The sequence below is a fragment of the Lactuca sativa genome, chromosome 1 (genome assembly GCF_002870075.4).
Source record: "Lactuca sativa cultivar Salinas chromosome 1, Lsat_Salinas_v11, whole genome shotgun sequence".
Taxonomy (NCBI): domain Eukaryota; kingdom Viridiplantae; phylum Streptophyta; class Magnoliopsida; order Asterales; family Asteraceae; genus Lactuca; species Lactuca sativa.
In genome coordinates, this window is record NC_056623.2 from 145,519,591 (window position 1) to 145,591,679 (window position 72,089).

Below are 72,089 nucleotides of genomic sequence, written 5' to 3' on the forward strand. Positions count from 1 at the left end.
AATCTGAGTTTATTGAGGTATTTTCGGAGTTCCCTTCTTGTTATATGCTTTAATCTTCCTTTAGAGCTCTTCTAAGAGCTATTTGATGTTGTTCAAAGCCTTATGTTTGCATGAATGTCTTAATAAGTCGGAATACCTTTGGATCTGAGTGTTGGGGTGTTGTAGAGCCCAGATCTACTGTCTTTTTGGAGTTACTTTGCATCATAAGCATAGATCTACCCATTTTATGCATCTTTTAGCCTTATTTCCCTTATTCATGAGGTTGTGCACGTAAAGTTGGAAACTTTACGTGGTAAATCAGCTTATTGGACTCAGATCTATCAATTGTATGTGTTGGATTCAAACAAGATCGAGTAAAAATCAGTTGCATGGCGGCGACTCGGCGAGTCGGGAAGAACGACTCGGCGAGTTGGGTCGCGGGTTCCCGAGTCCTTCATTTTGAGCATCGTCGAGTGGATCCAGTGAGTTAGAGAGTGGACTCAGCGAGTTGAGGGTAGACTCAGTGATGGAGGGACTCGGCGAGTTGTTCATACAACTCGGCGAGTCCAAGGCAATCTTCTTAGGATCATGAACAACTCGTCGAGTTTGTTCATACGGCTCGGCGAGTCGGATGAAGATTGTTTGAGTTCTTGGATCAAGAGGGTACTCGTCGAGTCGATGCCACACTCGACGAGTAGCAGCATGTAGAGCTGAGAAGTGAGAGTAGGACTCGGCGAGTTGGGTGGCCCAACTCGGCGAGTCAGCCCCAACAGTAAGTTGACTTTGACCAAGGGTAAAAGAGTCATTTTACCCCAAGTGCAGTGTTTAGTATTTGATTGAGTGTGTTCATGGACTTGTAGCCGAGGAGATTCAGGAGCAGCAGCCGGTAGCTTTCAAACACACACACTCAGCCGCCAGTTTGCGAGGTGAGTTCCCTTTCAGTAGGAACGGGTCTAAGGCCACAATGCCGGCCCGTTTAGCTAGCAGTAGTATCCGGATGTTATCCGATGCAGTAGTTAGCATGTTTGATGCCTTCGTGGCTCAGACAAGATTATGTGTGTTCATGTTAGTGATATGTTATGCTATGATCAGTCAGCTTCGGGCTCCGGTCCGATGTCAGCTTCGGACTTCGGTTCGATGTAGGGGACAAGGTCCCAGTTAGCTTCGGACTTCGGTCCGATGTCAGCTTCGGACTTCGGTTCGATGTAGGGGACAAGGTCCCAGTTAGCTTCGGACTTCGGCCCGATGTCAGCTTCGGACTTCGGTTCGATGTAGGGGACAAGGTCCCAGTTAGCTTCGGACTTCGGTCCGATGTCAACTTCGGACTTCGGTCCGATGTAGGGGATAAGGTCCCGGTCAGTCAGCTTCGGACTTCGGTCCGATGGAGGGGGCAAGGCCCCGTATGTGCTTGATATATTATTGTATGGTATGTGGTAATTTGGGGGAGCTCACTAAGCTTCGTGCTTACAGTTTCAGTTTTGGTTTCAGGTACTTCAGCAAGCAAAGGGAAGAGCTCGGGATGATGGCATCGCACACACCACCGCCTCAGCTTTAGCCTGGGATTGATTTAGATGTTTTGATCTGATGTAGTATGATACAGTTCTCCGCACAGTATTTTATTATGTTTTGGAATACATCACGTATGGTTTTATTATATGATGCTCTGATTACAGTTTTGATTATATTAAAATAAAAATTTTTGGGTCGTATTTTTGGGTCGTTTCAAGTTGGTATCAGAGCCCTGGTTTGAGGGATTCGGATACACTTCCGGGTGTATCTGAACTCAAACTAAGGGGAAATAAAAAGATTTCTAAAAGTAAATTGTTTTCTAAAAGAATTTTCGAAAGCACTTAGAAAGGAAGAATTTTCAACAAGATAGAGGTGTGTGCATGCGGTCAGCCGAGCTCAAGTAAGTACTCCCAAATTATCCATACAAGTTATTTGTTCAGTTTCAGTTTCAGTTGAATAGCATGCTAGTATAGGACTAAGGATCTAGGAGGATGCCTTATGTGCCTGCTTTATGTGTTACAGCTTTATGAGTATTGCATGCTAGTATTGAGTAGACAGCAGTAGGATAGCCTGTTTAGGTTATGCCTGATAGTATGAGCTTAGCACTGTATGCTAGATCAGTTTCTCATTTTGAGAATAGTTTTGCCTGAGTATGTTTCCTTTATCCGAATGCTGCCTGCTTCGTGCTTTGTGGGAATTCTGAGTGATGGAAGTTAGCCATTAGGTGAACACGATACACCACATGTGATCAGGGTTGAATAATCCCAGAGTGCTGGAACTGACCCTATTGCGCAGCTCTTGTTTGAGTCCAACCGTTATAGGGACGGGTCTTTTACTTGAAGAATTATCTGATCTTCGTCACATGTGATGGTGTTCAGGTGATGGTTAATTAGCATTATAAGGAGACCTGCAGCAGCTGAGGACTAGTTGAGTTAAGTCTGAGGTTTCCCTGGGGCAAGCCTAGGATGAAAGTAGCAGAGATCAGTAGTAGTAGAAGCGACTTGGTGGAGTCAGGGCAGTTCTTGAAGAAAGTACGGATAGATGTGGAAGGTAGTATGGGCCCGTACTACTGGAAGCAGAGGATCCGTACTCGAATCAAGAGAGGCTGAGACAAGACCAGGAAGCTAGTTGTAGTATCAATGATCCCTCAAGATATTTCTGTTTTCTGATGTGATTGTGATGTGTTTCAGAATGGTGGTTTTGCGTTCGAGACCAGCAGCCGGCAGCGGAGGTGCCGGGGAGGGATCAGGTTCAGGCTCGGGGGATGAGCGCATGGATGAGCAGACCCGAGAGTTTCTTTCTTCGGAGATTACGCGCATCATTATAGAGCAGACTCCTGTGATCTTCGGTTCGATCAAGGAGGGGATTCTAGAGTTGATGGATGAGAGACTGGGCACCTTCCGTGCCGAGGTGGCGGCCATGATGGGGTCGCGCACCCTTACCTTCAGGGAGTTCAGGGCATGTGGAGCCCCGGACTATCATGGGGCGCGGGACCCCATAGCGAGCACCAGATGGTTGGCAGATGTGGCCAACGCTTTCCGTACTAGCAGATGTCCCGAGGGGGACAAGGTCAGATTGGCGTCCTGTCTTCTGAAGGACAGGGCACGAGATTGGTGGGAGGAGGTCGGGCATGCTATTGGGGATGATGCAGCATTGGACGCTATGACCTGGGCTGATTTCTCTACCAGGTTCAGGGCGGAGTTTGCACCGGTCATTGAGGTGCAACAGCTAGCTAGGGAGTTTCAGGACCTCACCCAGACTACAGAGACAGTGGCGGAGATCACCGCCAAGTTCAGGGAGAGGGCTCTTCTCGTTCCTCAGTATGTAGCTGATGAGGAAATGAAGAAGGCCCGCTATCATGAGATGTTGCGGAGCGATATCCGCCAGTTTGTGAGCCGGTCCAGCTGTAAAACGCTGGAAGATATGATTGCTAGAGCTCGGGAAAGGGAGATTGATCTCGAGATGGAGAAGAAGAGGAAACCGGAGGCGGTTTCGGGTTCGGGAGGTTCGGGCAAAAAGCCCAGGGTTTCGGATCATAGGTCCAGGGGACAACCGAGCTACGGTCGATGTGGTAGGTGTGGGAAGATGCACGAGGGAGCGTGCAAGGCAGGGAGTTCCGGCTGCTTCAAGTGCGGTCGGGTTGGACATTTGAGTAGGGATTGTACGGCTCCTGCTACTGTCGTTGCTGCGTCAGACCTGATTTGCTTTCAGTGCAATCAGAGGGGACATAAAAAGTCCCAGTGTCCGAGTTTAGCTTCAGCAGGGAAGGTGGCTGCACCTGCCCCTGCTACCTTGAGGATTACAGACGGCCGGCAGGGCCGAGCTGATGCGCCAGTGGCGAAGAGTAGGGCGTTTCAGATGACAGCAGAGGAGGCGCGAGCGACTCCTGATGTGGTGACGGGTATGTATCTTCCCTTTTATCTCTTTATTATTATTGATTAAATGTTGCTTATGGTTGTATGTTTTATTCAGGGTCGTTCTCTGTGAACGGCATTTCTGCTTTGGTATTATTCGATTCGGGGGCTACCCGATCATTCGTATCTCTTGCGCTTAGCAAGAGGTTCAATAGAGCTCCAGGGGAGCTGGATTGTCCATTAGAGGTTAAGATAGCGGATGATAGGACCGTGAGGGTCGGCAGAGTGCACAGAGGGTGTTCTCTTCAGTTATTTGATGAGCGGTTTTCAGTGGATTTGGTACCTATTCCCCTGCGAGGGAATAAGGTTATTGTGGGTATGGATTGGCTAAGCCCCAATGGGGCGGTGATTGATTGCGAGCTTCAGTTAGTGAGGGTTCGCACTCCCAGTGGGGGAGAGTTGGTGATTCAGGGCGAGAGGCCACAGCGAGGACCGACCTTTTGTTCCGCCGCAAGGGCGAGGCGCTATGTTCAGCAGGGTTGCGCCGGTTTTGTAGCCTACGTTTTGGATGCCCGGGAGAAGGGCAAGTCGACAGTGGAAGATGTTCCTATCGTTCGAGACTACCCGGATGTGTTTCCTGAGGATTTGCCGGGGATACCTCCTGAGAGACAGGTCGAGTTCCGGATCGACCTCGTCCCTGGTGCGGCTCCGATAGCCAAGGCACCGTATCGACTAGCTCCCCCTGAGATGCAGGAGTTGTCTACACAGCTGCAGGAGCTGTTAGACAAGGGTTTCATTCGACCGAGCAGTTCGCCTTGGGGAGCGCCAATCCTGTTTGTGAGAAAGAAGGATGGGTCGCATCGTATGTGTATTGATTATCGGGAGCTGAATAAGGTAACGGTGAAGAACCGTTACCCACTCCCGAGGATAGATGATTTGTTTGATCAGCTTCAGGGAGCGTCTTGGTTCTCCAAGATCGATCTACGCTCCGGATATCATCAGATGCGGGTTCGAGATGAGGATGTGCAGAAGACTGCTTTCAGGACCAGGTATGGTCATTACGAGTTTGTGGTGATGCCATTTGGGCTCACCAATGCCCCAGCCGCGTTCATGGATCTCATGAACCGCGTGTGTAGGCCGATGCTGGATCGGTCAGTGATAGTGTTCATAGATGACATCTTGGTGTATTCCAAGACGCAGGAGCAGCACGAGGAGCACCTGCGGGAGGTGCTAGAGGTTTTGAGGAGGGAGAGACTTTTCGCAAAGTTCTCCAAATGTGAGTTCTGGTTGCGCGAGGTGCAGTTCCTTGGTCACCTCGTCAACCAGAAGGGTATTCTGGTAGATCCGGCCAAGATAGAGGCCGTGATGCAGTGGGAGGTCCCGAAGTCTCCATCTGAGATTCGGAGCTTCCTAGGGCTGGCAGGGTATTATCGGAGATTTATTCAGGATTTCTCAAAGATAGCAGTGCCGCTCACCCGACTGACCAAGAAATCAGTGGTATTTCGTTGGGGTCCGGAGCAGCAGACAGCATTCGAGACCCTCAGGCAGAGATTGTGCGAGGCTCCGATCCTTACCTTGCCAGAGGGAGTAGAGGATTTTGTAGTCTATTGTGATGCCTCGATCATAGGTTTGGGAGCAGTTCTGATGCAGCGAGGCCATGTGATAGCTTATGCCTCGAGACAGTTGAAGCCTCACGAGGCTAATTATCCTACCCATGATTTGGAGCTGGGGGCAGTTGTGTGTGCCCTCAAGATTTGGAGGCATTACCTTTATGGGGTCCATTGTACTATATACACAGATCATAAGAGTTTGAGGTATCTTATGGATCAGTCGAGTTTGAATATGAGGCAAAGGAGGTGGTTGGACGTGCTGAAGGACTATGACTGTGAGATCCTTTATCATCCAGGGAAGGCCAACGTGGTGGCCGACGCCCTAAGCCGCAAGGTGTCGGCGGCCCCTATCAGAGATCTGTGTATGAGGATGACAGTGATCACTCCACTGTTGGAGCGGATCAAGGAGGCTCAGATGGAGGGCCTCAAGGAGGAGAGGCAGAAGTGTGAAAGGATAGTAGGCCGAGTAGCTTCTTTTGAGTACGACAGTCGGGGTTTGTTGACGCTTCATGGTAGGGTATGGGTACCGTACTGGGGTGGGGTACGGCAGGTATTGATGGACGAGGCTCATAAGTCTCGATTTTCTATCCACCCAGGAGCGACAAAGATGTACCGGGATCTTCGACCCGATTATTGGTGGCCCTGCATGAAGCGGGACGTCGCCTGGTACGTCGAGAGATGCCTGACCTGCAGGAAGGTCAAGGCGGAGCACCAGAGACCTCACGGCAGGATGCAGCCGTTAGACATTCCCGTGTGGAAATGGGAGGACATTACCATGGATTTTGTCACCAAGCTTCCCCGGACCGCACGAGGAGTGGACTCGATATGGGTAGTAGTGGATCGGTTGACGAAGAGTGCCCATTTTATCCCGATCCAGGAGAGTATATCGGCGGAAAGGTTAGCCGATATCTATGTGCGTGAGATCGTGGCACGCCATGGAGTGCCGGTATCAGTGGTGTCTGACCGAGATGTCCGTTTCACATCCAGATTTTGGAAGCGATTCCACGACGAGATGGGTACTCGTCTCCATTTCAGCACCGCTTTCCACCCTCAGACAGACGGGCAGAGCGAGAGGACGATTCAGACTCTAGAGGATATGCTCAGGGCATGCGTTCTAGACTTCGGTGGCAGTTGGGATACGTACCTTCCGTCAGCGGAGTTCTCGTATAACAACAGTTACCATGCGAGCATTGACCGACCTCCCTTTGAGATGCTGTATGGGAGGAAGTGTAGGACCCCGATTTGTTGGGGCGAGGTCGGTCAGCGAGTCATTGGGAGCACAGAGGTGGTGCTCAAGACGACTGAGTTGATCCAGCAGGTCCGTAGTAGACTGCAAACTGCTCAGAGTCGGCAGAAGAGCTACGCCGATAGGAGGCGTTCGGACTTGGAGTTCCAGGTGGGAGATATGGTCCTTCTAAAGGTCTCACCTTGGAAGGGTGTCATCAGGTTCCGGAAGAGGGGCAAGTTGGGCCCCAGATTTATTGGTCCTTTCAGGGTTTTGGCCCGGGTGGGTCGGGTTGCTTATCGATTAGGTCTTCCTGAAGAGCTTAGTCAGATCCACAACACTTTCCATGTGTCTCAGTTGAGGAAGTGTTTGGTGGATGAATCAGCAGTCGTTCCCCTAGAGGATATTCAGGTTGATAGTAGCCTGAATTATATTGAGAGACCGGTCGCGATTTTGGACCGGAAGACCAAGACCTTGAGGAACAAGGAAATTCAGTTAGTAAAGGTGCAGTGGCAGCACCGGAAGGGGTTTGAGTGGACGTGGGAGGCTGAGGAGGAGATGAGAGAGCACTACCCTGAGTTATTTGCAGATCCAGCCGTAGCAGACTTCGAGGACGAAGTCTGAGTCAAGTGGGGGAGAATTGTAACGACCCGTTCCCGGTATGTTAATTTATTGGTAATTGTTGTGAGTTTTGCAAGAGGAACTCGGCGAGTTCATAGCCTGACTCGCCGAGTGGGGTCGCGGCTGAGAGCACGCGTGAGCCGGGGACTCGGCGAGTCCATATCCTGGACTCGGCGAGTCCATCCGTCTGGATGAAACCCTAAATCCCCGGGTTGCCCACTATTTAAATCATCTTTTAGCCCCATTCTCGCCTCCCTCACCCTGAAAACACAGTGAGAAAACCCTAATCTTTCCTTGAAAGCCTATAAGTGATTTGGTGCCATTTTGTGAAGGTGTGAAGAAGGAGAAGAAGAAAGAAGCAAGGAATCGAGTTGTAGTGCAAAGATCCAAGGGCAAATCTGAGTTTATTGAGGTATTTTCGGAGTTCCCTTCTTGTTATATGCTTTAATCTTCCTTTAGAGCTCTTCTAAGAGCTATTTGATGTTGTTCAAAGCCTTATGTTTGCATGAATGTCTTAATAAGTCGGAATACCTTTGGATCTGAGTGTTGGGGTGTTGTAGAGCCCAGATCTACTGTCTTTTTGGAGTTACTTTGCATCATAAGCATAGATCTACCCATTTTATGCATCTTTTAGCCTTATTTCCCTTATTCATGAGGTTGTGCACGTAAAGTTGGAAACTTTACGTGGTAAATCAGCTTATTGGACTCAGATCTATCAATTGTATGTGTTGGATTCAAACAAGATCGAGTAAAAATCAGTTGCATGGCGGCGACTCGGCGAGTCGGGAAGAACGACTCGGCGAGTTGGGTCGCGGGTTCCCGAGTCCTTCATTTTGAGCATCGTCGAGTGGATCCAGTGAGTTAGAGAGTGGACTCAGCGAGTTGAGGGTAGACTCAGTGATGGAGGGACTCGGCGAGTTGTTCATACAACTCGGCGAGTCCAAGGCAATCTTCTTAGGATCATGAACAACTCGTCGAGTTTGTTCATACGGCTCGGCGAGTCGGATGAAGATTGTTTGAGTTCTTGGATCAAGAGGGTACTCGTCGAGTCGATGCCACACTCGACGAGTAGCAGCATGTAGAGCTGAGAAGTGAGAGTAGGACTCGGCGAGTTGGGTGGCCCAACTCGGCGAGTCAGCCCCAACAGTAAGTTGACTTTGACCAAGGGTAAAAGAGTCATTTTACCCCAAGTGCAGTGTTTAGTATTTGATTGAGTGTGTTCATGGACTTGTAGCCGAGGAGATTCAGGAGCAGCAGCCGGTAGCTTTCAGACACACACACTCAGCCGCCAGTTTGCGAGGTGAGTTCCCTTTCAGTAGGAACGGGTCTAAGGCCACAATGCCGGCCCGTTTAGCTAGCAGTAGTATACGGATGTTATCCGATGCAGTAGTTAGCATGTTTGATGCCTTCGTGGCTCAGACAAGATTATGTGTGTTCATGTTAGTGATATGTTATGCTATGATCAGTCAGCTTCGGGCTCCGGTCCGATGTCAGCTTCGGACTTCGGTTCGATGTAGGGGACAAGGTCCCAGTTAGCTTCGGACTTCGGTCCGATGTCAGCTTCGGACTTCGGTTCGATGTAGGGGACAAGGTCCCAGTTAGCTTCGGACTTCGGCCCGATGTCAGCTTCGGACTTCGGTTCGATGTAGGGGACAAGGTCCCAGTTAGCTTCGGACTTCGGTCCGATGTCAGCTTCGGACTTCGGTCCGATGTAGGGGATAAGGTCCCGGTCAGTCAGCTTCGGACTTCGGTCCGATGGAGGGGGCAAGGCCCCGTATGTGCTTGATATATTATTGTATGGTATGTGGTAATTTGGGGGAGCTCACTAAGCTTCGTGCTTACAGTTTCAGTTTTGGTTTCAGGTACTTCAGCAAGCAAAGGGAAGAGCTCGGGATGATGGCATCGCACACACCACCGCCTCAGCTTTAGCCTGGGATTGATTTAGATGTTTTGATCTGATGTAGTATGATACAGTTCTCCGCACAGTATTTTATTATGTTTTGGAATACATCACGTATGGTTTTATTATATGATGCTCTGATTACAGTTTTGATTATATTAAAATAAAAATTTTTGGGTCGTATTTTTGGGTCGTTTCAAGTTGGTATCAGAGCCCTGGTTTGAGGGATTCGGATACACTTCCGGGTGTATCTGAACTCAAACTAAGGGGAAATAAAAAGATTTCTAAAAGTAAATTGTTTTCTAAAAGAATTTTCGAAAGCACTTAGAAAGGAAGAATTTTCAACAAGATAGAGGTGTGTGCATGCGGTCAGCCGAGCTCAAGTAAGTACTCCCAAATTATCCATACAAGTTATTTGTTCAGTTTCAGTTTCAGTTGAATAGCATGCTAGTATAGGACTAAGGATCTAGGAGGATGCCTTATGTGCCTGCTTTATGTGTTACAGCTTTATGAGTATTGCATGCTAGTATTGAGTAGACAGCAGTAGGATAGCCTGTTTAGGTTATGCCTGATAGTATGAGCTTAGCACTGTATGCTAGATCAGTTTCTCATTTTGAGAATAGTTTTGCCTGAGTATGTTTCCTTTATCCGAATGCTGCCTGCTTCGTGCTTTGTGGGAATTCTGAGTGATGGAAGTTAGCCATTAGGTGAACACGATACACCACATGTGATCAGGGTTGAATAATCCCAGAGTGCTGGAACTGACCCTATTGCGCAGTTCTTGTTTGAGTCCAACCGTTATAGGGACGGGTCTTTTACTTGAAGAATTATCTGATCTTCGTCACATGTGATGGTGTTCAGGTGATGGTTAATTAGCATTATAAGGAGACCTGCAGCAGCTGAGGACTAGTTGAGTTAAGTCTGAGGTTTCCCTGGGGCAAGCCTAGGATGAAAGTAGCAGAGATCAGTAGTAGTAGAAGCGACTTGGTGGAGTCAGGGCAGTTCTTGAAGAAAGTACGGATAGATGTGGAAGGTAGTATGGGCCCGTACTACTGGAAGCAGAGGATCCGTACTCGAATCAAGAGAGGCTGAGACAAGACCAGGAAGCTAGTTGTAGTATCAATGATCCCTCAAGATATTTCTGTTTTCTGATGTGATTGTGATGTGTTTCAGAATGGTGGTTTTGCGTTCGAGACCAGCAGCCGGCAGCGGAGGTGCCGGGGAGGGATCAGGTTCAGGCTCGGGGGATGAGCGCATGGATGAGCAGACCCGAGAGTTTCTTTCTTCGGAGATTACGCGCATCATTATAGAGCAGACTCCTGTGATCTTCGGTTCGATCAAGGAGGGGATTCTAGAGTTGATGGATGAGAGACTGGGCACCTTCCGTGCCGAGGTGGCGGCCATGATGGGGTCGCGCACCCTTACCTTCAGGGAGTTCAGGGCATGTGGAGCCCCGGACTATCATGGGGCGCGGGACCCCATAGCGAGCACCAGATGGTTGGCAGATGTGGCCAACGCTTTCCGTACTAGCAGATGTCCCGAGGGGGACAAGGTCAGATTGGCGTCCTGTCTTCTGAAGGACAGGGCACGAGATTGGTGGGAGGAGGTCGGGCATGCTATTGGGGATGATGCAGCATTGGACGCTATGACCTGGGCTGATTTCTCTACCAGGTTCAGGGCGGAGTTTGCACCGGTCATTGAGGTGCAACAGCTAGCTAGGGAGTTTCAGGACCTCACCCAGACTACAGAGACAGTGGCGGAGATCACCGCCAAGTTCAGGGAGAGGGCTCTTCTCGTTCCTCAGTATGTAGCTGATGAGGAAATGAAGAAGGCCCGCTATCATGAGATGTTGCGGAGCGATATCCGCCAGTTTGTGAGCCGGTCCAGCTGTAAAACGCTGGAAGATATGATTGCTAGAGCTCGGGAAAGGGAGATTGATCTCGAGATGGAGAAGAAGAGGAAACCGGAGGCGGTTTCGGGTTCGGGAGGTTCGGGCAAAAAGCCCAGGGTTTCGGATCATAGTTCCAGGGGACAACCGAGCTACGGTCGATGTGGTAGGTGTGGGAAGATGCACGAGGGAGCGTGCAAGGCAGGGAGTTCCGGCTGCTTCAAGTGCGGTCGGGTTGGACATTTGAGTAGGGATTGTACGGCTCCTGCTACTGTCGTTGTTGCGTCAGACCTGATTTGCTTTCAGTGCAATCAGAGGGGACATAAAAAGTCCCAGTGTCCGAGTTTAGCTTCAGCAGGGAAGGTGGCTGCACCTGCCCCTGCTACCTTGAGGATTACAGACGGCCGGCAGGGCCGAGCTGATGCGCCAGTGGCGAAGAGTAGGGCGTTTCAGATGACAGCAGAGGAGGCGCGAGCGACTCCTGATGTGGTGACGGGTATGTATCTTCCCTTTTATCTCTTTATTATTATTGATTAAATGTTGCTTATGGTTGTATGTTTTATTCAGGGTCGTTCTCTGTGAACGGCATTTCTGCTTTGGTATTATTCGATTCGGGGGCTACCCGATCATTCGTATCTCTTGCGCTTAGCAAGAGGTTCAGTAGAGCTCCAGGGGAGCTGGATTGTCCATTAGAGGTTAAGATAGCGGATGATAGGACCGTGAGGGTCGGCAGAGTGCACAGAGGGTGTTCTCTTCAGTTATTTGATGAGCGGTTTTCAGTGGATTTGGTACCTATTCCCCTGCGAGGGAATAAGGTTATTGTGGGTATGGATTGGCTAAGCCCCAATGGGGCGGTGATTGATTGCGAGCTTCAGTTAGTGAGGGTTCGCACTCCCAGTGGGGGAGAGTTGGTGATTCAGGGCGAGAGGCCACAGCGAGGACCGACCTTTTGTTCCGCCGCAAGGGCGAGGCGCTATGTTCAGCAGGGTTGCGCCGGTTTTGTAGCCTACGTTTTGGATGCCCGGGAGAAGGGCAAGTCGACAGTGGAAGATGTTCCTATCGTTCGAGACTACCCGGATGTGTTTCCTGAGGATTTGCCGGGGATACCTCCTGAGAGACAGGTCGAGTTCCGGATCGACCTCGTCCCTGGTGCGGCTCCGATAGCCAAGGCACCGTATCGACTAGCTCCCCCTGAGATGCAGGAGTTGTCTACACAGCTGCAGGAGCTGTTAGACAAGGGTTTCATTCGACCGAGCAGTTCGCCTTGGGGAGCGCCAATCCTGTTTGTGAGAAAGAAGGATGGGTCGCATCGTATGTGTATTGATTATCGGGAGCTGAATAAGGTAACGGTGAAGAACCGTTACCCACTCCCGAGGATAGATGATTTGTTTGATCAGCTTCAGGGAGCGTCTTGGTTCTCCAAGATCGATCTACGCTCCGGATATCATCAGATGCGGGTTCGAGATGAGGATGTGCAGAAGACTGCTTTCAGGACCAGGTATGGTCATTACGAGTTTGTGGTGATGCCATTTAGGCTCACCAATGCCCCAGCCGCGTTCATGGATCTCATGAACCGCGTGTGTAGGCCGATGCTGGATCGGTCAGTGATAGTGTTCATAGATGACATCTTGGTGTATTCCAAGACGCAGGAGCAGCACGAGGAGCACCTGCGGGAGGTGCTAGAGGTTTTGAGGAGGGAGAGACTTTTCGCAAAGTTCTCCAAATGTGAGTTCTGGTTGCGCGAGGTGCAGTTCCTTGGTCACCTCGTCAACCAGAAGGGTATTCTGGTAGATCCGGCCAAGATAGAGGTCGTGATGCAGTGGGAGGTCCCGAAGTCTCCATCTGAGATTCGGAGCTTCCTAGGGCTGGCAGGGTATTATCGGAGATTTATTCAGGATTTCTCAAAGATAGCAGTGCCGCTCACCCGACTGACCAAGAAATCAGTGGTATTTCGTTGGGGTCCGGAGCAGCAGACAGCATTCGAGACCCTCAGGCAGAGATTGTGCGAGGCTCCGATCCTTACCTTGCCAGAGGGAGTAGAGGATTTTGTAGTCTATTGTGATGCTTCGATCATAGGTTTGGGAGCAGTTCTGATGCAGCGAGGCCATGTGATAGCTTATGCCTCGAGACAGTTGAAGCCTCACGAGGCTAATTATCCTACCCATGATTTGGAGCTGGGGGCAGTTGTGTGTGCCCTCAAGATTTGGAGGCATTACCTTTATGGGGTCCATTGTACTATATACACAGATCATAAGAGTTTGAGGTATCTTATGGATCAGTCGAGTTTGAATATGAGGCAAAGGAGGTGGTTGGACGTGCTGAAGGACTATGACTGTGAGATCCTTTATCATCCAGGGAAGGCCAACGTGGTGGCCGACGCCCTAAGCCGCAAGGTGTCGGCGGCCCCTATCAGAGATCTGTGTATGAGGATGACAGTGATCACTCCACTGTTGGAGCGGATCAAGGAGGCTCAGATGGAGGGCCTCAAGGAGGAGAGGCAGAAGTGTGAAAGGATAGTAGGCCGAGTAGCTTCTTTTGAGTACGACAGTCGGGGTTTGTTGACGCTTCATGGTAGGGTATGGGTACCGTACTGGGGTGGGGTACGGCAGGTATTGATGGACGAGGCTCATAAGTCTCGATTTTCTATCCACCCAGGAGCGACAAAGATGTACCGGGATCTTCGACCCGATTATTGGTGGCCCTGCATGAAGCGGGACGTCGCCTGGTACGTCGAGAGATGCCTGACCTGCAGGAAGGTCAAGGCGGAGCACCAGAGACCTCACGGCAGGATGCAGCCGTTAGACATTCCCGTGTGGAAATGGGAGGACATTACCATGGATTTTGTCACCAAGCTTCCCCGGACCGCACGAGGAGTGGACTCGATATGGGTAGTAGTGGATCGGTTGACGAAGAGTGCCCATTTTATCCCGATCCAGGAGAGTATATCGGCGGAAAGGTTAGCCGATATCTATGTGCGTGAGATCGTGGCACGCCATGGAGTGCCGGTATCAGTGGTGTCTGACCGAGATGTCCGTTTCACATCCAGATTTTGGAAGCGATTCCACGACGAGATGGGTACTCGTCTCCATTTCAGCACCGCTTTCCACCCTCAGACAGACGGGCAGAGCGAGAGGACGATTCAGACTCTAGAGGATATGCTCAGGGCATGCGTTCTAGACTTCGGTGGCAGTTGGGATACGTACCTTCCGTCAGCGGAGTTCTCGTATAACAACAGTTACCATGCGAGCATTGACCGACCTCCCTTTGAGATGCTGTATGGGAGGAAGTGTAGGACCCCGATTTGTTGGGGCGAGGTCGGTCAGCGAGTCATTGGGAGCACAGAGGTGGTGCTCAAGACGACTGAGTTGATCCAGCAGGTCCGTAGTAGACTGCAAACTGCTCAGAGTCGGCAGAAGAGCTACGCCGATAGGAGGCGTTCGGACTTGGAGTTCCAGGTGGGAGATATGGTCCTTCTAAAGGTCTCACCTTGGAAGGGTGTCATCAGGTTCCGGAAGAGGGGCAAGTTGGGCCCCAGATTTATTGGTCCTTTCAGGGTTTTGGCCCGGGTGGGTCGGGTTGCTTATCGATTAGGTCTTCCTGAAGAGCTTAGTCAGATCCACAACACTTTCCATGTGTCTCAGTTGAGGAAGTGTTTGGTGGATGAATCAGCAGTCGTTCCCCTAGAGGATATTCAGGTTGATAGTAGCCTGAATTATATTGAGAGACCGGTCGCGATTTTGGACCGGAAGACCAAGACCTTGAGGAACAAGGAAATTCAGTTAGTAAAGGTGCAGTGGCAGCACCGGAAGGGGTTTGAGTGGACGTGGGAGGCTGAGGAGGAGATGAGAGAGCACTACCCTGAGTTATTTGCAGATCCAGCCGTAGTAGACTTCGAGGACGAAGTCTGAGTCAAGTGGGGGAGAATTGTAACGACCCGTTCCCGGTATGTTAATTTATTGGTAATTGTTGTGAGTTTTGCAAGAGGAACTCGGCGAGTTCATAGCCTGACTCGCCGAGTGGGGTCGCGGCTGAGAGCACGCGTGAGCCGGGGACTCGGCGAGTCCATATCCTGGACTCGGCGAGTCCATCCGTCTGGATGAAACCCTAAATCCCCGGGTTGCCCACTATTTAAATCATCTTTTAGCCCCATTCTCGCCTCCCTCACCCTGAAAACACAGTGAGAAAACCCTAATCTTTCCTTGAAAGCCTATAAGTGATTTGGTGCCATTTTGTGAAGGTGTGAAGAAGGAGAAGAAGAAAGAAGCAAGGAATCGAGTTGTAGTGCAAAGATCCAAGGGCAAATCTGAGTTTATTGAGGTATTTTCGGAGTTCCCTTCTTGTTATATGCTTTAATATTCCTTTAGAGCTCTTCTAAGAGCTATTTGATGTTGTTCAAAGCCTTATGTTTGCATGAATGTCTTAATAAGTCGGAATACCTTTGGATCTGAGTGTTGGGGTGTTGTAGAGCCCAGATCTACTGTCTTTTTGGAGTTACTTTGCATCATAAGCATAGATCTACCCATTTTATGCATCTTTTAGCCTTATTTCCCTTATTCATGAGGTTGTGCACGTAAAGTTGGAAACTTTACGTGGTAAATCAGCTTATTGGACTCAGATCTATCAATTGTATGTGTTGGATTCAAACAAGATCGAGTAAAAATCAGTTGCATGGCGGCGACTCGGCGAGTCGGGAAGAACGACTCGGCGAGTTGGGTCGCGGGTTCCCGAGTCCTTCATTTTGAGCATCGTCGAGTGGATCCAGTGAGTTAGAGAGTGGACTCAGCGAGTTGAGGGTAGACTCAGTGATGGAGGGACTCGGCGAGTTGTTCATACAACTCGGCGAGTCCAAGGCAATCTTCTTAGGATCATGAACAACTCGTCGAGTTTGTTCATACGGCTCGGCGAGTCGGATGAAGATTGTTTGAGTTCTTGGATCAAGAGGGTACTCGTCGAGTCGATGCCACACTCGACGAGTAGCAGCATGTAGAGCTGAGAAGTGAGAGTAGGACTCGGCGAGTTGGGTGGCCCAACTCGGCGAGTCAGCCCCAACAGTAAGTTGACTTTGACCAAGGGTAAAAGAGTCATTTTACCCCAAGTGCAGTGTTTAGTATTTGATTGAGTGTGTTCATGGACTTGTAGCCGAGGAGATTCAGGAGCAGCAGCCGGTAGCTTTCAGACACACACACTCAGCCGCCAGTTTGCGAGGTGAGTTCCCTTTCAGTAGGAACGGGTCTAAGGCCACAATGCCGGCCCGTTTAGCTAGCAGTAGTATACGGATGTTATCCGATGCAGTAGTTAGCATGTTTGATGCCTTCGTGGCTCAGACAAGATTATGTGTGTTCATGTTAGTGATATGTTATGCTATGATCAGTCAGCTTCGGGCTCCGGTCCGATGTCAGCTTCGGACTTCGGTTCGATGTAGGGGACAAGGTCCCAGTTAGCTTCGGACTTCGGTCCGATGTCAGCTTCGGACTTCGGTTCGATGTAGGGGACAAGGTCCCAGTTAGCTTCGGACTTCGGCCCGATGTCAGCTTCGGACTTCGGTTCGATGTAGGGGACAAGGTCCCAGTTAGCTTCGGACTTCGGTCCGATGTCAGCTTCGGACTTCGGTCCGATGTAGGGGATAAGGTCCCGGTCAGTCAGCTTCGGACTTCGGTCCGATGGAGGGGGCAAGGCCCCGTATGTGCTTGATATATTATTGTATGGTATGTGGTAATTTGGGGGAGCTCACTAAGCTTCGTGCTTACAGTTTCAGTTTTGGTTTCAGGTACTTCAGCAAGCAAAGGGAAGAGCTCGGGATGATGGCATCGCACACACCACCGCCTCAGCTTTAGCCTGGGATTGATTTAGATGTTTTGATCTGATGTAGTATGATACAGTTCTCCGCACAGTATTTTATTATGTTTTGGAATACATCACGTATGGTTTTATTATATGATGCTCTGATTACAGTTTTGATTATATTAAAATAAAAATTTTTGGGTCGTATTTTTGGGTCGTTTCAGTTTTATACTAATAGTTAAACAGGGAAAAACCATCACATTTATAGAGATGTGTACTTTCAAAATAGTAGGGTCTTGGTAGAAAACTTCTTTTATAGGGATCATAGGGATTTCTAAGGTTGTTTAAACGCTTTCCATTACTTACAAACATTTACATACTTATACGACTTTCTTTCAAAACAACGTCAAAGACTTTCATTACAAGTTTTACAAATCAAAGACACATTAATACTTATGAATTCACCAGCTTTTTGGCTGATACTCGCTTTCAAAATAACTTGTATTCTCAAGTCACAAATAGACAGGTACGACGACCAGGTTTGTGAAGACGGAGCAGTCAACACTTGTCTTATTCTGATTATTCATTTTATTGTTGTATATTATGAAAGAACACACTTGTAATTAAAATTATACTATTAATGCAATGGATGATGTTGTTTCTTGTTTACTACTTTGCATTGTTATGATACATTACATTACGTCCTCCGCCCCATAACGTTTCCGCCGTTCCGGTTTTGGGGTGTGACAAAATAATGGGCTAGCCTTGGTGCCTTAGATCCATGAGTATGGTGACAAGACTCACCTCAACTATTGATAGTAGCTAAAAAGGTCTTGGCTCCGAGTCTTGGCTCCGAGTCTTGGCTCCACTTAGTCCATAAACATAAGCAACTTCTTAGATTCAACACAAAACTTCAAACCCTAAGAGTCAACCTTGGTCAAAGTCAAAGTCAAAGACAGCACTCCGAGTTGACCCAACTCGTCGAGTTCCCCTCAAAGGCAAAATTGCGATATCGTGATCCAACTCGTAGAGTTTCCCTACAACTTGTCAAGTTTCCCCTTTTATCCAACAAAATCGTAAAAACCCCAAACGAACTCGCTGTGTTCCTCTACGAACTCGTCGAGTTCTCCAGTCTGCCAACCCACTTAAGGCATTATGCCATTTTTATTGAATCCAAGGACTCCAAACTTCGGATCCCTTCCATAATGTTGTCTAGAAGGGTAAAGTTTCACACTTTACCCATAAGAACCAACCATAAGGCTTAAAACCCCAAATCCTAGTTCTTTAAAGAGGGTCTCGACCCATTAAGCCCCTAACTTCCACTACAGCGTTCCAAAATATATATCTGATGTCCCAATGTGGGAAAATCACATAAAGTTTCCAACTTTACATCCATGCATCCTAGAAAGAAACTCTAAGATTCATGTTTGTGTAACATCCCAAAATTCAAGGCTAAAAATTTCATTTTGATTAAGTTAGTGTATAAAACTAATCAATGTAAAAACTTTCATAATAATATCTCACGTCAAAACCAAAGTGTCAATAATCAAAACATAGTATCATAAAACCATATTAGAGTGTAATCTCAAGGATCCCGTGTGCGGAAAACATAGTCTGATGCGTTGTGATCAAGCCGAGTCCTTTCCTTTGAAAACAAAGAACCTGAAACCAAAACTGTAAACCGTAAGAACGAAGCTTAGTGAGTTCCCCCATCATACCACATACCACATAATACCATCAGTATCTTTCAACCAGTAACTGCCATTGGTATCTTTCAACCGGTAACAGGGGACTATTTCACCCCTACCACTATCACATAATAATAAATCATAAACATACTGATCACATACTAACATCATAACCATGTTGATCACATACTAACATATCATAAACAAAAAGATAAGCATTGAAAGGGTTCTATATACCCCTTCGGTATCTTTCAACCGGTAACTGCCATCGGTATCATCCAACCGGTATCCGCCATCGGTATCTTCCAACCGGTATCCGCCATTGGTATCTTTCAACCGGTAACCGGGGACTATTTCACCCGTACCACTATCATACAATAATAGGGTATAATCATACAGTCAAGCATATATGGGGTACTGATCTACCCTTCGGTCCTAACGACCGATTAAGGGAAAAAACTATTCCCTGCTACTACCACTAACACACATAGCATATCACATAAGCATATCACATAAGCATATCTCATAAGCATATCACATGAGCATATCACATAAACATACCAAGATAATTATCACAAAGACAATTATCTACCAACTACCCGTGTTGGTGGGTCGGCATTGTGGCCTTAGACCCACCCCTACTGGAAGGTAACTCACCTCACACTGCTGAAGTCCCGTTGACACAACCCCACACTGCTGAAGTCCGGCTGACTCAACCCCAACTGCTGGATGACAGATTCTCCAACTGTAAACACCAAAATAAGACCCAATTAATAATTGGGTTCCACTACATAACCATAAGTAGATACTTTGGGTAATTACTACATTACCCCCTTGCTTGGCTTTATTCAAGCCCATGGCCCAATCCATAGGCCCAAAGTCAAACTAGGAATCAAGGCCCAACATATGGCCAAGTTTTCCAAATTGGGCCCAACCTTTAAAAGGTCTTACCCTAAGGCCCAACCATTAATTCCAATCCAAACAATTGGGATTTCAATGGCCCGATGTCTCATAATCATCTAGGCCCAACTATGGCCCTAGTGAAATTAGGGCTTCACATAGAAACATGATTAGGGTTAAGTGTTTCTCACTTAACCCATTAAGGACTTAATCCATTAAGTCCAATATTGCTTCGATTTATTTTTGCCAATGATCATTATTTAATATCTCCAGTTATTAAATAATTCTCGTGTGTCCTGATTAATTCCCCAAATTAAGGTTTTATTGACATTAGGGTTTTCCAACTCAAATACTAGCCTATTATTAATTTTTTGGGCTTTTAGGTCAATTAGGCTTTATTGGCCCTATTAGGCCCACTAGAATATCATTAAGCCCATTAGGGTTTGCATTGGGTCAATTTGAGTCCATTAGACCCATTAGGGTTTTCACTAAGCCCATTAGGCTTCATTGGACCCATTAGGATTTCAAGCACCCCAAACGAATCGATCAAAACGAGGCAAAGCATACCGCCACCCGACATGGTGGTCGGTGGCGGCAGGAGGCGGCAGCCACCACCCTATGGTGGTGGTTTTCAATTTCTTTTATTATTCCAAGCTATAATTTACATTTTACAATGCTAAATAACAAACAGTAAACAAATAAACACACACACACAGCCACCTTGTGGTGGCCGGCGGTGGCAGATGGTGGCAACCACCACCTTACGGTGGTGGTGGTGGCTTTTTTTGGGTTTTCCGGACAACGAATACTCCACCGTTCACTCCATCGGAACAAATACGCACACACCGAAAATGTATCCCACAACCGCCCCACACACGATGGTTGATGGTGGCAGAAAACAATACGGCGGCAAGCAGAAACACCTAACAAAAGGAGGTCCTCACGAGCCCTTTTTCCGGTGACAGTAAAGTATCACACACTCCATCGTCGCCTGAGATCTCGAAGCACGTCAACGGGAGTGAAATCAGTAGTGGCTAGTAGCAGTGGTGTCGCGATGGCTAGAAGGCGGAGGAGAAAACGACAGTTCGACTGGTCTACGGGAGCAACAGGTCGTCGGTCTTGTAGTTACAGCTTTGTCGTCGGACTTGGCGGAAGAAGAAAAGGAAACACGGAGAGGCAGCCCCGACCAACCGACGCCCGATAGACACCACCGGAGAAGAAATGGAGAAGAAAAGCAAGCTCCAGTGTTATTATGGATTTGGCAGCCCACCCTTCATCGTTCGCATCTCTATCATTGGTCTCGGTGGCCCTCCAAGCCACTCACGGCGTCACCGGCAGCAGTGGTCTCGATGGTCTTTGGTTGATCAGAACAAGAAGAGCCGATGGGAGTGGTGGCTACGCAAAGAAGGTGGCGGCTGGAGGATTAGGGCGCTTAGGGTTACGTTTGCTGGTCGCTAACACCATATATACCGGTTCCCTTAAAACTTTGAACCATAATGACAGAATTAGTCCCTACCCTTCAATTTTCTTTCAAATGAAATCCAAAACTTACATTTTAGCCCTCCCTTCCATAATTCCCTACAAAATAAAACCCATAATTTTCAATAGAGCCCCTAAGCCTCTAAAATCCCTTCAAATGAAGTCCCAGAAGTTACAATTTAGTCCCCCTCCCCTCATTAATACTTACAAATTAAGTCAGTATTTTGCACTTTTAACCCCCAATCTCTTGAAGTGTGACAGTTAGCTCTACGAGACCATCATTTGATATATAATTATTTATTTTAGGGTTTCTGTTCGCTCATTAATTAATTTATTTATCTAATAAATAAACAGAGTGTTACAACTCTCCCCCACTTAAATTAGATTTCGTCCTCGAAATCATTCCTTACCATTTCTTACACGCCAAACCACTCTAGCAACATAGTTACCATCCTGGCACGCCCTAGCCTTCTCAAGGTAGCCGTGACCAACCTTTGCAAAGCCCTAAAATCCACAGGTGAACGAATTTCTCGCAACAAGATCACATTCACTCTGTTTGACTTCTATTGTAATGAGATGGTCTGAATCCCTGACAGACCACTCATACTGAATCATCATTGTTGAATCCCGTCCACTTATCCCTCAACTAACTACTTAACCTCAGATCACTCGCGGATCCCACTATAAAACAGCATCACTGTCACACCCCCGAATCAGACGGCGGAAACGTCTGGGGGCTGTTGTGACTCAATTAAATACCATCACAATGAATATACATGAAACATAACATCATACATCACCAAGCATTGGAATATTACAACTGGTAGCGTTTACATTTAGTACATTGTTCCGTAACATTACATGCCCCAAAAAGTAGATTGTTCGGTGCTAATTAAACAAGCAGCAAAACGTCACTGAGTACACTTATACCTTCGATTTATCTGTTACCCGAGAAAACAAGTATTTTGAAAAACGTCAACATATGAAATGTTGGTGAGTTCATAAGTATGTTTGTGGAAATGATTTGTATAACTTTGAAAACCACCAGAAAATCCGATATTTTCTGAAAAGAGTTTCTGAAAAACCTTGTGAAGATCCATAAGTATGCTTGTTTGTTTTCTATAGATGTAAGCGTACGATTTCCAAAACACAGTGTGTAGTTCCTAGGTGTATTAATTGAAAACCCTAGGAAAACCCGACGTTTTCCTATCACTTTGCTTTAATTAGTTTATGTGTTGTTATTTCGTTATGTTAGATGTATTCGTTGAGCTCCGGAGGCATTGGGTGTACAGTGGGTTGTGAATTGTTGTAACATATGTTAATGAAAACGTCCAGTTGACAACCGTACAAGCAATCCCTTAGGCGTCGCTCGCACTTATTCACATAACCCAATGCTCCCGGACTTGTGTAGTCCCACAACCGAAGGGAAAAGGAGAAGGTGCGATACCCTCGGTATTTCCCTACGTCGTTCAAGACCATTGCGAATGTGAAGGGCCCGAAGCCCAACTCCCAATCGTGAGTTCCCGACTTTACTAGCAGTACCGAAGGACCCTAGGGGACCAGCAGCACGTTTTCCATTGAAAGTTCTTTTACACGAGGTTAAGTCGTATTGGACCCAACTACATGTAAGCAAGTATCCTTTGGGCCTAAAGATCATGTCATCGGGCTAGCTAGGCCAAACAAGCATGATTTGAAACTTTTGGGCCTAAGGAAGGTACGTCGACGTATAGAGTAGTTCCACGAGTGTATAGAGTTCCGAGAGTTCCATGTGTGTATTGAGCGTCGTAGTGTTAGTAGTTTTGGATTTGTTATTGATTCGAGACCGAATCAATTCGTTTGATAACGATTGTTGGTGATATTGTGTATTGTAATTCATCGAGAGTCGTAGTGTCAGTCTTGGTTCACAACGAGTGTATTGAATTAACATTGAAAATTTTCAGTTTACAACCCCTCTTTATTTTGTAAATTTACTTTTTCACCCCTTTAAGTAAATTAATTTCCGGTTTAGTCCTTAAACCATTTTTCTTGGCATTTTAACATCAAAACTTAATGAAATTGAAAAGCATTTTAAACCTTAGAAAAGGACTTGGAACACTAGTAGTCCACTGTTTTACAGAAACACACAGTTTTGGCCCTTCCAAACCGAAAATTTCGCATATTGGGCCCTATTGGGCCGAAAATGCCATTTTTAGCCCATTAAGCTTGAAATTTATGTTTTTAATCCTCCAAAAAGTATATTTTCAGAAAATACATTATGGAAACTGGTTTGACTCATCTCACCCATCAGAATTCGAAATATTTCATTTTGGGCCCATTAACTTTATATTTTTAACATTTTATGTCCAAAAATTGAGTTTTTAGCCCAAAGAAGATGTTATTAAGCCATTTACCTATTTTTCTTGGAACACTTTGTATGTAAAAATATATTTGATGCTAATATCATTTAACATAAAGTATATCTCGATTTTTAGGGGTTTATGGCTAGTTCCAACATTATAAACACACAAAAACACACATATAAGCATAGAAATCATACAAGGCATACAAAACACATATAGATCTACACTTTCACTTGTATTCCCCCCCCCCCCCCCCACAAAACTTATAAAACAGAAAAATAGGGGTATGAAGCTCACCTTAGGGGGTAGTTTCGGTTCTTGAAGAAAAGATGGAAGAAAACTTGGTGATTTTCGGCCCTAGCACCCCTTGATGTAGATCTCGAGTTTATGGAGTTTTCTAGGAGTATGATCACCAAAGAAACTTGTTTAGAATAAGAGATCTCATGTGAGAGGGGAGTTTTGAAGCTTAGACATGGAAAAACTTACCAAAGGATGATGATAACCTTGAAGAATCCTCTTGAAACACAAGAAAAATTTCGAGACTTTGAATGGAGAGGAAGAGAGAAGTCTTGAGTGATTTAGAGAGATTTTTTTTTGTGTGTGTGTGTGTGTAAACTCTCGGCCAAGGGAAGGGAAAGAGAGAAATGAGAAGTGAGTGAAGTGACATGTGCATGGAAACATGTGTTTGTGCACGGAGATCCATGAGAGAATAAGGAGGTGGCATTGAAAGTCAAACCTTCTTCATTTCTTCTTGGATTTGGGCCATGGGCCAAGAATTTAGAAGGAAAAGGAAAAATTTGGGCTTTTATGCCCTCTAGCCCATGTAGAAGTTAGGTTGGATGAGTTTTAACCTAAAAGAAATATAATATGATTTTTACCCTTTGTTGGACTAGTTTAGGTTATTCATGTTTCAAAACTCTTAATTTATTTCATTCTAGGCCCAATATGGCCCATAATGTTGAAATAAATTAATGTGGGTCCAATTAGAGCCCATTTAAGGGTTCTAAGCCCATGATAGTCAAATTGGAAGCTTATTGGTCCATAGAGTCCAATAAGGAAGTCCTAGTCCTAAATGGACCTAATCAAGAACTTCTAGGGTTTCCAACTCTTATTTGAGCATATGAGATATATTTGAATGAGAATAGAGTATAGTATTCACTTAGAGTATACGCTTTTACAATGGATAATGTTTATGAGAGAAGAGAATTTCCTAGCTAAAAATGCTAGTTGTGACATCATCCCCCCGTTAGAGGGAATTTCGTCCCGAAATTCCTTCGAAAGATAGGTTCATGAATGAGAGAATAGGTACTCCATCTGATCTTCGCGTTTCCCATGTGAATTTCGGTCCACGCTTAGCGTTCCATCGAACCTTCACAATCGGAATGCGGCATTGTTTGGTACGCTTTATTTCTTATCCAATACATCGACTAGTTCTTCGACGAACAAGAGACTCTTGTTTATTTTGATTTCCTTGTAAAGGAATGATAAGAGTCTCATTTGATATTCCTTTGATAAAACACGATTCCCGACTTGACACCCCAATGGCTTACGCTGCTTGTCAGAATAGCTCTTATGTCGGTCTCGCGATGTTTGAGGTCAAGCTTTGATTTGGATTATTTTCTCTGTTGTTTCGCAAATGGTTTCTGGTCTCATGAGAGTACTGGCGAGTGATATGCATTTATGACTATAAAGAGTTTCGAAACGAGCAATCTTGACGCTCGTGCGATAACTGTTATTGTAGGGGAATCCAATCATGGGCAATCGGGTATCCCATGACTTGCTGAATTCGAGCACCTAGACTTATAGCATGAATTTGAGTGGTTGAATAGTTCGTTCGCTTTGGCTAGCGGTTGAGCGTAGCAAACAATGCTCATATTTAGCTATGTTCCCATAGCCTTCTGGAATGACTGTCAAAGTCTTGATGTAATCATGTTATCTCGGTCCGAGATGGTAGTTACTGATACTTCACGGAGTCTCATGATCTGTATTGGCAAGAAATGGGCACATTGGGTTAACCTATCGACGATCACCCGGATAGCGCCCAACTCAACTCTTATAATAATAAGCTTTGTCTTTTGACTTCGAGGGTTTTATCCATCCCTACAGTGCTTTCATTGCGATATTCTCCAGCTTTGATGCTTTCAAGGCTGGTCGTGGATGTTGACAGTGTTTTGTTCTTGCCTCGAGAGTAGATGAGTATGTTATTGATGAAAATAATGAAAAGGAAGACTAGGAATGGTTGGGAAAACTCGGTTTGTAGGGTCTATGAATACCGTGGGAGCATTCGTTAGACCGAAGGGTATCACAATGAATTTGAAATGGTCGCGACGAGTTCGGAATGCAGTTTTGGAATGTCGCCTTCTCGGACTCAGAGTTGATGATAACCGATTCTTAGATCTATTTTAAAGAAGTAACGAGCTCCTTGGAGCTTGCCAAATAGATCGTCAGTCCGTGGAAGTAGGTATCGACTTTTAATAGGGAGATTATTCAATTTCCTAAAATCGATGTACCTTCGGAAGGATCTGTCTTCTTGAAAAACAAGACCAGAGCTCTCTAGGATGAGAAGCTTGGTCTAATGAATCCTTTGCGCAACAATTCTACTCAGTTGACAGGATAACTTGTGAATTTTTGGCGGGAGTCAACCTATAGGGTGAATTGGCAATTGATGTGGTTCCCGATATGAGGTTGATTCGAAATTCGACCTGTCTCTCTGGGATATTCCCGAAAGTTCCTCGGGAAACACATTTGGAAAAATTCACATGCTACTGGAATACCTTGTATGCCTACATCTTCTTCGGTCTTGTCCACAACATGAGTGAGGAGAACGTAGTTCTTCTGGTGCAGGGACTTCTGCGCCTTGATGCACGAGATACGAAGAGGATTGGCGCTAGGTTTATCACCATGGATTATTAGAGTTTTCGTGATTAGGAAGGTGAAGGAAAACGGCCTTCTCGCGACACATAGTATCGGCACGGTGGGGGCTTAACCCAACCATGACGATTATCACATTAAAACTCCTAATATTTATCGGCAAGAAATCTATTTGTAATGAATGGCTGTGTAGTGTTAAGGTGTACTCCACATAAGTACCCTAGGTTAAATCGGTTTTTCCCATTGGCCATGTCCATTCAAAAGGCTTAGCTTAGCTTTTGGGAATGTTGCTTTAGTAAGTGTTTGAATATGTTACTAATCGAAACTTTGCTCGGGTTTACCATTGAATAAGAGGTAAGCGAAAGAGTTGTCAAGTGGGAACGTACCAGTAACAACCGTTGGGTCTTGGATTGCTTCGCCTTGACCCCAGGTCAGGACCATTTCTGATCCTTCTGCACCTTGGTTGTTATTCTTGGGGAAACTACGCCTGAAGTGACCGGTTCCTCCTTACTCATAGCAGGTGTAGATGGTTTCATCATTGGTGTTGTTATTACGGTTGTTGCAATTGTTGTCGCTTTCATTAGGCTGACGCTTCCAGCATGGATAAGTTCTACAAAAATTGGGCGGTGTGATTCTTTCGGTTGCATTTGTCACAATGCATCCCCTGGCAGGCTCCATTATGATGGAATTTGCACTGGTTGCATTTTGGAAGGATTCCAACATGTGGTCTCCTGGTTGTTGGTGTAATAGGGGTCATGGTCTAATGAAAAACAACAACATGTTGCTTCCTTGAGAACCCTTGAGTGGGATGTCCCTTTCTCTTACTTCCAGACCTCAACTTCCTGCTCTTAAGCTTGGGGTTTGGAGTTCCTTGATAGGTTGTCACTTGTTTGTTTCCATGTTCGCTCCTTTGGCTGGAGTTGTCAATGCTATTTCTGCCTCCATTGGGGTTGTTTGCATTGATTTGTGCCATAGCAGCGGTTACTGCCGCCGTTACGGCAGCTTGAAATGTAGCAGGGTCCATCTGCAGGAGCGGTGTCTCACGAGTGCGCTTGTTATTCTTGCGAGATGGCATTTTTCTTGCTGCTCGTTGATAATCTAGTTTGTAAGTAATGATTGTCATTCCTGGTTGTACTCTATAATACTTTGCATCTTGTTGTATAGTTCTTACTGCTTCCATCAACATCCCTATGATGTATTTACGGTAGTAGGTAGTCACAGATTTGGCATGACCGTCACGTCTATCCTTAGAGTATATAAGGTGTTTTGGTTTCGAGATTCCTTAAGTCTCTAGTGGTCTCGAGGGTTCGCTTGTGCATATAATTGAGTCTTTGCAGTAATATGAAATCAATATGGCACATAGTTGTATCAGGGGTAAGTACCATCTTAGTACACGAAAGAGAGTCATATCGGAAATAGGGGGAACTAGAAAAGGATGATCCTAATCGTGGCGGGAAGTGTCTGGTGGTGGTGCTGGTGAAGTGGACGCACCTCGGAGACGAGCTACTTGTTGCTCGGTATCTCGTAGGCGTACTTCCCAAACTAACTGTCTCGCTCGAGAGTCTCCATTCACTTCCCATGTTTTCCTTTCATCCCTCTTAATAGCAAACCACATTTGTTTCGTTCGATTTGGGGTGTCCTGAGCTTGGTTATCAATATCTCGGGTGCGTCAGACCAAGACTGGGAGGGCCTGGTCAGCGGGTCCTTTATGGCCAATGGTCGGAGAGACCTTGGTTCCTGCCCTAGGGTGGTCGTATCCCCTGCTGGTGACTCTATTTCCAAATTTCGTATGCCCAAGGGGGCATGGGGCCACTAGGGACCACACGATAAGTCGGTACTCTGGCTTTTCATGGATGGTTGATGACATCAGATTCTGCATCCGAGTCATCATCATTTTTGTCCTTGGGCTCTTCCTCCTCGAGGTCCACTATTGACTCAGCGGATTCACATGCGAGTTCTACTCCGTGTTCCTCCGGTGGTTCTTTCTCTGGGTTGAGCCACCCTACTATATCCTGACTAGGGAGATAGGGTTTCCTAACTAATGATACTTGTCTATAGCGTATTGCACGAAGGGCTATGAATACTAGAATCAAATAGCATACCAATTACTCCTATAATCCTACAACTATTGCATGGATTTAGTTGGGGTGCCCTTCTTGGGGATTAAGGGGTATGATTTTAGATTCCCTAGCTATCACGATTTCTTCAAGACATGTGATGGTTGTACCTTGGAGGGGATATAGTTGATCACGCTACATCCACTTCTTGATACCACTAAGAACAGTCCTGGATTAACCGAGATACTAGTATTATCTTGTTTGGTTCGGTGTTAGGTTCTCGTTCCTAATACAAGCAAGGGTGTTTTATTGTTATGTTTTACTTGTTTTGTTCAGAGTTATGTTAGTCCCTCTTTTGGTTTATAGTTGCATATCAATGTATGGTTAGATATGCCATCACAATGAATATACATGAAACATAACATCATACATCACCAAGCATTGGAATATTACAACTGGTAGCGTTTACATTTAGTACATTGTTCCCTAACATTACATGCCCCAAAAAGTAGATTGTTCGGTGCTAATTAAACAAGCAGCAAAACGTCACTGAGTACACTTATCCCTTCGATTTATCTGTTACCTGAGAATACAAGTATTTTGAAAAACGTCAACATATGAAATGTTGGTGAGTTCATAAGTATGTTTGTGAAAATGATTTGTAAAACTTTGAAAACCACCAGAAAATCCGATATTTTCTGAAAAAGTTTGTGAAGATCCATAAGTATGCTTGTTTGTTTTCTATAGATGTAAGCGTACGATTTGCAAAACACAATGTGTAGTTCGTAGGTGTATTAATTGAAAACCCTAGGAAAACCCGACGTTTTCCTATCACTTTGCTTTAATTAGTTTATGTGTTGTTATTTCGTTACGTTAGAGGTATTCGTTGAGCTCCGAGGCATTGGGTGTACAGTGGGTTGTGAATTGTTGTAACATACATTAATGAAAACGTCCAGTTGACAACCGTACAAGCAATCCCTTAGGCGTCGCTCGCACTTATTCACATAACCCAACCCTCCCGGACTTGTGTAGTCCCACGACCGAAGGGAAAAGGAGAAGGTGCGAAACCCTCAGTATTTCCCTACGTCGTTCAAGGCCATTGCGAATGCGAAGGGCCCGAAGCCCAACTCGCAATTGTGAGTTTCCGACTTGACTAGCAGTACCGAAGGACCCTAGGGGACCAGCAGCACGTTTGCCATTGTGTCGTATTGGACCCAACTACATATAAGCAAGTATCCTTTGGGCCTAAAGATCATGTCATCGGCCTAGCTAGGCCAAAAAAGCATGATTTGAAACTTTTGGGCCTAAGGAAGGTACGTCGACGTATAGAGTAGTTCCACGAGTGTATAGAGTTCCGAGAGTTCCATGTGTGTATTGAGCGTCGTAGTGTTGTAGTTTTGGATTTGTTATTGATTCGAGACCGAATCAATTCGTTTGATAACGATTGTTGGTGATATTGTGTATTGTAATTCATCGAGAGTCGTAGTGTTAGTCTTGGTTCACAACGAGTGTATTGAATTAACATTGAAAATTTTCAGTTTACAACCCCTCTTTATTTTGTAAATTTACTTTTTCACCCCTTTAAGTAAATTAATTTCCGGTTTAGTCCTTAAACCCTTTTTCTTGGCATTTTAACATCAAAACTTAATGAAATTGATATTTTTCAGCACCTTTTTAATTGAAAACAGTTTTAGACCCTGAAAATACAGTTTTCTCAGTTGTAACCCCTCTTTTTTGCAGTTTTTACAATTTTGGCCAAAATTGGAAAATTTTTGCAACTTTGGTCCTTTTTAAATTTGAAAAGCATTTTAAACCTTAGAAAAGGACTTGGAACACTAGTAGTCCACTGTTTTACAGAAAAACACAGTTTTGGCCCTTCAAAACAGAAAATTTCGCATATTGGGCTCTATTGGGCCGAAAATGCCATTTTTAACCCATTAAGCTTGAAATTTATGTTTTTAATCCGCCAAAAAGTATATTTTCAGAAAATACATTATGGAAACTGTTTTGACTCATCTCACCCATCAGAATTCGAAATATTTCATTTTGGGCCCATTAACTTTATATTTTTAACATTTTATGTCCAAAAATTGAGTTTTTAGCCCAAAGAAGATGTTATTAAGCCATTTAGCTATTTTTCTTGGAACACTTTGTATGTAGAAATATATTTGATGCTAGTATCATTTAACATAAAGTATATCTCGATTTTAGGGGTTTATGGCTAGATCCAACATTATAAACACACAAAAACACACATATAAGCATAGAAATCATACAAGGCATACAAAACACATATAGATCTACACTTTCACTTGTATTCCCCCCCCCCCCCCCCCCCACAAAACTTATAAAATAGAAAAGTAGGGGGTATGAAGCTCACCTTAGGGGGTAGTTTCGGTTCTTGAAGAAAAGATGGAAGAAAACTTGGTGATTTTCGGCCTTAGCACCCCTTGATGAAGATCTCGAGTTAATGGAGTTTTCTAGGAGTATGATCACCAAAGAAACTTGTTTAGAATAAGAGATCTCATGTGAGAGGAGAGTTTTGAAGCTTAGACATGGAAAAACTTACCAAAGGATGATGATAACCTTGAAGAATCCTCTTGAAACATAAGAAAAATTTTGATACTTTGAATGGAGAGGAAGAGAGAAGTCTTGAGTGATTTAGAGAGAGTTTTTTTTGAGATGTGTGTGTGTGTAAACTCTCAGCCAAGGGAAGGGAAAGAGAGAAATGAGAAGTGAGTGAAGTGACATGTGCATGGAAACATGTGTTTGTGCATGGAGATCCATGAGAGAATAAGGAGGTGGCATTGAAAGTCAAACCTTCTTCATTTCTTCTTGGATTTGGGCCATGGGCCAAGAATTTAGAAGGAAAAGGAAAAATTTGGGCTTTTATGTCCTCTAGCCCATGTAGAAGTTAGGTTGGATGAGTTTTAACCTAAAAGTAATATAATATGATTTTTACCCTTTGTTGGACTAGTTTAGGTTATTCATGTTTCAAAACTCTTAATTTATTTCATTCTAGGCCCAATATGGCCCATAATGTTGAAATAAATTAATGTGGGTCCAATTAGAGCCCATTTAAGGGTTCTAAGCCCATGGTAGTCAAATTGGAAGCTTATTGGTCCATAGAGTCCAATAAGGAAGTCCTAGTCCAAAATGGACCTAATCAAGAACTTCTAGGGTTTCCAACCCTTATTTGAGCATATGAGATATATTTGAATGAGAATAGAGTATAGTATTCACTTAGAGTATATGCTTTTACAATGGATAATGTTTATGAGAGAAGAGAATTTCCTAGCTAAAAATGCTAGTTGTGACAATCACAGACCCACATATCATTGCATATCATTGGGCATAACCCAAGCAATCTGCTATCCGTCCGTACTTGCAACCTAAAATACATATACTAATACTGCCCAAAACATTGGAACTGCCTGAAGAAGTACACTGCTACATAGCTACTTCCTAAAATCTATCGAGACCTTCTTGGTCTCAATTCATCCATCAGTCATCTAAAATATCGGGTTTCTGCCTGGCTGAAGAGCCAAAGGACTCCCACTTAGTCATCTCACTCGACTCCTGATCGAAATTCTTCTCTGGAACTAGTTTCCACTAGTTATCATCCCACTATGGCTCTAACCACTTCCTGATCCAACCGATTGGGTCCATACATCGAATCTTGTCATCATCAAGTCCAGGCTAAAAGTGATTGCTACCTAACCATAGGTAGCCTAATATACCAAATGACCTTATGCAATCCATTACTTACCTGATCTCATAATTGTAGGGGCGATCCTACAGGCTTATCATTGTCCCAACCAAATCTAATCCGTCTAGGTAATTCTAAAATCCATTCCGTGGATTTCCATATCCTTACTGCTACACCCGAACTGGTGGGTACCACTATTCATTCCGCGTTCCAACAACACGCTCATGCCATCTACCAGCCTAGTGAATTCTATGGCTACACTCACAGTCTCATGACACTCTATCACTATTTTCCACCCCTTGTGAATGATACGGCTACACCCATAGCCTTACAACACTTCCCACACTACCTGATCGCTAGTGAATGCTACGGCTACCCCCGTAGTCTTACAACACTTCCCATGCTAACTGACCACTAGTGAATGCTACGGCTACCCCTGTAGTCTTACAACACTTTCCAAACCGGGTCGAACACACACTCGACCTAACACTCAAGTGAACTTGAGCCCAAACTAGAACTCTAACCTGGTTCCCAAAATCTGTTATCTGTTGCCAAGGTAAAGCGTGAACCAAATGTTGGAATGTTTTCTGAACTTTCAACTCACCCAATCCTTGACCGAGACGGCCACTCGACCGCCTTCCCCCCCCCCTGACGGGGATGGGAAATGCATCCTAGTTTCACACCTTTTTCTGCCATGGATACCTAATCGATCCTCCCCCACTTAGCTTCAGCTAAGTCTTCACTACGTATGAGCGTCGAAGGGTTCCCATATCTTCTTACTTTCTAATAGTCCACCGTCAACACTCTGACCATACCAATGTTGGCGAACAATTACTAGTCAAACCTCAAGATCACCTATTTTCTGAAAACTAGAAGAGTACTCTTGAAATTTGGTCCAGTTGACACCTCAATCCACCTCCCATGCTAACAACTACAGACCTTAATCTTCATGCTAACAATCCTTTCCCACCAACGGTGGTGCCTTGAACTCCAAAGTTCTTCCATAAAGAATTGTCGGCCATAACTGAACCATGATGGAACTACTGAAATCTATCTTCCCTGAAGAATTATCGCTCTAACCATGACTTGATATCCTCTAAACACTACTTCTGCACAGATCCTAACAAAGATCCAGAAGGATAACGGTACACGCGGAACCCACTCCGCAAGATACATTACTCTGTAGGTTCATCAAGGACTTCTCGGCATGCAGAATGGCATATAACAATCCTTGATAACCCAAGAAATAGTAGAGAACTGACCTGAAATCTAACTTATCCAACACTCTCACAATTCTGAAGCATTACAGATTCCCAATATCCACTTTGAAGTGGCTGAAGATGACATACCCGCGAATATCTAACGAAATCCTGATCTAGATGACTGGAACCAACTATAGGAGCTTCCTTCCCTAAGGATTCTAAGGGTCCACGATCCTTGGGTTTCAAACGAACCCCTAACTTCCCCGTGAGAAATCGGGCCCGAAAGGCCCTGAGATGACTACCGAGGACTCCCAAAGTCCTTTCCCTGACTAAACGAAAGACCACTAACGCCCATTCCCATAACTCTACAAGAAATCCCCGATGAGATGAATTTCTGCGATCGCGCATCGACTAGTTCAGACACTGCTCCTGAGCCGGAACTCGAATCCGAGTTTTGTTCTTGGGTGCTTATCACCATACCGAACTGACACTCTAAAGATCTGAATATACCCAAGGATCCTTATCTCCTTTTGCTAACATGACCAACCCTGCCACACCTATAGCAGCCTAAACCCTTGGAGCGACAAACTCCCTAGTGCACTTTCCTGCACGTGCTGCACTGATTCCGGCCTTGTTGGCCTTTCACCTGATGATTAGAAGTCAATGGTCTCTTCCCAAAACCCTCCTCTATATACACCTAGCACGAACCTCTCTTCTCAAAGTGCCTCAAATCAATCTCGCATTTGAAACCTCTTGGAAATCATACCCTTCAGGGTCTGACACCCTGCCACACTCACTAACTCACTTGCCAATGGCTAAGCTAAAACAACTGGAGCATCCCCTGTCCCCAACTGGGTCACAAACTCTTCCCTGAAACTTCCCAGATTCTCCAAGACTCTCACCGATTCGAGTATGGATCATGTGCTTTCAGTAGTACGGGCACAATACTACCTCCCACAACTATCCATACTTTCCTCAGCAATCCTCCCGAATCCTCCAAGTCACTTCCTCAAACCGGTACCCTGAATGCTCACTAACAGCACAACCAGAGCCACCTAAGCACTTCCTAGGCTCTCTTAGGTTCCCGTACCCTCCCAGTCCTCAGCTGCTGAGGAACTTCCCACTAATGTCAACTAGCTACCTCATGAATATAGCCACTCGCGACTCCCCCAAAGCACAAAGCAAGCAGCATTCAAACAATGGGAAATATAACCAACATATTCCAATCAAATCAGTTTGGCTTCATAATGGTCATATTGCATGAATGGGACATGGAGGTCATTAAAGTTTGCAACTTTAAGCCTCAAGAGGTCATGTAGGGGTCAGATCTAATCCATCAACCCCCTGGAAGCCTCTTCTCTTTGGACAACTCAACCAAAGACCCAAAACTCAAGCTAAAACTTCAAGAAAAGAGATCTAATAAACTACATGCCAATGTGATGAATTTATACCTCAAAGATGTAGCCTCTGATGAAGAGTTTCTGGATCTACAGTCAATCCTCCAAGCTAGGTGCTTCTGTCTTCAAGTCTCCTTTCAAGAACCACCAACAAACACTCTTTAAGCTCACACTACTCAATATGAAAGAAGGAAAATGATTCTAGGGTTGTCTCTGGGCAAGGGAGGCAGGTAAGGAGGCTAACCAAAGAAGTTAAATCCTTTATATAGGGTGCAACACCCGAAAATTAATTTTTTCATATCCTGCACCAACTCGTTGAGTTGGGACACCCCGACTCGTCGATTCGGGTCATTAAGATGTGCGGCTGGGGAAATCTCTACACCATGAGTTGCAGCCTCTTAACTCCTCAAGTTCCATTCAAGACTTGAAAATAATTGGATTTATTTCATACATGGACCAAGAGTTTCAAATCTCCACCATTTAAACTAGACTTCGTCCTCAAAGTCTGCTGATGCAAAAAGCTCCGGATAATGCTTCCTCATTTCTTCCTTCGGCTCCCAGGTCAATTTGGAGCCTCTTCGGTGCTGCCATTGCACCTTTACAAGCTTCACTTCCTTGTTCTGGAGGGATTTCTTTTCTCTATCCAGAATCACAATAGGCTTTTCCACATAATTCAGGCTTTTGTCAATCTGAATATCATCAAGCGATACAACCATCAACTCATCAGCCACACAATTCTGCAACTGCAAAACGTGAAATGTACTATGGATTTACCCAAGCTCCTTAGGCAAATCCAACTAATACGCAACCTTACCCACCTGGGCGATAATCCGAAATGGGCCATTAAACCTGGGGCCCAACTTGACTCGCCTCCTAAACCGGATAACACCCTTCTAGGGTGACACCTTTAAGAGTACCATATCCCTGACCTGAAATTCTAGGTTTAATCTGCGCCAATCCACATAGTTCTTTTGCCTGCTCTGCATTTTCTGAAGTTGGTCATGAACCCGATGATTCTACTTGGTCGTCTTAAGTTCCACCTCGGTACTCCCCATAACTCGATGTCCGACCTCCCCAACAAACTGGAGTCCTGCATCTCCGACCATAAAGCGCCTCAAATAGGGGTTAGTCAATACTAGCATGATAACTATTGTTGTATGGGAACTCTACCAGTGGAAGGTAAGTATCCCAACTCCCTCCGAAATCCAATATAAATGCCCGAAGAATCTCCTCGAGCATCTGAATCGTTCGCTCACTCTGACCATATGTCTGGGGGTGATAAGCGGTGCTAAAATACAATTCAGCTCCCAACTCCCCACGGAACTTCCTCCAAAACCTGGAGGTGAAACAAACATCGCGGTCTGAAAGTACAGACACTGGCACTTCGTGCCTAACCACCACTTCCCGCACACAAATATCTATTAACTTCTTAGCGGAAATACCCTCGGAGATTGGAATAAAATGAGCACTCTTGGTAAACCTGTCCACAATAACCCAGATGAAGTCCACACCCCGAGCCGTCCTTGGTAACATCGTGATAAAATCCATAGAAACCTCTTCCCATTTCCACAAGGGAATAGTTAGCGGCTGCATCTTACCGTGGGGCCTCGGATGCTCGGCTTTGACCTTCCTGCAGGTCAAACATCGCTCAACAAACCATGCAATCTCCTATTTCATGCAGGGCCACCAATAACTCAATCTCAAGTCTCGATACATCTTCGTGGCCCACGGATGGATAGAAAACTTGGATTTATGCGCCTCCTCCAACATCTTTTGCCTCACACCCCCAGAAGTTAGTACCCAAACTCTACCACTGTCACAACTAGGAATTCTAAGGTTTTTGTAAACATTAACAAGAGAAACATTTGTGACTAAAACTTGAAAGTATGCATGATGTTTATTCAATAACAACAAAATTCAATCAAACACTTCAAATGGTCAACCAAAGATTGGAAACCCTAAAAATCCTCGTTTAAGTCCATTATAGACTAGGATTTCCTTATTGAGCCTAACGGACCAATAAGCTTCCAATTTGACTATTTTGCGCTTAGGACCCCTAAATGGGCCGTAATTGGACCCACTTTCATAAAACTTAACATTTTGGGCCATAATGAAGCCAAAATGAATTGGTTTGCCTAAATGGGCCTTATTGGGCCATAACAAATCCAATAAGCCCTAATGGGCCATAAAGCTCATTCTTTTATGGAAATTGGGCCGTAAACTACCCTAAAGGCCTAATGGGCCGAAAACTTCTTTATGGACCTAATAATTTCGAAACAAGATAAGAAGTGGGCCAAATCAAATTACCTCCTTCCTCCTAGCCCAAATATCGGCCCAAGTATTAAAAAAAAAGGAAAAGAAGTATTATGGGGAGAGTTGACTTTTGGAGGTTCAACCTCCATATTATCCTTCATAACCCCATGCATGGACCAACATACATCCATAATGGTCATTTCACTTCTCTCTCTCCCCTCTCTTCTTATCTTCGACCGAGAGGAACACACACACACACACATTACACAAACTCTCTTCATTACTCTCAAAGATCATCTTCCTTCTTCCTTCAAAGAAATCTCAAAAATTTATCTTGGATTCACGGATCTTCATCAAGTGTTGTCAATCTTTGGTAAGTGCTACGATACACAAACATCTTCTTCCATTACAACATTTAGAACTCTTTTTTATAAAGCTTTATTCCATGAACACCTTAAAAGCTTCTTAAGTTTGATATTAACTCAATGAGGTTTGTTGGGACCAAAAATCTTCTTCACACCGTCTTCAGAACTGAAACAACTAAGAAATGTGAGTTCATACCCCCTTATTTTCGATTTTTACTTGTTTTTGGGGGGAGAATACAAGTATTATGTGATGGTCTATGTGTGTTTGCATGCTATATGTGATTTCTTTAGCTTTTGGTTGTGATAATATGTAATATTTGTTATATTTCGAGATCTATAGCAAAAGGGGTGAAAGAATCATAAACAAAAACATAATAAACAACATTCATCATAGATCTAAGGGTCCTTAAGTTTAAAAAGTGAAAAACAAAACCAAAGAACCTTACAAGTGTCATTTTTGCAAAAATAACAAAGATTGGGTGTAAACTGTAAATTGTCGATTTTATGAGGGTTATAAGTTGTTTATTTGTATAAAAGCTGATTTTTATGAAAATAATACTTTTCAAAGGGTCAAAAACATAAATTTTATCTTAATGGGCTTAAAATTGCTCCTAACGAGTTTTGGGCCCAAGGTTGCGAAAAAATGTGGTTTTTGAGGGGCTAAATTGGAAAAATCAACAAACTTTGGGTCTAAATGTAAATAAACTTTTTCAGGGGTTAAAAATGAGTTTATTACCAAATTTGGACTAAAAATGAAAAGTATTTGATTTTGGGGTCAAAATTGTAAAACTTACGGAAATTGGGTTAATATTTTGTAAACTTTTTACAACAAAAAGGCTGGAAATGAAAATTGCAATAGTTTTGGACTAAAATTACTATTCAAATAAAGTTCGGGTGGAAATGTCAAAAAAATGGTTTAAGGACCAAAAATGTAAATTTTCATAAAAAGGGGAAAAAATATCCAATTGTATAGAAAAATTGGGGGGGGGGGGGCACAATGGTCAATCTAGATGTTTTGGGCCAAATAAAAAATAGTGAAATAAACATTTAGTAGACAACAAAATACCACCAATACGAACTTAAACTCGATAAAGCATAAACGATTCAATGGTTGGGCTCAAATACCTTATGTTCGTGTTATTGGGCCTTTGTGGCCCAATATCATGATTATTGGGTCCAACATAAATACACATGTTTATTGGGCCTCAGGTGACCTAATTTCATGCCTAATGGACGCTCAATGGCTTTTACATTCTATTGGGCCGTAGTGGCCCATTTACATTGCTAGTAAGGTCCAAATCAATCAGATGTGTGATGGGTTAATGTGTCTGTCGCATACTCGACAACCTATAATAACATACATGATTAGTGGGCTCCCGTAGTCCTCTTCTCTTCGTCTGTTAGGCTTACCTTTTATTCAAGTAAACATAAATCATGTTGTTAAACAAGGTTATTTAATTTCAATTGGATTTAGTGGGAAATAACGGGTGACACTAATAAGTGTCGGTCGTAGTCTGTAGTTATAACCAGAGTCTCCTAGAGGGAGAGCGAGAGTTGGTGTATAGATTTGTACGGGGGTGACTCCCTACACCTAAGCTGTTCGCTACAGTTAGACTCGGCCAGTCTAGGGTGACAAAATCTTGATGAAAACCGGCGTTTGGAAAAGTGCCAAGACAGACGAATTAGTCATTATTATGCATGGTTATAATGACTCACATAGAAATCCAATACCATCTAAATAATCAAGGTAAATCATATTCATTCGTTGTGACGATACAATAATACAAAGCAATCAAACTATTTTATCGGAAAACATCAGGTTTTTCGGGGAAACAACATTATTCACTTGTATATTCAATAACTATAATACAAGAAATTATTATGAGAAACATATCATGTTTACACGTTTTGAAATCATTTACGCATATACCTAGGGATCATCACACCTATTGCATAAACAATTGTCGTTTCAGAAAATATCGGATTTTCTGGGTTTTACAAACGATACAAACTAATTTTATATCAAACATACTTATGAACTCACCAACATTATATATGTTGACGTTTTCAAAACAACTTGTATTCTCAGGTAATAGATAAGCTGAAGAAAGTTACCAAGTGTGCTAGGATGTTATGTTTTGTGACTCTCAAACAATTTATGCTATGGATTTGTAATGTTTAAACAATGTACTTGATGTGAACAATGACAGTTGTACTATGTAATTTTGGCAATGTATGTGTTTGTTTATGTATATTCATTGTGATGATATTTCAATTTAAGTCACACGAACCCCCAGACGTTTCCGCCGTCTGGTTCGGGGGTGTGACAACCACACTAGGTAAATATACCCCGACCGTCTCGAACAAAAAGTGAAATCTACCCCTGAATCCTCTCCACCTTCTAGTTCTCCTTCTTTAGTCCTTTAACCTGAGCCTCCTAGATCATATCCAATAGAGGTGAAATCATCATCATCCTTAAGAAAACATCTCGGATTGGAGCACTCACCGCCTTACGTCTAAAGGCATCGGCCACAACATTGGCCTTCCCATGATGATACAAAATCTCGCAATCATAATCTTTTACTACATCGAGCCATCTCCTCTGTCGCATGTTCAAATTTTATCGATCCATCAAATACTTCAAAATCTTATGATCAGTGAAAATGGTGCACCGGATCCCATACAAGTAATGTCCCCAAATCTTGAGAGCAAACACCACCGCCCCCAATTATAGTTCATTGATAGATTCATTTTATTACTTCTTTTCCTATTTTATTTTAGTTCATTCCATCTCATTTTAGTTAATATTCATGCATATTTTATCTTTTTGTAATTTTTCGCCTTTATCGGGTACTTTATAGTATTTTGAGCTTAATTGCAAAATTTGCCAAAGACTATTCCACATGGAGGAATGGAAGGAGTGCGGGACCTTTAGAGGCTTGCAGTTTGCTTGTAGACTTGAATTGGTGCGATTGGGCTTGTTGTCAACATGAATAAGAAAGCGAGTTTGAATTAATGTTTGGACGAGAATGATTACGAGGTGAAGAGAATTCGAGCTATAGAAGATTAAAGGAGCATTGGAGCATCTTTGAAGACTTTGGAAGGCATAATTATGCTCTCAAGAATTTGCAAATGGGTTAAATCATTGATGAGAAGAGTGGGCTGCTATGCTAATTAAATGGGCCAAATGGCACACTCAGCAGAATCCACGCAGTCTGTGTGGATTTACAAATGGTCCGCGTGGATTGCACTGTGAAGAATCCTGGTTTTAGCGTTTTGCCTCTATTTGGGGAAAGTTGGTGGAATACTTTTGGGCAACTTTTGGATCCGATTTTTGAGCACTTTCACTAGAGATTTGAAGCAAGAAGGAGAGAGAACACTTGGAAGAACAACTCATTTTGCTCTCAAGAAGGTATTGGAAGAAATTGAAGATTTAGAAGATTGGTTTAATTTCATTCCATCTTGCAACCTGAACAATGTTTGGTACCTCTAAACTACTTTACATTTCTTTTATTTTGGCTATGCTTGGCTAGACTTATATTTGGTTGATTAGGGTTTAGCCCATGGATGATTGGTTGTTTTGAAGACTTGTGTTATCTTGTGTTTGAAGTTTAAGGAAATGTTTTCAAGTCAAACATCTTCTTGTGTTCATTTATCCTTGATCTTGAGCTTTGATAAATGAATGTTTAATTTTGTTGACTAATTTCTTGGTTAAGTAATGGACCCTCAAATTAGTAAGCAACAAATTGTTTCTATTTTTATTTTCATTTCATTTAAACCATGGAAATGTTTCTTCCATAATGATAATGTAAGAATTTGATTATCTTTTAGACTTGGTAACTCTTAGAACTTAAAGCTGATTGATTTTCCCAAGATTATATGCTTCATTGATTTTGTGACTTTAATTAAGGGAATGTGTTAAGAGCTCCTCTAACCATTTTAATAACAATGAAGAGTTGAGGTGATTTGTGCTTTTGAATTGCTATAGCCAAGTTAAATTAATTCACAAGTGTTGTTCCATTTAGTCTAATGATAAGTCAACTATGTCATCCATGTGGTGTATCCTAAAATCAACCAACTTTACTTCATTAAACTTAACAAAATCATTCACTTGTTTATTTCTCATATTTACATTCTAGTTTAGTTTTAATTTTCTCAAGCAACCAAAAAGATTTAAACACCCCCCCTCATTATATTTTTACTCTTGTTTTATAAGTACTTGAACAAGTGATTTACATAGACATTTAAATTGAACCAATCTCCATGCATACGATCCCTTTACCACTATATGCTATTTTAGTGTAAAATATTTAGGTTTATTAATTTTGTTGGCCTCGACAACCACTAGTCATGAGTGGGGTAATTCGCCTCATGAGGCTTCAATTGCCTTGAAGCATAAGCAATCACATGCCCCCTCTGCGTTAGAACCGCTCCTAATCCCAAAACAGAAGCATCACAATACACTACAAAGTCGTCCAATCCATCGGTTAGTGCTTAAATTGGGGCCTCACATAATCTCTGCCTCAAGGTCTCGAATGCCAACTGTGGATCTGGACCACACCAAAAGGTCACGCTTTTGTTGGTCAATCAGGTCAAAGGTACGGCGATCTAGGAGGAAACCTGAATAAATCTCTGATAGTACCTCGCTATATCCAAGAAACTCTGAATCTTGGATACGTTATTCGGAACCTCCCAACGCATTACCATCTAGATTTTGGATGGATCGACCAAAATACCCTCCTGATTGATGATATGGCCTAAAAATTGCACCTCACGCAACCAAAAATCACATTTGGAGAATTTGGCGTATAGCCTCTTCATCCTCATGGTCTCCAATACCTCTCTCAAATGCTGCTCGTGCTGCTCATTGGTCTTAGAATAAGCCAAAATATCATAAATGAAGACTAACATAGACCGATCCAGCATCGGTCTACAAACCAATTCATGAGACCCATCAGTGTCGCTGGAGCATTGGTGAGCCCGAATGGCATCACCATGAACTCATAATGAGTATTGAAGGTTGTCTTTGGTATATCCTCATCCCTAGTCCTCATTGGGTGATATCCGGACCGAAGAAATCATCAATCCTCAGAAGCGGATAACAATTCTTCACCGTTAGCTTGTTCAGCTCCCGATAATTGATACACATCCTATGTGACCCATCCTTCTTTTTCACGAATAGAATCGGTGCTCCCCACGGGGAACTTCCCGGGCAAATAAATCCTCGGTCTAGCAGCTCCTGAAGCTACAAGACAACTTCTGCATCTCGGGCGGAGCTTGAAGGTACGGTACCTTGGCTATCGGAGCCACACCAGGCACTAAATCAATACGGAACTCCACTTGCCTCTGTGGAGATATCCCGGGAAACACCACAAGAAATACGTCGGGAAACTCTCGCACAACCAGAACACTGCTAAAATCTGGCGAGACCTCAACCCTCATGTCGGAAACATTAACTAAGAACCCAGAACAACCATGGTGGAGAAGCCTCCTAGCCCTCGCAGCTGAATAGAGAGCTAGCCCGTGCGAGGCTCTCTCTTTCTCTATGTATAATCAGTTCTCCCCCACTTGGGGTTCAAACTCTCACTAGTTAACGCTCACAGTCTATCATGGCCCCATTGGGCCCCAAACAATCCATCCCGATGATCACCTTCAAACCCCGAAAAGAATCAGAACCAAATCAATAGGAAACCTCTCCCCGAACACATTCAGAACACTCTTCTGATAAAACCTCGCAGCACTCACGATGCGGTCATCCGCAATCTCCAACTCAAGTGGGGAATCCAAGGTCCCCCGGGCATCCCAAAACTTCTTGCTGAGCGCAAGGGATACGAAAGATCGGGTAGCCCCCGAATCAAAGAGAACGTGGGCCGACAAACCATTGACCAGAAAGGTGCCTATACAAAATCAAAATAACATAGGGATAACAATGAAATAAACAAGACAGAAGAAATCACATACCAGTCACAACGTCTGGTGCTGCTCCGGCCTCCTCGGTAGTCAGCTGATATGTGTGGCTTTTTACCGCAGGAGCCTCCGCCTTGATCGAGCGGCCATCTGTAATCATCATCATGGCGGGCGCAGGTGCCGCCACAGCTCCTCCTCCCCTAACCAACCTCAGACAGTCGGCCTTCTTATGACCGGTTTAGTTGTAGTGGAAACAAATCAAGCCCTTCTTGGGGCAATCCAGGCTATGTGACCTGAATGGCCACAAGCATAACATCTTGAGCCTGTTGGTCGGCATGCTCCACTGTGCGACTTACCGCACTTGGCACAATGGCTACGGCCCTGTTGGGAGGATCGAAGGTCTTAGGCATCTTGGCCTAACCTACTGCTGCATGAACCTTCTCTGGCTTTCGCTTCTTACGGAGCTCCAACTCAATCCCTTGTTCTCGGGCCTACTCCACCATGTCATTCAGCGTCTTGCACCTCGAAAAACTCACAAACTCATGAATATCATCTCTCAACATGGAATGATACCTAGTCTTCTTCATTTCCTCATCCGTAGCATATTACGGAACCAAAAGTGCCCTCTCTCGAAACTTGGCGATGATCTCTGCCACAGTCTCGGTAGCCTGCTGTGACTCATGGAACTCTCTCACCAAACGATTCACCTCAATGGGTGGTCCAAACTCCCGATCAAACCTCCTCACAAAGTCCTCCCATGTCATCTCATCCACCACGGCTGAACCCACCTCATAAGTCACCTCCTCCCACCAGTCTTGTGCCTGATCCCTCAGCATACATGATGTGAACCCCAACTTGGCCGCATCAGGGCAAGAACTCGTACGTTGGGCATTCTCCATATCTGCCACCCAACGTCGGCTAGTGATGGGATCCAAGAACCTGAAGAACTTAGGTGCTCCACCACCTTGAACTCCCTGAACGAGGGAGCTCGGACCCAAATATGGCCTACTGCAATGTCAACTCAGAAGGACCTAATCTTCTTCTCCATGATACCTTCATTGACGACACGGAAAATCACCAGGGTAGCGTCAAGGATACCATGAGTAACATTGGTTGCGATAAGATCGTGCAACCTCTCATCCATGGGCTCTATATCGAAGGCCGAACCTGATCTAGATCTTGAACCTGAACCTTGGGTGATGATCACCATCTTCAACCGAAAATATCACAAATAACCAAGATAAGGAAATAGAAAGGGACTCCTCCACACCATCGTCCAAAGAGCAACGAGTTCTGTCATTGCTTCGGGTACAGGTCATGTGCTTTCAATAGTCTGGACCCAATACTACCTTCTACACCTATTTGTACCTTCCCCAAGGCCATACTTGATATCCCTAAATCACCCAATCACAAATCATAACTCATAAACTTAGCACTGCATCTGATCCTAGTCTGCCCTAGGATTCTCAACACTTACTAAACCAGAAATCCAGATTAATCATAACAGGTTGCCCTATGCATGCAAGTTATACACAAAGAGACTCACATAGACTGTCAAATAAAGTTGTTACCCTAAACCACAACCAAAGAAGGAACATGAATAAGGCAGACTTCCTCATTCTAGGAATATGCAATCCTAAACCTGTACAACTTTGAAAGCATATACTTAGCAAATAACCCATACAAGCATATTTCCATATATATATATATATATATATATATATATATATATATATATATATATATATATATAATAGCATGACTAAAACATTGGGAATACTTACTTGATCTCGACCGATTACGTGCATTACATTCTCCCTTTTCTTATAAAAACTATTTTCAAGAAATTAAACATTGGTTTCTTTTTGAAAAGCAATTCTTACCATTCCCTCAGTTTGAGTTCTAACACACCCAGAAGTGTATCCTAATCTCTCAAACCAAGGCTCTAATACCAACTTGTAACAACCCGATTTTCATAAAAATTTTAAACTTTTATTTTCATAACCTCAACCATAGTAAATATAAAAATCCCAATACATATTCATGTTATTTTGAAAATTCAGAGTATAAAGAGCTAAATGTGAAAACACTGGAGAATGTATGCCTCGTCATCAAGTCGGGCTCTTACCCTTATCAATAGAAGTATCTGAAACATACAAGTAAATTGTAAGCACAACGTTAGTTAGTTTCCTAAATCAAATAATCACATAATGTCATGCTCATACATCTACATACAATTTTCCATGGACTCCCTCCATGGTCTTCAATTGAATGCCATGGGTTACCCCCACGGCCTTATATCCTCATGACATGGGCTCCTCCTATGGTCTTGACAAGTGCCATGGCTCCACCCATGGTCTTCACATAATCCTCTAGGTAAATCAAACAACATACAATTTCCCATAAAATACAAACATATCATATCAAATAATGGGTCGACCTTGGTGCCATCGACCCATGGTGCGATGGGAAGACTCACCTTAAATACTAACAGTGGCTAAATAGGTCCTGGCTCCGAGTATCAACTCCACACAGTCCTTAAATATAAGCAGCTTCTTCGACTCAACACAAAACTTCAAACTCTAAGAGTCAACCTTGGTCAAAGTCAAAGTTAATGACAACACTCCAAGTTCACCCAACTCGTTGAGTTATCCTTCAGCTCGTTGAGGTCCCCTCAAATGCATAATTGTGATATCATGATCCAGCTCATCGAGTTACCTTACAACTAGTCGAGTTTCCCCCTTTATCCAACAAAATCATGACAACCCCAAACCAACTCGCTGAGTTCCTCTACGAACTCGTTGAGTTCTCCATTCTGCCAACCTACTTAATGCATTATGCCGTTTTTCTTGAATCCAAGGACTCCAAACCTCGGATACCTTCCATAATGTTCTCTAGAAGGGTAAAGTTTCACACTTCACCCTTAAGAACCAACCATAAGGCTTAAAACCCCAAACCCTAGTTCTTTAAATAGGGTCTTGACCCATTAAACCCCTAACTTCCACTACAACGTTCCAAAATACATATCTGATATCCCAAGGTGGGGAAATCATGTAAAGTTTCCAACTTTACGTCCATGCATCTTAGTAACACTCTCTAAGGTTCATTTTTGGCTTCATAATGGGCATATTGCATGAATGGGTCATGGAGGCCATTTAAGTTTGCAGCTTTAAGCCTCAAGAGGTCATGTAGGGGTCAGATCTAATCCATCAACCCTTGGAAGCCTCTTCTCTTTGGACAACTCAACCAAAGACCCAAAACTCAAGCTAAAACTTCAAGAAAATAGATCTAATAAACTACATGTCATGGTGACGACTTTATACCTCAAAGATGTAGCCTCTGATGAAGAGTTTCTAGATCTAGAGTCACTGCTCCAAGCTAGGTGCTTCTCTCTTCAAGACTCCTTTCAAGAACCACCAACAAACACTCTTTAAGCTCACACTACTCAATATGCAAGAAGGAAAACCATTCTAGGGTTGTCTCTGGGCAAGGGAGGCTATAAAGAGGCCAACCAAAGAAGTTAAGTCCTTTATATAGGGTAAAACACCCGAGATTTAGGGTTTTCACTTCCAGCGCCAACTCATCGAGTTAGGTCATTAAAATGTGCGGCTGGTAAATCTCTACACGACGAGTTGGAGCCTCCCAACTCATCGAGTTCCATTCAAGACTTGAAAATAATTGGATTTATTTCATACCTGGACCCAGCGTTACACTTCCATAACTTAATGTATGCAGCTCTTAATTTTCTAATCCACTTTTTCCAACTTTCCAGAAAGCTTCCTATGGTCTAATGCATCACAAAGATTGATTTTTTTCGTTCATTCAAATCCAATGGAGAATAACACCAAAATCTCATGCATGGAGCTCAAAACACCACTACACTTCATATATGAATCTTACGTTTACCAAGGGATCTAAAGGATCCATTATGTTGCTAACTTTATGGAATCCTACCATTCCAACAAGCTCAGCATTAAAGAAAGTGGGACATAAACCCTGATCTAGAGACATTGAATGATAAAGCTTGGATATTAATTACTTACTAGGGTCCAGAATAAAAGATAGAAGATGATGATGAGATTACAGGCTAGATCTATCCACCAAGTGAACTTTATTCTCCTTCAAAATGCCAAAAACACCAACAAGAACTCAAGATCTTCTACATGGGAGGCTATGGTTAGATGGGATAAGATTTCATGGGGTGGAGGCTGCCAAATAAGGCAACCCTAGGAGTTAGTTCCCTTAAATAGGGTACCAATCCCAAAATTAGGGTTTTGGCCCAAAATGATTGCCACGTTGTGGGAAACATGTTGTCATGCTATATCATCACAACAAAAACATGTTCTACTTAGCCAATGATACGTCATGGCACACCCAATGCCACCTCTTGGCCATACAAAAATTCGAAAAGATTAATGATTAGCTTATGAAAAATAATAATTGCATTTTGGATGTTATAAATCACGATATTTAGCGTTAGATAGTTTTAAGCGATAGAATCATTTTATTTTCAAAATCATTTTAGCATCTTATGTTGTAAGATAAATTTCATTTAACTATACTTAGAAAAAATGGAGACGAAAGTATTCGTAGAATTCACACAAATTAAATTTAGTCATAACAGTTAATGAAGTCCTTCCTTTTAAAGCTAAGCATGAACGGTCAAGCTTGAGCTATGGAACCTTCTCATTCTCGACATGGACATTGATTTTGATTTAGTATTTAGCTATTGGAACATTATGACAATAATTATGATATTTTTTGATATGTTGGGATGTGATTTACACATTAATACTTGTTGTGTAATATATTAACATGTGTAATCCATGAATAATCTAATTATTCTAAAAGTTCATGGTAGGCTATAATTTTGAGAACAATTATGAATTAATAATAATATAAAATGGATTGGTTGAATCTCATACGGCAATAGGTTGTAACCAAGATTCATATATACTTATCATACAATAAGTATTGGAAATGACCCGCATCAAGACCACCTTATAGATCGCTATTATGAGTGATATTTGATAAAAGGTACTATGTTTGTATCCTTAATAATTGAGATGCATATTTGGGACTTGAGTGTAGGAGCACTATACTTTGACATTATTAAATGTTGTTCTTTGACTAGGCGGTTATAAATGCCATTTTCAGGTGTGGTATGAATTATACAAGAGGTGTATGTAGTTGCGATGGGATTTGTTCCAGTTATGTGTTGAGAGCTAGGTATCAAACAATATTACCCAAAATTGAACACCTAATGAGTTGATTGTGATCCAAGCCTTGTTTTTAACATGATGCGTGTAACAAAGAGACAATTGATAAACTGACCTTTTACATCAGTTGTAGCATTGAGCTTTTGGGAATTGGATGCTGATGAATTGAATTCTTCGTCGTAGGTTATTGGGGCAATGAAATGTTGCAAGACATTCACCAATGCTATATCAATCTATTAAGAGTCTTGTGTAAGTGGGAGATTAAAAGGTCTATATTGCCCAAGAGTCATTATTAAATGATATTTGTTAATGGCATATGATCCTATAGGTTCACACCTTATAACAAGTTAGTACTTATTTATTATTTACTAGAGTAATTTGGTTATTAATAGATATAAAAAATACTTGTATTTAATTGGAAAATTATTATTTTGTGAAAAATAATATTTTACCAACTAATTGGAAATTATTGTTTCTAGAAAATTAACAAAACTAGTTATATTTGTATGGTAAGATAGAGTGTAACAGACTCTTGGTTTGTGCTTTCTCCTCAAAAACATAGGTCCCTCAAGAGGATTTAAAGTTGACTTGTTTAACTTGTGTTGCACCCATGCTGTCGTACATAACATTACTTTTACATATAATGGAAGTGTGGTCCTTCTTATATATGTATGGGTATATAAGGAAGAGTAAGAGTGAAAAACTAGTAAGTTTTTCATCTTGTTTTACTCTCTTTTGGCTGCCAAAGGCGACAGCTTCATGCTCTCATTCCTTTTCCTCTCTTTCCTTGTGTAGTTTAGAGTTTAAAGGTTTATAAGTTGGTTCTCTTTAAGACTAATTTGGAATTAGTTATTAAGACTTAAGGACAACCTTTTACAAGTAAAGTGTAACATCCGGACTTCCAGGTATCTTGTTTATTTATTTATTTATCTATTTTGAGGACTATTAAGATACTCGACGAGTCGGTGCTCCAACTCGTCGAGTAGAGTCGCGATGTGTCATGTGTGACTAATGAGCTACTCGACGAGTCCGAGAGCCGACTCGCCGAGTGGACGCTAGGATGAGAAATCCTAAATCCCCGAGTCTGGGGCCTATTTAAAGGCACTTATAGCCTCATTTGCGACTATGCTTCCCTGAGAGAAGACACCCTAATCGCCCTTTGAGCTTATAGAGAGAGTGTGTGAGCTAACTTTGACTATTTTGGTGTATCCTTGGAAGAGAAGAGAAGGATTGCAAGCAAGTAGGAAGAGGAGGTTGTTAGATATGTTGTTATTCGTCCAAGAGCTCCTGTTAAAGGTTTAAATTTCGAACCTTTCTCGTTTATTTAGATAGATCTCATCTTTTTAGAGATTAGGGCTTCTTTTCTATATAGTATTAGGACATTGAGGGTATTGAGTTCATATAGAGGGTTGGACTTTAGATCTGGACCTTGTGAGGTCCCTAGCATCCACAGGTCCCTGCTTTATTCACCCTTAATGGAACTCTTGAGTGAAAAACATTTATTTGAGCATGCTCTTGGCATTTCAAGCCCAAAGGGCCATGCATGGACGTAAAGTCTGTGACTTTACGTGATAAATAAGCCTTGAGAGGGTAGATCCAGAGTTTGGGGAAGTTTTCTTCCTTAAAATCATCTGATTGGGGAAAGAGTCTGAATAGACTCGCGAGTCGAGGAGCCGACTCGACGAGTCGGTTGGCGTTTTTCCCGATGAGCTGTCAATGCTATTACTCGGCAAGTTAGGGGTTAACTCGACGAGCTGGACCATCACAAGGACCACTGATTAACAACTGGACTCGACAAGTCACATAAGTGCACTCGGCGAGTCAGGTCAAACTAGGACTGCTTACTCGAGTTGACTTATGTTGACTTTAGGGTTTGGCCAACATAAGTAATGGAGACCGTGGACGGGTAAAATGGTCTTTTACCCATTCCAAGAGTTACAGTGAGAGAGTAAAAGAAACTTTTGGTGCATTTGAGTAAGAGTGGGCTATTGATTAGAGATGCTTATCTAATGATTTAGGTGGAGGCTACTTCGTGATTTCTAAGTACGTGTCTATTACTTGCTAGTTTACGAGATGAGTTTTCTCAGTATACTTACCAAGAGTGGTATCTTTATGTGATTGAGTTGTTTTATATGTTTATCCATGTATTGTAATATCCTGCATTATGTCTTCGTGATTTATGTTGAATATTGTTGCTACGAGTTTACTGAGTTAGGACCAGAGGGTTCCACTGAGACAAATAGACCTGAGGTCTTATTGAGTTGTGGCCTAGAGTGGCCTATGAGTTGTGTATGGTATTTTGGGGAAGTCACTAAGCTTTGTGCTTACCGTGTTATGTGTTATGTGTTTCAGGTACTTCTCAGGATCACGAGAAGGCGTCGACTTGATTGTACACACATACACACACACCGGAGATTGCTTTATTATTAAGAGGATCCTGGAGTTTTATATACAGTTTTCTTTTGGACATGAGTTTTGATGAATTAACATTGTGGCACTTTGTGGTTTTATTATTAGAATGAATGTTTTTGAAATTTAAAAATTTGGTCAAAAATTTTACGTCGTTACAAGTTTGTATCAAAGCATTGGTTTCAGGGATTCGGATGCACCTCCTGGTGTGTTTGGAATCAAACTGAGGATTTGAGAAGAATATTCAAAAGAAAAGAATTTTCCCAAAACGAGAACGAGTTTTAATAGAAAACAAGTTGAAGCGGTGTGTACAATCAACCAGAGCCCGAATGGTGATTTCCTAAAATACCCTTACTTTTCTGTTACGTGATATTTATGAGATATTTTACTAAAATTGCATGCTAGAGGGTAAGCTAGGTATTTCATATTCTAGGGCTAGAGTTTCCTGAATTGTGATGCTTTAGCCTAGGAGATGCTTTGATCAGTGTTATCAGTTATTTGCTTGAGTATGTGTTGAGTTCTGAGTCGGGAAATAATCTAGGAAGAGATACTTAGATGAGCTTAAAGGGGGTCTTCTTAGAAGGTAGTTTGTGATTTGTGAGATATAGAGTAGTTGTGAATTAGAATCCTATGAGGAGGACTTGGGGTGACTACAGGTGGGATGTGGAAGGTAGTATTGGGCCCGTACTACTAAAATCACCCGATCTGGAAGCAACCCAAGTAAGAATCCTTAGGATGCTAAGGAGAAAGTAAGGATGAGTAGTTGAGTGTGAGTATGCTCGAGCGAGTCTCTGATTATTTTGTGTTGTGTTTCAGAGACATCATGGTAGGTACGCGCGACACCCTAAGGAGCAGTGGAGTTAGCGATGATGAGATTCGCAGGATGATTCACAACGAGGTGGGTGTAACCATACAAGAGGCTATTCCGGAGATGTTTAGGTCTATTAAGACCACTTTGATCCAGACGTTTGATGAGCGATATGCTGCACTTTCTGAGGCGGATGTTACTGCCAGACCGTAGGGAGATGACTCGTTGCTGTACTGGGAGTTCAGAAACATCAAGCCAACAAAGTTTGATGGGATATTGGATCCGATTGTTGTGATGAGATGGATCTCTGATATTGAGGGATGTTTCTACACTAGTTCATGCCCATATCATTTGAGGGTACGGTTCGCGCTGAACCAGCTTCGCTTGGGAGCAAAGGATTGGTGGAAGTTTGTGACGGCCAGTTTTACTCCTGCAGAGCATGCTGCGGTGACTTGGGAGAGGTTTGTTGCGATGTTCCGATATGAGTATGTTCCACCGATGGAGAGGGAAGAGTTGGCCCAGGAGTTTCTGTCTCTTAGACAGAAGACAGATTCTATGACTGTGATTATGCGGATATTTCATGAGTGGGTGTTGTTTTTCCCTAAGCATGTGGTGACTGAGCAGGCACGTATGAGCCGGTACTTGAGCATTTTGAGGAGGAATATTCGGGAGTTTGTGGCGGACTCGTCTTATCGTATATTTTCTGAGCTCCAGGAGAATGCCAGGAGGAGGGAGATCGAGCTGGAGACTCGGGCAAGGGAGGACGTGGAGTCTCAGGGGAGACCGGCGGCCAGCACAGTCGCAGTCGGCAACCAAGCGGGCTAAGCCCGCTGATTTGAGATCAGGAGGCCAGAAGGGCCGCACTTGTGGAAAATGCGACAAGAGTCATGAGAGATCCTGTCGGGCAGGGATTTACTACAAATGTGGCAAGGAGGGGCATATGGCGAAGGATGGCCCCAAGGGTTTTGCAATCTGTTTCCACTGCAATCTGATCGGACATCGGAAGGCCGAGTGCTCTCAGCTTGTTCAGGGATCAGCCCAGGGTTCCACTCCTGCTTCATTGCGTGCGACTGATGTTCGGCTAGTGAAGACCGAGGTTCCAAAGGCTCGTGGGAGAGCTTTTCAGCTGACAGCGGAGGAGGCCCGCGCAGCACCTGATGTTGTGGCTGGTATGTATTTCCTTATTTATTTATTTATTCTAAGATTCTCTTTTGTGATTATCCTGTGCTATATTTAGGTACATTTCTTGTGAGTTCTATACCTGCCTTAGTGTTATTTGACTCGGGTACGAGTCGATCCTTTGTGTCTATAGCCTTTAGTCATCACATCGGTATCCGGCGTGAGACATTGAGTCGACCTTTGAGGGTTTCTATAGCAGATGGGCATGTGGTTTTTGCTACCAAGGTACTCCGAGGATATGTGCGGGAGATTTTTGGTGTCGAGTTTCCAATTGACCTGGTACCGATCGCGATGGGTGATGTATGCGTCATCGTGGGCATGCATTTGTTGAGCTGCTTTGGAGCAGCGATCGACTGCGAGCGCCAGTTGGTGACTATTCGAGACCTTAGTGGGGGAGTGCTTACAGTGTATGGCGAGGGTACCATATCTGGATCAGCTTTCTGCTCTGCCACCAGGGCAAGGTAGAGTTTACAGCAGGGTTGTATGGGATTCTGATGTGTATTTTTAATGCACTAGTTATTTATTTATAAGTCCTAATTTATCGCATCTAAACCACACCTTCCAGGCAGTGAACCTGATCAGGTATAGTATAGCTTTGATAAGCAAGGGTGTCATACACAAGGGGAACGGTGGTAAATTAATTCAGAATATTTGAATATTTGATTATAGGTTACAAAACACACGAAAGGAATAAAGAATTAGTTTAATAAATCTCAAACGAACAATTAATTGACAAATCTCGATAAACTAACAGAAGAACAAATCTCTTCAGGTACTTTGGTTTAGATAAATTACACCTTAAAAGCATAGACAATTGCATACACAAGTTCACTTATTCATGTTCACCGATTCCTAAAATGATTAGATTCCCGTTCACTATTACTAATCCTTTAGCAAACAAGTCAATTCAAACAGTGATTAGTTGATTAAACTAACATGTTTCCTAGTGTTCAGTTCGTATCAAGCAAGACTTGTAATAATAATTAATCGAATTGGTTGTTCAATTAACCTCTTGTTTATGGTCATCACACAAGGCTCACCCATTAACTTACTTATTTCCAAGTTAATCCTAGTTTCACATTCGCTATTCCTAGACTTATAATCTTGATGGTCATCAAAGTCATAAGATACAAGCAATCAAGCAGATGTTCATACAACTTAATTTACTTGACAATTAATAGCAAATAATTATCATTAACACATAAGGATCTTTTAACAAGCTTGGCAAGATAAATTAAACATAAACAAACAATTTAATCTAGCAATTAATCTAATAATCAAGGTTTCATTTAATTATAAACACAAAGTAAAAGGTTTTTACACCTAAATCAGAAACTAAACACATAATAGTATCACAATGGAATGCTAAACATGGTCATGATAACAAACCACGTAATTACCGACATGTGTCCGCTCTCCGATCCTTCCGATCTTCGCTCCCGTTAGCTTAACGGCCTTCCGGCCGCCTTCTAGACCCTCAAAACGGCTTAACAGAAGTTAATTATCGACTAAATTAGGTTAGAAATTGAATCCCCCTCTCTGGTTAGCTGATAATCCTTGGAACTGACTTACGTACGTTGGGTGTAAGTCGGATTACGTTGGGCGTAGATAGAAGTGTATCGCGATAAGGAAGTCTGAATGCAAGCCGTTACGCTGGGCGTAAGTCGTGTTTAAGCATTACGCTAAGCGTAGTTAGCAATTACACTGGGCGTAATTGACTACTTCAACATTTTTTCTTTCTTTTAGCTTCTAAGCCCTAATTCCGCTCTAGTCTTTTCTTTTGTGCTCTATCGACAACTAATAGCTCCAAATCATAATTCAAAGTATTATAAGTACTTTTTAGTTCTAGAAGAGAATAATAAAGGCTAAAATATTAAGATATAATTTATAAAAAGATATATAAAAATACACATGGCTAGCTTAGAGGGGTTCTTGGAGACAAATTTCAAAGGAAAAAAGATCTGGAAGCTGGTTCTAACATCAAGGAAGAAAGAGTTCATAAATTGGTTCATAGTTTGGTACACTCTAACATGTTTTGGATTACTGAATTTGTTTGTTTAGTTGTTAATATGTCCAGCTAAATCTAGCTGCTTCTGTTAGCTAGATGAAGCTGGAACTCATGGTTTGAATGCATTAGATTTGACTTTATTTATAGGTTATATGCTTGTGTTGATTAATTTTACCTAGCATGATTAGTTAATGATTTAATTGCTTTAAATTCTTGTTCTGTGTAGTTAGTGAACACAAATCTGCATGAATATGAATACCTAATAACAAAGTGAACACCAGTTTATTAGAGCTAAGATCAAACCAATCTTAGATAAGTAATTGAATCATTGAATTAAGTTGTGTTAGAGAACGCATATTATGATTGTAATTGTTTTTTGATAAATCAATCTTCATAGCTCCAATCTTATTTAATAATTGATTCTGTGTTAACTATTGTGTGACCATACATAGATTTACATGAATTGATTAATAATTAGTAGGTTTAGAGCTAAACTTCTAATACTTCTTAAATTGGTAACCAACGGTAATAGTTTTGACTAATGTATAACCATTGAGTGAAAGTGGATTCAAACTAACAGAAGTATTTTGTTTATTGACTGAGTTTTTGAAAAGAATTAAGTTCATCTAAACTTGCAAAATTAGATACAAACCCTTTTTAGCTTATTAATAATTAGATTAATTTAGTAGTGAATATATTAATTAATAACACCGTTCCCTGTGATCGACACCCGACTTACCTAAGCTATACTGTAATCTGACTAGGTACACTGCTATAAGTGCCTAGTTAGTCTAAGTTTGTTAGGTTATAAATTTTAAAATTAGTGGGTACTTGATGTGTGTAAAGCCAACTAGTTTTAAACCTACTTTTAATTATAGAATAAACACACAAAGGTAGTGGACCTATCAATTGTGGTAAAGCTAAATAAGTAGGGTATCGAACACAGGGAACGGTAAATTAAAACTAAAAACTAATTTTATCTAAGCTTAAATAATAAAAAGGGGTTTTCTCTAGTTTTACAAGACTAGAAACTTACTAACTATTACTTAGACTAAAAGCTAGAAAAGCAAAGATTCAACTATATTCAATGACGAAGGGAACTTCTGTTTAGTTCAACTCAATTGATCCTATGGTTGATATCATGGCAATAGTGCAATGGACTGATTCTTCTATTGGCTACCGATTCAAGTGATTAGATTCACGTTCGCTGTACTAATCCTTAGAGAACAAACTAACTCAAACAGTGGCCACTTGTCTAATTTAATTCAATTCACTAGGTTATTTATTCGGGTTAACTTAGACTTGTAATGGTTAACTAATTTGGTCCTTTAGTTAACCTCTTGTTGATGGTCATCACACAAGCTCACACATGAATTTACCTATTTTTCTATTAATTCTAGTTTCACAGTCGCTAATCCTAGTCATATGATTAAGTGGTCACATAAATTATATGAGGTAACAATTAAGAGATGTTAATGCAGCTTAATTATCTTCCTATTAACAGAAAAATAGTTATCATTCACACATAAGGTTCTTTAACAAGCTAGAATTAACAAAATCACCAATATTAAATCAATCCTACCATATATCAAACCATAGTTTCAATATTGTCTCCCCAAACAGAAGTTAAAAGGTTTTAGCTCATGATTGAGGTAATTGACAGCACAAAAACGAAATCTGAATGTCTAAACATGATGAAGAACAATAGATTAAAGTAAGACTGACGTAAAATTGCCTCAAATCTCCTTCGGAATTGGTTTTAGGGTTGTATCTTCGTTCTCCAGATCTCTCCTGACTCTAATTTGCAGCTTGCTCCTCCCCAAGGGTTTCTCTTCTTCTTTGTGTCGATCTGAGCAGTCGTTTATATAGATTCGCACCGACTCGTCAAGTCTATCACTTAATTCCCGTGCACGGTAAGTCAGAGAGTCCTTATCTTCTCGATTCTTCGATGCGACTTGTCGAGTAGTCAACCCTACTCGCCGAGTACCTTGTACTTTTAGCATTTTTCTTCTTTGTTCAACTCCCGAGCTCCCAACCGCTTCTCCTGCTTCCTTTTACTCCTGAGCTTCGCTTTTGGACTGAAAACACAATTCAAACACTTTTAAGTATCTTTTGTCCATGATATGCAATAAATTAGCTAAAAAACTGAAAAATATATATACTTAATATAAGGCTAAATATGCAACTATCAAAATACCCCACACTTGACTTTTGCTTGCCCCCAAGCAAAACTGAATTTTAGCACATTAGAATCACATAGGACAACTCCAATCCAACCCAACCATTACGCCAAGACCGCAACGCGTGCATTTGTGTCTAAATTTTTCCTAAAAACCCTCCAATATTCCAATTACTTACAATCCTCATAAACATTCACCCACTTATCCCGAACAATGCTTATTTTATGCATCCCTCCGAATCCATCTGCAAAAAACCTCCTATCCTCAAGGTATTTTTGGTTGAGCAACCCAAGCATACATAATCTAGAATTACAATTTATGATACCACTATGGAGCTCTTTTGAATTCTTCACTTCCTTGATAATTTGATCTTTGATTTCTTTGAATTCACCACCTTGTTTGATTTGATTTTTGGTATCTTCAATTGTTGAACTTTTGGAATTTTGATCTTTTGATCTTCACTTTAGTTGCTCCAAAATTCTTACAACTTTTCTTGTAATTCTCTCTCTTTTTTTTTTACGTGTACCTCTCTTTTTCTCACTCAAAACCCTACATGATTAAGCAGGGGCGCTCAACTTCAACCTTTATTGGCTAAAATAATAATTTTCCTAGATACATTTCTGGTACACGATGCTAAACATATTGCATCCTTCGGGCTAAGCGAGGTCGTGTTTTTGTCCCATGATTTCACTGGAATAAGGAAGCCACAAATACACTAGAACGTATATAGGCTCAACTAGACATTTGGATCTCCATGCAATCATCAACATAATTCTAACATTGAATCCTAATTACTTTTTACCAAAATTTTCTAAATTAAATCCTAAGCAACATTTTTGGTATGCAAAAATTTAAAAATTTTAAAGTTGACCTAAATTAGGACATTAAGATTCTAAATTTACTAAGATGAAATCAACCCCCTACCCCACACTTAATTTATGCAATGTCCTCATTGCATATATTGCATGAAAAGAAAAACAAAAAAATATAGAGGGAATTGGAACAAACTCCCCTGGTGTAGCAGTTGATAGGCTGATCATCTTCTATTAAGCTCCTACTTCAATCGAGTTTAGCCATGGGAACAACTCATCCATGTCTTGGGCATCAAATCGCATGTGGGTAGCTTCAAATGTGCAGGAAAAATACTATAAAATCTTTAGGAATTGATTGCAAAGAATAAGTGGTCAAGTGGTGTAGCCATCAACATCAAGTCAGCAGCCCTTGTGGTAGATAAATGAAGGACTCGTAGACTCATATAAACGACTCGTCGAGTAATAGCGCGAAATTGTTGAAATCGTGAAAATGTATTGCGACTTGTCGAGTAGGTTAACTGCACTCGGCGAATCATCGCTGGGTGAAAAATAATTAACTCTATCTTGAATCCAGCTTCTAGTGGACTCAAAACTTCCCATAGCTTCAGTAAACGTTCACTCATAAACCCTTTCGGACCGGACTCGACACTTAGACTCAATACGTAGACCTTTCTTGACTCGTTTCCATGTTTTTCTCACATACTCTAAACTCCTTACGCAAGCATTTCCTAAACCAAATTCTAAAATAAACCAAGGCAAATAGAACATCAAGCACATAATAGTTTATGTCCTAATTAAGAATTTAAAACACACCAAACAAAATAAAAAAACAAATAAAAATTGTTCAATACGACATAAAAGAAACTAATCATCATCTTCTTCCTCATCATGGCCATGCACAGCCCCGCTCCCACCAGCTCCACTCCGTCATGCATTAATGACCTCGTCCCAAGAAGGAATGTAGGGGAAGTTACCCCCATCAATGTGTGGAATATGAAAATGGTCAAAAAGTCGCACGTGGGATTCATTGCTAAAATTAATACCCCTCGCCATTTGGTCTTGGAGCCTCCTCATCTCGACATTGTACCAATCCATTGGTACTTCGTCATTGTCCATCGGAATCACCGGCGGATCCTCCTCCACTTCCCGCTCACGTCTTGATTGAACCCTCTGTCCCGGTGCCTCGGGCCCGATCACCAGATCGTCATGTGGGATAGCATAATGACCTCATCCATAATCTTCAATAATGCGTGCCCTGCAAAAAAGAATAGGATTAAAGGGAGATGTCGGGATCTCTGTCAGCAAATTCCAAGCTCCATAAGGTCGAATCGATGGCTATTGCTCGGGATTAAGGCCAAATTAAGTCCTAGGGTTTAGTCTAATGGTCTGAATCGGTCTATTAAGATATAATCAAACACTAGATTCGTGTGAAATCGACCCCAATTGACGAAGGGTATAAACCCTAGAATTTGACAAAGGCATAGTACAACAAATTTCACTGATTTAAACACAAATCAAAGACATAAAGTAACCGAATAACATACCTTTGTGATGAATTTTACAAGAAAGAAGAAAAATCGAGAGTCTTGTGGGAGTATTCGGCCATCAAAACGTGTGCGTGAAAAAGAGTTGAAAGAGGGAAGAGCAAAAAGAGTAATAGGGTAAAAGATATAACCTGGCGCTAATTTACGCGGGGCGTAACGCGAAGTTACGTTGGGCGTAACTCCAACTCCCTGATTAGTCTGGTCGCGATCATCATTTATGTACGCTAGGCGTAATGTCAACTACGTTGGGCGTAATTTTTCTGAAATATTTTCCTTTTCCTTATTTGAAATCCCTTTTTCCATCTAAAATATTTGGTAACTTCTTAATATATTTTTTAATTGCTTCAACAACAGCCATGACTTTTCGATGAGTGACATATTTTTTTAAAAAAATGAGACATAATGACCACTTGTTTTTGTCGAGATCAAACAACAACGGTTGATTAAAACCCTTGCACGCATCTAAACAACACCTTACATGCAGTGAACCTGATCGAGTATAGTATAGCTTTGATAAGCAAGGCTGTTGAACACAAGGGGAATGATGGTAAATTAATTCAGAATATTTGAATATTTGACTATAGGTTACAAAACACACGAAAGGAATAAAGAAGTAGTTTAATAAATCTCAAACGAACAATTAATTGACAAATCTTGATAAACTAACAGAAGAACAAATCTCTTCAGGTACTTTGGTTTAGATAAATTACACCTTAGAAGCATAGACAATTGCATACACAAGTTCATTTATTCATGTTCACCGATTCCTAAAATGATTAGATTCGCGTTCACTATTACTAATCCTTTAGCAAACAAGTCAATTCAAACAGTGATCAGTTGATTAAACTAACATGTTTCCTAGTGTTCAGTTCGTATCAAGCAAGACTTGTAATACTAGTTAATCGAATTGGTCGTTCAATTAACCTCTTGTTGATGGTCATCACACAAGGCTCACCTGTTAACTTACTTATTTCCAAGTTAATCCTAGTTTCACATTCGCTATTCCTAGACTTATAATCCTGATGGTCATCAAAGTCATAAGATACAAGCAATCAAGCAGATGTTCATACAACTTAATTTACTTGACAATTAACAGCAAATAATTATCATTAACACATAAGGATCTTTTAACAAGCTTGGCAAGATAAATTAAACATAAAAAAACAATTTAATCTAGCAATTAATCTAATAATCAAGGTTTCATTCAATCATAAACACAAAATAAAAGGTTTTTACACCTAAATCATAAACTAAACACATAATAGTATCACAATGGAATGCTAAACTTGGTCACGATAACAAACCACATGATTACCGACATGTGTCCGCTCTCCAATCCTTCCAATCTTCGCTCTCGTTAGCTGAACGGCCTTTCGGCCGCCTTCTAGACCCTCAAAACGGCTTAAAAGAAGTTAATTATCGACTAAATTAGGTTAGAAATCGAATCCCCTCTCTGGTTAGTTGATAATCGCTTTTTATAACCCTTGGAACCGACTTACGTACGCTGGGCGTAAGTCGGATTATGCTGGGCGTAGATAGAAGTGTATCGCGATAAGGAAGTCCGAATGCAAGCCGTTACACTGGGCGTAACCATAAACTACGCTGGGCGTAAGTCGTGTTTAAGCATTACGCTAAGCGTACTTAGCAATTACGTTGGGCGTAATTGACTACTTCAGCATTTTTTTCTTTCTTTTAACTTCTAAGCCTTAATTCCGCTCCAGTCTTTTCTTTTGCACTCTATCGACAACTAATAGCTGCAAATCATAATTCAAAATATTATAAGTACTTTTTAGTTCTAAAAGAGAATAATAAAGGCTAAAATATTAAGATATAATTTATAAAAATATATATAAAAATACACATATCAAAATACCCCACACTTAGCATTTTCTTGCCCCCAAGCAAATTTTTATTTTATTTTACCAATATCGCACTAAACAAACCATTTTAAACTCAGCCAGTATGCCAAGACCGCAACGCATGCATTTGTGTCTAAAATTTTTTCCTAAGGAACCCCCCATACTCTAAATACTCACAATCCTCATAAACACTCGCTCACTTCTTTTGAACAATGCTCATTTTACGCAAGCCTCCGAATCCATCCGCAGAAAACTTTCTAACCTCAAGGTATTTTTGTAGAGCTACCCAAGCATACATAAACTAGAGAATTACTATTTTTTTCACTTTTTTTTATTTTTTTATTTTTTTTGCATCTTCCACTTTTGAATTTTTTTTCTTTGATCTTCATATTTTGACTTTGATTGCTCAAAAATTCTTCAATTTTTCACTTTTTGGTAATTTCTCTCTCTTTTTTTTTTTTTTTACATGTATCTCACTTTTTTCCTTTTCACTCAAAACCTACATGCTTAAGCAGGGGCACTCAAGTTCAACCTTTATCGGTTAAGACATTAGTCTAAGTGCAATGACTACATAAGCTCTCCTGGATATATTTCAGGTACAGGCAGCTAAACATATTGCATCCCTCAAACTAAGCGAAGTTGTGTTTTTGTCCCATGATTTCACTAGAATAAGGGAAGCCACAAATGCACTATAACGTGTATTGGCTCAACTAAACATTTGAGTTCTCATCGGATCATCTCATACAATATTAGCAAAAAAATGTTATATTATCAGATTCCTGGCGTACGTGATGGATTCGCGGACTGTGTCAGAGAAGTCTAGTTCTATCTCTGAGGTTCCGATAGTATGCGAGTTCCCTGATGTTTTCCCCGAGGAGTTACCGGGTGTGCCTCCCGAGAGGCAAGTGGAGTTTCGAATTGATTTGGTCCCGGGGGCGGCACCTTATCGCCTTGCACCGCCAGAGATGCAAGAGTTATCCTCACAGCTTCAGGAACTGTTGGGGAAGGGATTTATTCGACCGAGTAGCTCTCTTTGGGGAGCACATATCCTTTTTGTCAAGAAAAAGGATGGTTCACACCGGATGTGCATTGATTACCGGGAGTTGAACAAGTTAACGGTCAAGAACTGTTATCCACTTCCAAGGATTGATGATCTATTCGATCAGATGTAGGGGCATCTTGGTTTTCCAATATTGATTTGAGATCCGGATATCACCAGATGAGAGTATGCGAGGAGGATATTCAGAAGACGGCCTTTAGAACTCGTTATGCGCATTACGAGTTCGTGGTGATTCCTTTCGGACTCACCAACACACCGGCGGCATTCATGGATCTCATGAACCGGGTGTGTAGGCCTACGTTGGACCAGTCGGTTGGGGTTTGTCCTGATGAGCTGTCAATGCTCTTACTCTGCGAGTTAAGGGTTAACTTGACGAGCTGGACCATCACAAGGACCTCTAAGTAATGACTGGACTCGATGAGTCACATGAGTGCATTCGGCGAGTCAGGTCAAACTGGGACTGTTGATTCAAGTTGACATCTATTGACTTTAGGGTTTAGCCAACATAAGTAATGGAGACCGTGGAGGGGTAAAATGGACTTTTACCCATTACAAGAGTTAGAGTGAGAGAGTAAGAGAAACTTTTTTTGTATTTGAGTAAGAGTGGGGTATTGATTAGAGATGCTTATCTAATGTGTTAGGCGGAGGCTAGTTCGGGATTTCCGAGTACGTGTCTGTTACTTGCTAGTTTACGAGGTGAGTCTTCTCATTATACTTACCAAGAGTTGTTTTTTTGTGATTGAGTTGTTTTATGTGTTTATCTGTGTATTGTAATATTATGCATTATGTCTTTTTGATTAATGCTGAATATTGTTACTACGAGTTTACTGAGTTGGGACCGGAGGGTTCCACTGAGACACATAGACCGGAGGGTCTTATTGAGTTGTGGCCTAGAGTGGCTAATGAGCTGTGTATGGTATTTTGGGGAACTCACTAAGCTTTGTGCTTACCGTGTTATGTGTTATATGTTTCAGGTGCTTCTTAGGATCACAGGAAGGCGCCGACTTGATTGTACACACACACTGAATATTGTTTTATTATTGAGAGGATCCTGGAGTTTTATATATAGTTTTCTTTTGGACATGAGTTTTGATGAATTAACATTGTGACACTCTGTGGTTTTATTATTTGAATGACTGTGTTTGAAATTTAAAAATTTGGTCAAAAATTTTACGTCGTTACATGACGACTAGCATCTTGAAGTGGTTTACTCTCGCTTGGTGGATACCTCTATAGAGCTTCTACTTTGGAGCTTCATGCCTCCCTTCCCCAACTTCCATCTCCCATGAGAATCAAAGACTTCAAAGTTTGTAATAATTTCATTCTATAGTCGATTTAATCTTTCATGCATTGTAAAATGATCATTGATGGATTAAAGTGGTTTTAAGTTTATTTATAATTTTAAAGCTTTCGTTGCAATTTTTGGAAAGCGATTTTGAATAAAACTCAACACTAACTTGATCTCTATATTCCGTAATTTGATCAAATTAGCACCATTTTAATGTGGGTGGATTTTTTGTCACTTTCTCCTTTGAATGTTTGATCGTTGCATTTGTATGGATAACCATGCTTCAAAATATTTGGAACGTTCATTAAGAAGTTGTTTTCGGCTCCAACACTCTTTGTAAAGATTCTATTATTGTAAAATTTGTTATGCTGTTTAATAATTGGATTATCCATAAAAGTAATAAACTATAAATTATGACTTGGTAATTATTGTATAATTGCCTGGCTTTTGAATTAGTTTCTTGTTGTCTTTCTATTAGGATTTTGCTGTTGTTAAAATGTACAATGAATTGTTTATGAAAATAACTATTTGACATATATATTTAATGGTGGTTTCAAACAAGAACAATTATGAGATGAAGAACGTGGAACATAATTTAATCAAATGTGAATAGCTTACTCACATGTAAATAAGGCGGATTAATCATATGTGAATAGTTTAGTCACATTTGATTAATACATATAATTATAAAATTATAAAATTATAAAGAAATAAAGAAATAAAAACAATTCGATAAAAATGACAATCCAAAATATATCCTAAATATTCATTCTCACGTTTTTAATTTCATTATTATTCTTGTTAAAACCTATTTCATTATTATTGTCACGTTCTTAATTACATTTTAACAATTTTAACAGTTTTTTTAATCATATGTGAATGGTTGACATATTTTAAATATTAATTATCTATAAAAGGAATATTCATATAATAGCATTAACATACTCCAAATGTTTATGTTTATATATCATTATAGGGATGATATCGCACTTCACTAATTTAATTGTTAGCATGTTATGCACTCATCCGATCTAAAATACAATTACACATAGTTGATTTGACAAATATTTTATTTTATATATCAATTAGTGATTTCAGCAAACTTTTGATATTGACATGTCAAATAATTCCAAGTAATTTCTAATTTTCTTCGAAATGCATATTTATAAAATATTATTTCACTCTAACTTTTTTTCTTGAATCATTGAATATTTCATAGATGAAAATTAGATGATATAGAAATCAATTCAAAAACAAATAAACTTTGAACATCATCCGGTCCGGCTGTTTTTATCAAACTTGTCGATATCTATTTAAGTTTGAAACTTTTTATATCTTATGCGTTACTTATGACATTCATGTATTTTTTGGGTTAATTTAAAAAAAAATTTAAATATTAAATATAAAATATTTGAAAACTTTGAATTTATAAGAAAATAAGAAAAATAATGAATTATTATAATTGAAATATTTTTATTTTTTAAATTTAAACAAATAGTTTAAATAAAAAAATAAAACTAATGAGCTTAATTTTAGGGATTTTGAAATTAAAAGTCAAGTTTATTAATGAAATTAATATCCAGTTATTATTACATTTATTGCAATTATTACATTAAAATGTTATATGAAATTTAATAAAATAGAAAACTCATAAAATGACATACAAGGAAAACAATTAATTCAATATAATCAAAAAATGACATTTGGAAAATTGAATGAGATTGTGATAAGTGGCAAAAAAATCTTTATTTATTAGAGATGATAGTTTTTACTAACTATAATGACAAATTTTACAGTTCGGTATAATTATAATTGTTAAAAGTAATATTATTAGATTAAAAATAAGATTCTTATGTAACTTGTCAACTAAAATGATTATATTATCTACTAACCAACTTTTTTGAAAATACAAATAAATTGCTAACATATCTATCCTATATTGGTGAGAAAAATACTTTATCTATGACTCGAACAACGAAATATTATTATTATTATTACTAATAAAAACATCCTAACAAGACGATACAGGAACCCATGGACCTGTTACACTTTAAAAAACATATGAAGGCTATTTAATGAAAAACCAATGTAAGAGATAACAAAATGTTCTAATCTACCATTAGATTTTTACTTCTGATTTTTTTTAATGTATGTCTTCACCTATATTGATTGTCTATATATAATATCGGATGGATACAACCTGAGGGCTTTTGGTTGCAGATCCGATCAGTCCTTGCTCAGGACTAGATGGTAGTTAAAAAAATTGAATGTGCATATATGCACAAACACAATTATACATGTGTATATTTGTGATGCACATATGCTTGTAAACCCTTCAAGAACATTCAAAAAATGAATAAAATAAATATTCAAAAACATTATATATATATATATATATATATATATATATATATATATATATATATATATATATATACACACGCTCATACACATATGCATATATGCATGTGCAGATATAAATATATGCATATGTGCACATTACACATGCATTTATGCTTATGTACATACACACACACACACACACACACACACACATATATATATATATATATATATATATATATATATATATATATATATATATATATATATATATATATATATGCATTTATGCATATGTGCACATCTATATTTTCTACACATGTGAACATACATTTATGCACACACACAGACACACACATACATCAGCATAAATATGTATGCATGTATGAATAGATAAAATATATGGTCATATATGCATATGTAGATATGCATTTATGTTGAGGCCAAAGTTGGTTTTTGTTTTAGTTGGTGATTACATGGATCCATAAGTTGTTCTCTGGCACAATCAAACTAAGCAAAATGTTCAAAAATGAACTTACCTTCAATAAATCTCTTTGTGGAATTTCCCCGAACACCTTGTATGCATTTCTCAAACCTCAAAACTTTTTCATTCAACTTTTGAATACCATTCATTCCTTGGATACATAAATATATTTGATTATTCTACTGTGTTGAAGGTTATCGATAACAGTTAGAGTCAATTATGTTTTGAATCTTTTTACAACATATACTTCCAGTTGTTCTCCATCAGACAAATGATTATAAAAGAAATACCTTTCTACTTTTAAGATCCAACCATCTGAATTCATGCTATCAAATCTTGGAAACTCCAAGTTCCAACTTCTTATTACATCGAATATGATATTATCATAAATGTTTTCACTATTACATCTTTATTTTTGAATATTAGCAACCCAATCTCCTATAATTGATGTGTTTGATGTCGATTCTTCTTGTGTCTTCAATAATTGTTCAATCATTTCCTTAACGATCTGAAACTATTTTCTATTTAACCGATCTTAAAGACCAGTGTTGGATCAAACTGCTCTAATGATATTCAAAAAGATTGCTTCAAAATTGAAAATAATCTCCAAATTATTATAGGGACTGAATCGTTACTCCTAGAACATTGATTACAAGACATGATTGCTAAAAATTAAATCCTCACTATGATACACATTATCGCCATTTCAGTTTAAGATTCCTAAACACTTACCACTACCATCACTCTAAAAATCAGACATCCAAGATCTAACCAAACATGTTTCTTTTTATTTATACTAGGGTTTGCACAGTCGTCGTCGCTACTAGGGTTTGGGATGATAATCGAGATTGAGAGAAAGAAGATATTGAAAACATGTATGTATTTGTGTGGGTTTAATCCAAAATAAAAATGGTTGTGTGTTTGTGGGACTGATTAAATGACGATCCCTTTTGGCCCACTTTACATAAATCTAATTTTAGTGGTGGTTCTAAGAGTGGGAATGGGACAGTTGAGGTTTGAGATGGTGATGTATGGTCAGTTAAGGGCTGAGAGAGTGGTGACTGTGGTATGTTGTCACACCCCAAAACCAAGAACGGCGGAAACGTTCTGAGGCGGAGGACGTCATGTACAGTATCACAACATAGTAAATGTAAATAAGCAAACAACATCATCCATTGCATTAAATATATAATTTTAATACAAGCGTGTTCTGTACAGTTTTAGACACCAAAAATATAATATAAATCAAAATAATATGATGAGTCTTGAATGCGCTCCATCTTCTCAAGAGCTGGCATCGGTACCTGTCTACTGATGACCTGAGAATACAAGTTATTTTGAAAGAGTTTATCAACATTAAGCTGGTGAGTTCATAAGTATTTTAGTGTCGGTGTTTGTTATTAAAATGTTTGAACATATCTCAAGTGTAAGTTTGTAAAATATGTGTGAATGTTTGTAAGTGTTTGTAAAAGTTTGAATCTCTTAGAAAAACCTATATTTTCCATTAAAGTAGCCTTCTACCAAGGCTTAACTGTTTTGTATGTTCGTTTGTTGTAAAAATGTGTGATTTCCCAAGTGTAACTATCATTTAACAATTATAGTTTGTACATTAATGTTTAAGTGAGGTTATCACAAAAAATATATAATGGGTAAATCATTGTAGTACTGTAGTTTTGTATTATAGGAACTACTGTTGTACTAACTACCTTAAACCGGATTTATATTAAGGTATAATGTGATAAATTGCACCATACTATCGACTGGTAACAATGACATACGAATGGTCGTAATAACGGAATGGCGTTTGGCACCCGCAGAATTGCAGGTCCGGCTGTAGCTAGCAGCAAGGTGTAGGATAGTCAATCCAATATAGATCTATACGCAAACTCACGCTCTCCCTCCAAGAGAATTCTGGCTACAACTCGGGACATGACATTTAAGGCATGCTCTGATCCAGTGGATCATAATTGTTAACGTATTCTTGTATATGTAATGTAATGTTTCTCGTTCTAGTATAGTTGTATATGTTCTCATCATAGTATAGTTATATATGTTCTCTTCCTAGTATAGTTGTATATGTTCAATTTCTAGTATAATTGTATATGTTCTCTTCCTAGTATAGTTGTATATGTTCTCTTTCTAGTATAGTTGTATATGTTCTCTTTCTAGTATAGTTGTATATGTTCTCTTTCTAGTATAGTTGTATATGTTCTAGTAGTAATTTAATGTATAGACTCATGAATGAACTGACTCATTGATCTAGAAGTTGTAGTAGTATGATCCTACGTTACCCCGATGGTAACTTACTAATGATGTGTCTAGTACGTATGATTATGGAAGTACTTATATGTCTATATATGTATATTTGATATATAATTAATATTGAAATGCCTTCGGATGGTTACCCGAAATCCCACCAGACCACATCCAAATCGAGAAAAAGGAAATAGGGTGGATGGCCTTCCTAAGCCTTTTAAACATTGCTTATACATCTATACATATATGGGCATGCAATTTATAAGAAGTAAAACAAAGTTTAATAAAAGCATTTGATAAGTAAAAGAGTTGGTAAAACGTTTTGAAGTAAAACAATTGATAAACAGTTTGAACAGTGATAAAATCATTGGTTTTCTAGTTATTAATCACATGTGATTGATGCGATAACTATAAGTATTTAACTTGTATTCCCCCCCCCCCCCCCCATAAAGTATTTAAAACATTTAAAAGTATTTCAAAGGTTAATTAAAGGGGTATGAACTCACCTGTGGTGAGTGGTTCTTATGACAATGTTGGATTTGGTGCTAGGTGTCAAGTGGTGACTTGAGTACACGCGCGAATCCTATTTAGCATATATTGGCATATATATATGGATTTAATTAGTGTTATGAACAACTAGTTGATGATTTTGGGACCACCTTAGGGACTAGTAAACACTTATAATGAGTGTTATAATCATAAATGATTGTATGAAGGTTTATAAGACTATATAAGAGGGTGTATGGCCAAAATACATACTATATGTGTGTGTGCGGCCAGGTGTGCGGCCTAGTGTGCGGCCCTGTGTGCTGCCAGGTGGTGTGTGCTGCCAGATGAAGATCTTGGTGTTCTTGGTGTTCTTGGTACCTTTTATGAAGATCTTCAAGGAGAATGGATGATACTTGAGAGGATTTTCGTGTTCTATGCTTGAAGAAGTGAAGGAAATGTTCAAGAATGATCTAAGGGTGACATATATATGTAGAGTGGTTGGGAAGGTGTGAGGCCGCAAACAAGAGTGTGTGGCCGCACACTCAAGTGTATGGCCGCACACTCCATGTGTTGGAGTGTTTGGCCCGGTTTTGATTCCTACACTTCAAGTTAACCCTTTTTAACACTCCTACCTTAATTATATCATATTTAGAACACTTTATTAGACTCTAAAGGGTACTACCATATAGTAAAATAAGTCTAATATTGGAAAGAATTGAAGAGTGCATGCGAGAAGTTTTTCGGGTTGTCACATCATCCCCCCGTTAAGGGAATTACGTCCCGAAATTTGAGTTTAGGATACTAGATTATTACAAATAACTAAGTAAAAAGATGAGGATATTTCAGTTTCATCTGATCCTCGCGTTCCCAAGTGAATTCCGGCCCGCGCTTGGCGCTCCAGCTAACCTTCACAATCGGGATACGGCTTTGCTTCGTTTGCTTGACCTCACGGTCCATGATTTCTACGGGTTCTTCCACGAAGTTGAGGCTCTCGTTGATCTCAATCTCATCGAGTGGGATTACAAGAGTCTCGTCGGATAGACACTTTTTCAAATTGGAAACATGGAAGGTAGAATGTACGTTACGAAGTGCGTCGGGTAGATTAAGTTTGTAAGCCACTGGGCCGATTCTTGCAATAATCTCGAAAGGCCCTATGTACCTCGGATTAAGCTTCCCATGCTTTCCGAAGCGTATCAAGCCCTTCCAGGGTGAGAGTTTCAATAAAACACGGTCGCCCACCTGGAATTTCAACGGTTTTCTACGTTTATCGGCGTAGCTTTTCTGTCGGTCTCTGGAGGCTTTCAATCGTTCACGGATCTGAACGATCTTCTCTATCGTTTCCCAAATGATTTCCGGACCGGTGAAAGTGCTGTCAGAAGCTCGACCCTTAGCTAATTGGGTATCACCCACCTCGACAATAGAGGGCTTCAAATGGAGCAGCCTTGATGCTCGTGTGATAACTGTTATTATAGGAAAACTCGACAAGGGGTAAATGAGTATCCCATGCCTTTCCAAAGTCAATCACACAGGCTCTCAACATATCTTCTAGTGTTTGGATGGTCCTCTCACTCTGTCCGTCTGTCTGTGGATGGTAGGTTGTGCTCATGTCTAGCCTAGTTCCTAGGGAATGTTGTAATGATTGCCAGAATCTTGAGGTGAACCTACTATCTCTATCGGAGATAATGGACATAGGTACACCATGTAGCTGTACGATTTCCCTAATGTATGTTCTCGTAAGTTTCTCCATCTTCTCGGTTTCTCTGATAGGCATGAAGTGTGCAGACTTGGTCAATCTATCGACGATGACCCATATGGTATCAAGTCCACCCGTTATCTTAGGCAACTTGGTTATGAAATCCATAGTGATCCCCTCCCACTTCCATTCTGGGATCTCTGGTTGTTGCAGTAAACCAGAGGGTTTCTGGTACTCGACCTTCACCTTTGCGCAAGTAAGGCATTTACTTACGAAGGTAGCAATCTCTTCTTTCATATTAGGCCACCAGTATAGCTTTTTAAGATCCAGATACATCTTATCTGAACCTGGTTGGACGGAATACCGAGTGTTCTGTGCCTCGGTCATGACCAAGTCTCGGAAACCACCGTGCTTCGGGGTCCAGATCCGGTTCATGAAATATAGGGCTCCGCCACCCTTGGCTTCTAAGTTCTTATCCATTCCTCTGAGGGATTCACTCGCCACATGTTCAGGTTTCATAGCTTCAAGTTGAGCCGCCTGAATTTGTTTAGACAAGTGCGAATGGATGGTTATTGATAATGACTTGATTTTGCGACCAGAATATTCTTTCCGACTCAGGGCGTCTGCTACTACGTTGGCTTTACCCGGATGATAACGAATATCGCATTCGTAGTCACTGAGTAGCTCGACCCACCGTCGTTGTCTCATGTTGAGCTCCTTCTGATCGAAAATGTGTTGTAAACTCTTGTGGTCGGTAAAGATAGTGCTTTTCGTTCCGTACAAGTAATGTCTCTAGATCTTCAGAGCAAACACCACTGCTCCTAGTTCAAGATCGTGGGTCGTGTAGTTAACCTCGTGTGTCTTCAACTGTCTCGAGGCGTAGGCGATGACCTTACCTCGCTGCATCAGAACACACCCGAGCCCTTGATTCGATGCATCGCAATAAACTACGAAGTCTTCTATCCCTTCAGGGAGGGATAGTATTGGCGCGGTGCACAAGGCTCGCTTGAGCGTTTGGAACGCTCTCTCTTGTTTCTCTTCCCAGTCAAAGGCCACGCCCTTCTGGATCAGGGTTGTAAGAGGTTTCGCTATTCGGGAGAAGTTCTGTATAAATCTACGGTAGTAGCCAGCAAGACCTAGAAATTGACGAATTTATGTAGGCGTCTTGGGTGCTGACCAGTTCTCAATGGCTTTAATTTTGGATGGGTCCACGTGAATTCCCTCTTCGCTTACCACGTGTCCTAAGAATTCGACTCTTCGGATCCAAAATTCACATTTCGAGAACTTCGCATAAAGTTTCTCTTTTCGTAATGTCTCTAGAACTTGTCGCAGGTGATCGCCATGCTCTTCCTTGCTTCGGGAGTAGATCAGGATGTCGTCAATGAAAACGATGACGAACTGATCCAAGTAAGGTCGGCATACTC